Source organism: Miscanthus floridulus, chromosome 1 (assembly GCF_019320115.1).
Source record: "Miscanthus floridulus cultivar M001 chromosome 1, ASM1932011v1, whole genome shotgun sequence".
Taxonomy (NCBI): Eukaryota; Viridiplantae; Streptophyta; class Magnoliopsida; order Poales; family Poaceae; genus Miscanthus; species Miscanthus floridulus.
Genome location: NC_089580.1, coordinates 115,811,633 through 115,883,721, shown reverse-complemented (window position 1 = coordinate 115,883,721; position 72,089 = coordinate 115,811,633). Strand labels below are relative to the sequence as shown.

The 72,089-nt window shown below is 47.6% G+C and overlaps 1 protein-coding gene and 1 pseudogene across 1 annotated transcript; both read left to right on the top strand.

Moving 5' to 3' along the window:
* Positions 1-18,147: 18,147 nt before the first annotated feature.
* On the top strand, positions 18,148-25,506 carry LOC136539154 (protein NRT1/ PTR FAMILY 8.3-like). Its single transcript, XM_066531101.1, has 5 exons — positions 18,148-18,538; positions 18,817-18,919; positions 19,153-19,370; positions 19,472-20,010; positions 24,482-25,506. The coding sequence occupies exons 1-5, from the start codon at positions 18,452-18,454 to the stop codon at positions 25,305-25,307; spliced, it is 1,773 nt and encodes a 590-aa protein (XP_066387198.1). The 5' UTR covers positions 18,148-18,451; the 3' UTR covers positions 25,308-25,506.
* A 20,868-nt stretch (positions 25,507-46,374) lies between these two features.
* On the top strand, positions 46,375-48,652 carry LOC136461861 (protein NRT1/ PTR FAMILY 8.3-like; annotated as a pseudogene).
* Positions 48,653-72,089: the final 23,437 nt, after the last annotated feature.

Sequence of the window (72,089 nt, the reverse complement as noted above, 5' to 3'; positions counted from 1 at the left end):
TCACATATTGCTAGACTACTCACAAATCTTTTGGCCAAGGATGTTCTCTTTGAATTTGATGATGCATGCTTAAAATCTTTCAAAATTCTTAAGAAAGCACTCATATTTGCACCAATCATTCAACCCCCTGATTGGTCGCTACCCTTTGAAATTTTGTGTGATGCAAGTGATTATGTTGTGGGGCAGTTTTGGGTCAAACAAAAGGTAAGAAGCATCATACAATAGCTTATCCTAGCAAAACTCTAATAGGACCTCAACTTAATTATGCAACAACTGAAAAAGTACTCTTGGCTATTGTTTTTTCTATAGACAAGTTTAGATCTTATTTAGTAGGAGCTAAGGTAATTGTTTATGATGATCATGCTGCTTTAAAATACCTGCTCACTAAGAAAGATGCTAAACCTAGACTAATAAGATGGATTTTGCAACTCCAAGAATTTGACTTAGAAAAAAAAGATAAAAAGGGAGTAGAAAATTCTATTGCCAATCATTTGTCTAGAATGTAGTTTGAGAATTCATAGGAATTACCCATCAATGATTCTCTACAGGATGACATGTTGTTCAAGATCACAAAATTTGGCCCCTGGTACGCAAATATTGTCAATTTTATGGTTGTAGGTTATGTACCACCAGTGGAGAACAAAAGGAAGCTCATTTACGAAAGTCATCTCCACAAATGGGACGAGCCATACCTCTTCAGAGTCTACTCTGATGGCCTACTCAAGAGGTGTGTACCGGCAAAAGAAGGCATCAAAATCATCGAACGATGCCACTCATCACCATATGGAGGGCATTATGGTGCATTCCACACTCATTCAAAGATTAGGCAAAGTAGATTCTTTTGGCCAACCATGTATGAAGACATGAAGGATTTCATCCAGAGGTGTGGTTCATGTCAGAGGCACGGGAACATCAATTCAAGAGATGCCATGCCACTCACCAACAACCTCTAGATCAAGCTCTTTGATGTCTAGGGTATCGACTACATGAGACCATTTCCAAAGTTGAAGAACTATGAGTACATCTTGGTGGCAATTGACTATGTCTCCAAGTGGGTTGAAGCCATGCCATGTAGAGTTGCTGATGCAAAGAACTCCAAGAATATGTTTGAAGAAATAATATTTCCACATTTCGGAGTTCCAAGAATGGTGATTAGTGATGGAGGCACTCACTTCATTAACAAGAACTTTTGCAAGTACTTGTCAAAACATGGGATCTATCACAACATCGCAATTCCATAACACCCTCAAACAAGTGGCCCAGCAGAAACATCAACCAAACAAATCAAGAACATTCTACAAAAGACGGTCAACGAGATGGGGACTGCATGGAAGGATAGACTACCCATGCACTATGGGCTTATAGAACGACAAATAAAACACCACTTGGGATGTCACCATATCAACTCATCTATGGGAAGACCTGTCATCTACTTGTCGAGCTAGAATTCAAGGCTCACTAGGCCATCAAATGATGGAACATGGACTTGGAAGCTGCAGGAACCAGAAGGAAGATGTAACTCTCTGAGCTCGAAGAATGGCGTGAAAAGCATATCACAACACCAAGATATACAAGGAGAGAACAAAGAGATAGCACGATAAGAGGATCAAGAAGAAGGAATTTGCCCTGGGAGATAAGGTATTACTTTTTAATTCTATGGTGAAATTATTTGGGCACGAAAAACTTTGGATCAAGTGGGAAGGACCATTCAAGGTCATAAGAACTTCATCACATGGAGCAGTAACACTTCAAAATGATGAAGGTATGTTATTCAAGGTAAATGGTCACTGTCTCAAGATCCTTCTAGAACCTAAAAAACCACCTGAGGATTTGGATGAGGTAGATTTTGTTTTATTGCCATAGATTTACACCTCTGTCCTCCTCATGATTCATAATGCGGTAGCATATTCTTTGGGATTAGTTAAGCATCAAAAACCATCGTGCAAAAGATGATCGTGAGGTCGCACTAGGTGGGGCCGGCCGGCCCACTTGTCAGCCACCTTATCTCCACTCGATTGTCTCACGAACCTTCTATAATATTCTCGCATAAATCTTCAGATTACGAGCCATTCGGTTTTCTCTCATTATGAGTCCCCTAATAGATAGATCTTGACCCCTGCTGCATGTTTACCCCCCTATATAAAGAAGCCCCTACCTGCCTCCAAAGCCATCCCAACAAGCTTCTCATCTCCAGCAGCAACCAAGCTTTCATTGTTCCAAGTTCCAATGGCCGGTAGAGAGATCGTCCCCTATGGAGTTGATCATAACAAGAACCCCAACGCTCTAGCACTAAGCATCATTCTGCCACGAGAGATAGCCCCCGTCCCTATCCAGTCCTAATTCGCCCAAGCCGTCCATCGCCCGGTGATCACTTCGCCGCCGCCGCGTCTACTTCTTCAAGACAAGACACGCCAGCCAAAGGCACTGAAGCTGATCAGGTGCCAAAGGAGATCAACCTTCTACCACCCAAGCTGAATGAGATGCTAATGGGGGTGAAGACCAACAAGTTTGGGGATGTCATCTGTGCTAAGTACAAGTCGGTCATGTCACGTGTGGCCATAGATGGTGTCCATGCTATGCTTGAGCAAGTCAAGATTGTGCCGCCAAAGGAGAAGAAGAAGAGGGTGCCGCCTGTCACCCAAGTGAATGATGAAAAGAACCAATGGATGACCATTGCTATGCTACATGACAAGATCCAAACCCTCACCGAGTATACCCATGCTCTGCAATATAGGATTGATAGAGAGCACATCCATCGCAAGAATCTAGAATACGAGCGTACTATCGTGCACCGCTATGTTGTCAGTAAGGACAAGTATAAGGATTGAGAGTCAGGACGTTGATCAATAAGGCAAGCTTAGGTTGATTATTTAGGTTGTTTGATTAGCTCAATTGTTAGGTTGGTTAAAATTTATGTTATCTAGTTTATCTAGGCTGGATTGTAATAAAAATGCCTTATGTTATAAATGAAGTCTTATTACCACTATGTACTCTCTATTCTTTTGTATATGTGTGTTGTCTCCACATGTTGTGCATAAAGGTAAACAGGAAACAAGTGTGGGGAAAGAACACCACGACAATAAAACGCGATCCAATCGTGAAAATCACGAATTTCAAAAAGCATCGACGCAAATACCACACTCGCCAAAGTTGGACCTGAATGGGCTTCATGTCAGGCCGCCCGGTCAACCCCATGGGTCGGCTAGCCCAGTCTAGTGGCCTCCCGCCTCATGCTTCATCCACGGTCAGGTTTGCGCCCCGTATGATCTATTTTCACCTATCTCGCTTTTCTGTTTTGAACCGAATTAAAAATCCTTTGATAAAACAACTTAAAAACCTGAGGAAAGATTATTTCAGTCATGACATGAAGGATAGATTCACATAATACTTTTTCTAGAAGTTTTGCTACTATTAGGAACGTATTATTAGGGACCCCGTGTTACTTACGTTGTTGTGGAATGAGATATTGTAGAATAATGAGAACTTGATTCTTGATGTCTCATTATTGGAGAATTTTATTTCAAACTTTAAAAAGAATAGCTACACCTCTCCATTGTGGTAAAGCAATGACCTACCAGAGCCATACATGACATGGTAGACTAGGAAACCTTCTACGTATATTACTTGCTTTTGTATTGAGTTTGGTCAAACCTTGTGACCCTTGTTGAGAAACTTATCATGCTCTCAAGATCAAGATCACATACACTCCACATATCTCTACTGTTCCTACACTAGGAGTACACAAAAACATGTTTTTCATCCACCCAAAAATGTTCTAATCCTACATTGGGAATAGACATAAAAATAAGTTTGTTAGGATAAATGCTCCAAGTTCTTCTAAATACCTCTCTTGAAAAGTTTCAATTGCAAAAAAAGAGGCATGGGCTATTCAAAAGTTATTCATAAAAGAAAAAGAAAGTATTGAGAAAAAATGGACAAGTGTCCGAGATATTTAAAACAATGGGTACTCTGATGCCCGCCTGAAAAAAAAAGAAGAGAGATGGATAAGATAGCCCATGTTTTCTTGTAGAAGTATTTCTAAGTTTTCAACAAGAGAGATATATTTCAAGGAGCATAGTAGAATTAGGTTAGACACCATATATATATCCACGCACATGCACATCTTGATCTAACAGTTTGACTTTTTTTTCCTTGGATCCTTATTTTGACTTTACAATATATGCAATGCAAGTATGTCTTCATATCCATCCCTACCTTAGCTCCACATAGACTTTTAGAAGTAGGTAAAAAGAAGGCAAAGTCATCCATGCCTTGATAAGGATCCAAAAATACTACATATAATGAGTGATTTGAGATTACCACAAAAGGAGAAGGTAAGCTATGTTTTGTTTCCAAAATCTTAAAATGTTTCTCTAATTGATTTGATTGAAAGAAGATGGTGATTTGTTTCAAGCTGTTCTGTTCTTCAACCGCTTAAAGTTTCATGGTAGACACTTTGAATCCTATAGTACATGCATGACTAGAAATAGATGTCTTGTCCCACGGTTATGTTTAAAGTAATCCATCCTTTTATCGAGGATGAGTAAAAGCCTAAGTGTGGGAGAGTTTATTGATGGTAGTTAATGCCAATCATAAACCGTCAATATACCTTGCATAAATGACTAAAAAGGATTACCAACATAGACTTAGGGGTTTAAACTAACAAATTCTACGGGTTTTGGTGAATCTATGTTTTCAGCAGGATTCAATCAGAAAACCACCAAGGAGGACCTATTCGTCAAAGGTAATCACGTTAATCTACGACGGTACATACGTGGGAAGACTCTAGAAGACTCTAGAAGACAAATCACTGAAGCAGATCCTAAGACACTGACATGTGGTGCCAGCCAGCCCCACCTACAGGCTGGTTGGCCAGTGGGCCCCACATGTCAGTCCCTCCTTGCTACGTCGGTTCTCCATCGCCTCAAAGATCAAATCTACACTATTCTTTTAAGTTGGTTTGATCCGAGGGTCCAGGATGCTTGAAGGCCCCTATATATATCTCCTTGCACCCCCTCCTGAGCGAGGGTGGTCCTGAGTTCTGAGAGCCAGAAACCCTAAATTCATATCTTCACCAGGATCAAAGCTAGCAATCAAGAGAAGATTAGTCCTTCAAGTTAGGATCTAGTCTTGTATTAGAAATAGTGAGATAGAGTGTGAGGGAAGAGTTTGGAGGAAGTGTCGGCCTATCAGTGCTCTCTCTATAGCTAGTACCCTAGCATAATCAAGTTCTAATTGAGCTTGCTTCTGAGATTTCTTAGGTAATCAACTTCTGATTCAAGTAAGTAACATGTTTATATTGTTCTTCAGGTTTGCGACTCTTTTGAGTACTTTAATCCTTGTCGCTATTGGGTTGAAGTAGTATTCGTAGTATAAGTGTGGTGCTTAGACTCAATTACTCATGGATGTACCCTATATTCTGGATCGGTGGTAGATCGCGAGGGTGAATCTTATAGCCTCGTTGAGTCCTTTGTAGACCATCTCTCGTTTATAGGCCGAGCAGGACCTAGTTACTATAGGAAACATACTCTACCTATGTTTCTCCTTAGTAATATCTCCAGATTGAACAGTAGAAGGCATAGCTTACCAAAGTTAGAACTAGAAGACCTTAGTGATTGCCCCTATACTCCTGTTATCTTAAGTCTTATTGCTACTCTGGGTTAAGTTAGACTTAGTTATTCTCACACATATTTCCTTGAGTTCGATATTCTAGAATACTTTCCGGTGAAGTGCTATATCGGTATCTGTGCGCTTGCAGATTATTTTGTGTGCGTTAATATATATCAACACTAGTGTAGGGTTGATGGACCAAGACCCTAAGGGTTCCCCATAGGACCGACTACTTGGTAAGGAGATGGGCTGTTCCATGGTCTGCTTGGAGGCACGAGACAAGGTGGCGTGCTCCCCAAGACGTGAAGGACCGACCTAGTCGGGTTATAGGAAAGTCAATCTCTCTAATAGGATTAGAACTCTTCTGTCATAACCAACTAGGACTAGATCAATGCACCTACCCTCTAGACTAGTATAAAGAGCCAGAAGCACCCCCTTGTACGACATAACATCATACACAACAACCCAACACCTGTTTAGAGAAACAAGCCGTTAGCTGCTACTTCTAGCTAGAAACACTGTTGGTTTTGATTCTTTATTTATTTCCCTTACCCAAATTTCAAACATAGGGTGATGTGATGACCACTTTTTCATTGAGTCAAAGCCACTTCTGCACAGGGCATAGTATCTGCTGGGGTTGAACCCTATCGTCTAGCATATACTCCGACATAGTTTTCAGTATGTTTCAAGTTAGATCTCGCCCCGTTCATATGTTGTTTGAGATCCTTGACTTGAAACCATTTCAATAAGGCCACTTAGCATCAAGATCTCACTTGGACTCCCTTAAGGTGTACGCCTTGGACCCCCTTAATAAGTACAACCAAAGGAAAAGACAAAGCTCTAATAGACACTAGAATGAATGTCTCCCCATGCACCGAGCTTACATTCCCTCCATATTAGTCTTCACGAATATCTTTTTTGCCATCAATTTAAGTCTTTGGGACCATGACACTTGTGTCTAGTAAACTTGTGACTAACTCAAATGTGATTACCACTACAAAACACATGTTAGTCACAACACATGTTTATCAATCACCAAAATCCAGTGTAGGCTCAGTACCTCCGTCCTGAGGTGGTCAGAGTTTGAGTCCTGAGGGACTCACTCTTGTGGCTTCGGCCACAGCGACCAGGAGCGGGAAAAAACTCTCTCGTCTATCCCACATTCAAAGCACAGGTATGTGGCCTACTCATCTCACGGAGCTATGGTGCCGCTGTGTAAGGGTGGGGTAGGGGATCGGGTTTTTCTCGATCTATGTGAGAAAAATTTCTTCTTAAGCCGGAATACCGGGGGCTGTCTAGCCACCGCGCATCGAGTTTTTTTCAACCACCAAAATCCCGAATCACCCAATTGGAAGCTAGTGCGTCCAAATGCAAGCAATGGAGGGGAATCCATGATGGAGTTATGTCTATAGCTCACTTGGCTGTTCATTTGTTCTAGCTGCAATTATGTGTACATATGTATTTGTCGCAACATCTATATGCACATATATTTGTAAAATCAAGTAAATATGTACGTCACTAATAGTATTCAGAACCCAAGAAGAGAATATGTGCCGGAAAATTGCTTCAGCTGTGAGAAACTGTGGGTGGGGGTGAAATTGGAGTCGAGCTGTAGAAGCGGAAGCGAGCACAAAGTCCAGACTCCACACTATGTTTTTTTAGTTATGAGTTGGGGTTGTTCTTCGCTCATTCCTGCAATGCAAGAAAATTTAGTTCGTCCCGGATGAAATACTGACAGTCTTGATAGTTTTCTGGTCAATAAGTAGTGTTGTAATTGACACATTTTTACATGGCTACTTTATAATAAGCTTTTTTAAAAAAGAATTTGCTCTGCTGGCTTGCATAGACTTTTTCATCCTCAGGGGGATGGCCATGGTGGGTACAGCCATATTCCTGCTTCCACTAAGTGGAGATATTTGGAGTATGCTCCTTGCACTAGAGAATTTCTTGGATACTATAGCTGCCTTTTAGGTTAATGTAGGGATGGTGAACATGCTTCTCGCACAGGTGGCCATCTAGATTGGATGCAATTGATTGAATTAAAATTAGCATGGATGATTGAGCTTCTGTTAGGTGTCAGGTCTAATTCTATCTATCATTTTGCTATCACTGAACTGTTCATTTTTCCAAGTAATTTTACATGTTATATGAAGCGTTGCTCCAATTTTAATTCCTAGATAGCGAGTATCTGGAGGATATTTTTTTTATTTTGTGGAAGCAATATCTGTGTAATCTTATTGATGTAAAATCGCCTGCATGGAGGTAGTAATACTGCGTGTGTTGTACAAATACAAACGGAGCATATGAAGTTCAGCTCGAGGCTGCCCGGATCCGGCGGCGGGGCATGGCCCCGCTGGCTGCGACGGTGGTGGCGCCTGAGCCGGGGCAGGACTGCTAAACTGGTCGGGGCGCTAGCTGGGGCCACAGAGCTCGGTGTCTTGGGGGTCTGGATCCGCACTCCGGGCGTGGATCTGGCAGCCCCGGATGTAGATCTTGTGTCCCCTAGCATGGTGGCGTTGGCGATTTTGTAGGCCATAGGGTGTTAGTAGTAGCGAGGCTGTTTGGGTGCTTAGATTTACTCATGATTTAGATGGGTGTGTGTTCCTCGTGGCATCGTGAGCGTGCGGTGGTGGCTGTGGTCGATGTACAGCCATTAAGGGTGGATCATGCTGGTCGTTGGCGTGCTGTCATTGGAACTGAGTTGGGTGCTAGGCAAAAGCGTTTGCCTTGCTGTTAGGCTGACGACTGCGATGTCTATGAGCAGTATTCCTCCTTGGAGGCATCTATCGATGTGTCCCCTCTTCTCTCGCTATGGATCTTGCGGGTGAACTCCCGATCCATGTTGGATGGGCAGCGGCGGCGTGCCTATATTGTGTTCTTTCCTGAAGGCGTTGTCTTTATAGTTCCACGTGTGATTGCCACTTTGCTGGCTTCGTTTTGGTATCAAAGTTTCCAAGGAAACAAGGATGGGAAGGATTGCTATGGCACACAATCAAATTTTGAGGCTTGACATCAAGAGTTTCTAATAAACTTGGATGTCAAGGATTGCTACCACAGAAGATCAAAGCAAGTTTGAAACGAGGGCATAAGAGTTGAAAGTTTAGTCTTTATAGCTCTTTTAGTCTTATTGGTGTTCTATTTTGTTGCGAATTTTAGTTTTGAGGCTAAAAGTCTAAAGGCTCTTATAATCTTTGGCCGTGTATATTAACATGTGGATATACAGGCTGGATAAGTAATTCTTTTTTTTTTCTCTCTGTGTGTGGTGGTGGTGGTGGGTAGGGATGAAAATGGTACGGATATTTTCCGACTGTATTCGAAACCGAATCCATTTAGAGGGGTTGAGATCTGTCCGTATCCGAGTCCGGATATCCAACATCCGATACCGATCTGTATCCGAATACTCAAATCGCATATTTATGATGTCGATATCCAATAGTATCATATCCGACATAGTTGACACTATCCGTATTCGAATCCGAATCCGGACAGAAATATAAAAACAAATGTAATATCGGTGATATCCGTCCGTATCCGATCTGTTTTCATCCCTAGTGGTGGGTGGTGGGTGGTGGGTGGGGGGCGGGGAGGGGGGGGATAAGACCTTAAGTAATTCCGTAAGCGGGCACCATGCATGTAAAAATCTGAGAAATTGAGATATGCCATTTCATCCTCATTAATAGTGTCTAGAATTCTCATAGGTGTCAATATCAAAAGGTCAAACATTTCCAGGAAAGTTTTGTCTAAAGAAAAGAAATTACTGGATGTGGGTGAGAAGGTGGGAAGCGGAATTAATTGAAAGCTTGAAACCCCATGCGTGTGCTTGCGTATGAGGAACAGAATCAAGCAAAATAGAAAATGTCAAAGCCATCGTTTTCTTAATGATATGGAACGGTCCTGACAGTAGTACTTTGCCGATGTTGATGGGTACAAGATATCAGCTTCAGTGGAGTGACGTTTTGTTATGACCGGCATCCCCTATGTCAGGTGCAGGCCCAATAGTGGCTAGGGGGCGGCTCTGTTAAGGGGCTTAGAGGCCCAATTTATCGCTTATTTGGTTCCTTAATTATAGCACATATAGGAAAGGATAAATATAGTTCCTTAATTATAACACCTATAGGAAAGAATAAATACTTATAATCTGGGATGATTGGAAGATAAGCAAGGCAAACATTATTTGCCTGGCCTCAAGGGCCAAGGGCTGCATATGTGACTTCCTTGCCTCCCTGCCTCCTCCCACGCACAGCCCTAGGGCAGCAGCAGCGAGCAACCGTCGCCTCTTCCTCTCGCTGCCACGGCACCATGCTGTCACTGAGAGATCAGACCTCGTCCTCCCCTTTTTCATCCTTACAACCTCCGCAGCAACTCTGGTAGGACCTCACGTCCTATCAACCGGGTATCAGAGATGTCAGGCCCTAATCCCACCAACACCCTGCTGCCGCTGCCGTCAATCACCTCCACTGCCGCGGTGGTCACCACCTCACCGCTGCCACCTACCTCTGCACCTGCTGCCCAGATGACGCCTGCTGCACAGATGACGTCGGATCAGGTGGCTGTCGCCATCGGGGAGCTGACTCGCTCGGTGGTTGCCATCCAGTCCTACCTGGTCGGTGTGCCACCGCCGCTGCCGCCGCCGCCGCTGCAACTGGCTGCAACCACCCTGCCAGCGGTGCTGCCGTATGGGATGCCCCACTCCAGCACGACGGGCATTCCCATCCATCTCCTCCGGATGCCGCCTTCCCCTTCGCCAATTCCATCGTGGGCTTTAGCCTCGACGACCAGCATTGTGTACACCATGGCGACCTCTCCGGCTGCGACATTAGTAGTGCCACCGCCCACTACCACCGCTGTGGTCTTCCACGGGGGACCCAAGCCGATGGCTTTTTCTATGGGGGTTCCGACGGCCCCCTCTTCTACGGACCTGGGCACCTAGGTGTGAGTGCCTCCCCGTCCATAGGTAGTGTTTCAGGGAGCGCATGGGGCCCCTCAGGGTGCTTACCCTCCGCATTTCTACAAGCTCGAGTTTACAACCTACGACGGCTCCGAGGACCCCTGAATTGGCTCAATCACTGTGAGCAATTTTTCTGAGGGTAGCGTACCCTCGCCTCAGATCGCACCTGGCTCACGTCCTATCATCTGACTGGTGTGGCCCAGACATGGTATTACGCCTTGGAGCAGGATGAGGGCATGCCCACCTGGGACCATTTCAAAGAGCTGTGCAATCTGCAGTTCAGGCCGGCGGTTCGTAACACCCGACTGTCCAAACTCGCCCGCCTTCCGTTCACCTCCACGGTGCAGGACTACTCCACTCGCTTCAACATCGTGCTCTACCATGCCCGCCATCTCTGCCTCGCAGAAGGCTGAGCTATTTGTGGGCGGCCTCCCAGGGCATATCAAAGTCGACGTGGAGCTTTGGGAGCCCTAGGACCTTCAGACGGCCATGCATCTGGCTAGGGCGTTCGAGCGCCGGACTCACACAACTATGTCGGCCACAGGATAGCGTGGCACCCAGCCACCCTAGCGGCCAGGACTTCCAGTGCCCCCCGACCCCTGGCGCCCCCTCCTGTAGTTACCGGCGCAGCTGCTGTTCCAGCAATGGTAGGGTTGGTACCCCCTGCTTGGCCTTTCCACTGCATATCTCCAGCCGAGCAATTGGAGCGTCGCCGCCAGAGACTCTGCTATAACTGCGATGAGCCGTATGTGCACGGTCATGTGTGTCCACGGCTCTTTTATCTGGAGTCCATGGATTTTCTCGATAATGAGGTTCCCGCAGAGGTGGTTGTGGTAGCAGCCTTTCAGGAGGATGCCATACCTCAGGAGGTTGTTCCTACCGCCGTCTAGGAGCCCGTAGCCTAGCCCACCGTCTCCCTGTATGCCATCGCTGGCATCCAGACTGAGAATGCCATGCTCCTCCTAGTCCATGTTCATGTCCATCGTCTCGTGGCGCTCCTCGACTCGGGCTCGACGCACAATTTCATAAACGCTGACCTCATGTGCCGCCTACGCCTCTCCACCACACCACATGCGGGTACGGGTGGCTAACGGGGATCGTGTGCCCTACGAAGGGGTTGCCCATGACGTCGCTCTTACCATTGGTGGGGAGGAGTTTACCATCAGCTGCTTTGGCATCAACCTTGGGGGGGTCAATCTCATCCTCGGCGTCGAATACCTCTGCACCTTGGGTCCTATTCTCTAGGACTTCAAGGATCTGTGCATGGCATTCAACCATGGCGGCCGGCGTATTCTGTGGAAGGGCATTGGCTCTGCCTGCGATGACATTCGGGAGCCAGCCACATGGGCGGTCATGGCTGCCCCATCACAGCCCCTGCTAGACCGCCTCCTCCACCAGTTCGGGACGGTCCTCGATGAGCCGCAGGGGCTGCCACCAGCGCGGCCATATGATCACCGCATCCACCTGTTTCTAGGCACAGCACCGGTCGTGGTTCGTCCCTACCGCTACCCACAGCTATAGAAGGACGAGCTGGAACAACAGTGTGCAGCCATGCTTGCCCAAGGCATCATTAGACCAAGCATGTTCCTATTCTCCACCCCCGTGCTGTTGGTGCACAAGGTGGATAACTCCTGGCGTTTCTGCATCGACTATTGCGCTCTCAATGCCAAGACATCTAAAGACAAGTTCCCGATCTCGGTGGTTGATGAGCTCCTCAACGAACTGCATGGCGCCAGGTTTTTCACCAAGCTCGACTTGCACTCGGGCTACCATCAGGTGCGGATGCATCCTGACAACGTCGCCAAAACGGCGTTCCGCACACACCACAGGCACTTTCAGTTTCTGGTGATGCCATTCGGCCTCTCCAATGCTCCAGCAATGTTCTAGGCCCTGATGAACGACGTGCTTTGCCCCTTCCTCTGTAGGTTTGTGCTGGTGTTCTTCGACGACATCCTCATTTTTAGCTCTTCGCGGGCAGAGCACTTACAGCACATCCACATCATCCTCGACGTGTTACGGGCGCACAGGCTCCACCTCAAGCGCTCCAAATGCTCATTTGGGGCCTCCTCGGTGACGTACCTCGGCCATGTGATTTCAGTAGCCGGTGTCACCATGGACGCTGACAAGGTGGCCGTTGTGGCATCATGGCCAACCCCACGGTCCACCCGTGGCCTACGCGGCTTCCTAGGCCTCGATGGCTACTATCAAAAGTACATCCGTGACTTTGGCGTCATCGCAGCCCTGCTGACACGCCTCCTGCATAAGGAGGCGTTTGCTTGGTCCGATGAGGCGGACACGACGTTCCAGGCACTCAAGCAGGCTCTGTCTATAGGCCCCATACTCTAGATGCCCAACTTCGCACAATAGTTCACTGTGGACTGTGATGCGTCCGACGCCGAGTTCAGCGTGGTTCTCCACTAGGACGCTGGACCGCTCACCTTCTTCAGCCGACCATTCACTGCATGTCATCTCAAGCTCGTGGCTTATGAACGTGAGTTGATCGGGCTCGTCCAGGCCGTCCACCACTGGCGGCCATACCTGTGGGGGCATCACTTCTTGGTCCGCACGGATCATTACAGCCTCAAGTTCTTGCTAGACCAACGCCTCTCCACCGTGCCGCAGCACCAATGGATCAGTAAGTTGTTTGGGTTCGACTTCGCGGTGGAATATCGCCCTAGATGGCTTAATAGTGTGGCAAATGCTCTGTCCTGCCGCGACGTCGAGGATGGTGCTGCTTCAGGGGCGACTGTGCACTTGCTGTCCACGCCGACATTCGCCCTCCTTGATGACATCTGCGCGGCTACAGTAGCAGCTAAGGATGCTCAGCTTCTCCTTCGCGCCTCTAGGAAGGCGCGCTGGCCACACCATGGTGCGTCGATGATGGTCTCCTGCTCCACGGTGCTCGCATATTCATGCAAGCTTATGATGACCTGCGCCACTAGGTGCTCCTCCTGGCTCACTCGGCGGGCCATGAGGAAGTCCAGAAGACGCTCCATTGCCTACGCTCGAATTTCTACATCTTGGGCGACCGCGCTCTTGTCAAAGAGTTCGTACGGGCGGACATCTCGATGGATTTTATTACAGCCCCTCGATGTTCCGTCCTAGGTTTGGGCGGACATCTCGATGGATTTTATCGATGGCCTGCCCAAGGTTGGCGGCAAATCCGTCATTCTCACGGTGGTCAATAGATTCTCCAAGTATGCACAATTCATCACCCTCGGCCATCCCTACTCCGCTACCTTGGTTGCACGTGCATTCTTCGATGGCATTGTTCATTTGCATGGGTTCCCTTCTTCCATCGTCAGCGACAGGGACCCAGTTTTCACTGGTCATGTGTGGCGTGACCTCTTCAAGATGGCCGGTGTCATGCTCCGCATGAGCACAGCCTTCCACCCGCAGACAAATGGTCAGTCTGAGGTGGTCAATAATGTCATCGCAATGTATCTTCGGTGTGTCACAGGTGGAGCGTGGGTGGACTGGCTGCCCTAGGCAGAGTACTGCTACAATACCTCCTTCCACATGGCACTGCGCGCCACACCTTTTGAGGTGGTCTACGGTTGGCCACCCCTGGCCCTCTTGTCCTACACGGCCGGGTCAGCTAGAACAAACACGGTGGATGGCCTTCTTCGGGAGCGCGACGAGGTGCTCGCGGAGATTCAGGAAAGGCTTCTCCAAGTACAGCAGCTGTCCAAGAAATACTATGACGCGTCCCACCACGACCGGGAGTTTGTCATCGGGGATTGGGTATGGTTGCACCTGCTCCACCGCGCTGCCTAGTCCCTCGAGCCCCGCGCTAAAGGGAAGCTTGGCCCTCGCTATGCCGATCCGTTCCAAGTGCTGGAGCACATCGGCCAGGTGGCGCCCGTCTCCATGATGTCTTCCATGTGGGGCTGCTGAAGCCCCACAAAGGTGATCCCCCAGTGACGCCTGCTCCTCTGCCGCTGACATTGGATGGCCGACTGTTGCCAGCTCTGGAGTGCGCCCTTCGTGCACAACTTCGGTGAGATGTGTGGCACGAGGTTGTCAAATGACGCGGCCTGCCAGCGGAGGATGCAACATGGGAGCCTCTCCAACATCTTCGCGACATCTACCCCGACTTCTAGCTCGAGGACAAGCTGTTTGCGCAGGCAGGGAGTGATGTTATGACTAACATCCCCTATGCCAGGCGCATGCCCAATAGTGGCTAGGGGGCGGCTCTGTTAAAGGGGCTTAGAGGCCCAATTTATCGCTTATTTGGTATTTTCTTAGAGATAAATATAGTTCCTTAATTATAGCATCTATAGGGAAAGATAAATACTTGTAATCTAGGATGATTGGAAGATAAGCAAGGCAAACATTATTTGCCTAGCCTCAAGGGCCAAGGGCTGCATACGTGACTTCCTTGCCTCCCTGCCTCCTCCCACGCACAGCCCTAGGGCAGCAGCAACGAGCAACCATCGCCTCTTCCTCTCGCCGCCACGGCACCACGCCGTCGCCGAGAGATCAGACCTCATCCTCCCCTCTTCCATCCTTACAACCTCCGCAGTAACTCCGGTAGGACCTCACGTCCTATCACGTTTCGTTCTTCATAGAGTTGATTTAGTCCTTCATACAACTTTGATGCATACATCTGATGTAGAACAAAACAAAGAATAAGCCTTTCAATGCCAAATCAACAACTACCTTCAAGAAGAAGAAGAAAGCATAGTTTGCTTAGCTTCACTTGTGGAGAGCTTTGTCACTTTTTCAAGGAGCGTCGAGACCGAGCAGACCTCAAAGGGTAAAATAAGAATGTCAACCTTGTAACTACTAGCAAGGCTGATGAGGGGGATTTGGTAAATTTTCTACTGTACTTTCAGTGTTTCAGTCCCCAAGTTGGTGGATTGATACAGGTGCTAATATTCTTGTGTGTGATGACATCTGTATGGTTTCTTCTTACCAGGGGCTCCAAGGTTCCTCTGTCTTGATGGGGAATGGGTCACATGCTTCTATTTGTGGTGTTTGCCCATGGTAGATCTGAAGTTAACTTCGGAGAAGATAGTGCAGCTAAAGAACGTGCAGCATGTCTCTGCTATACGCAAGAACCATGTTAGCGTCTCCCTTCTTTTGAGAGATGAGTTTGAGGTAGTGTTACAGTTCAATAAAGTAGTAATATCAAAGCAAGAACAATTTATTGGTAAAGGCTATGAGTGCGGAGGCTTATTTGGCTTTTCTTTGGCAGATTTTTGTAATAAGTAAGTGAATCATATTTTTGGCACAACTAATGATAGTGCGAGTGTTTGGCATTCTCGTTTTATGTCATGCGGACTTTGGTTTGATGTCACGATTGTCCGGCATAAGTTTAATTCCATATTTTCCTATTGCCAAAGGTTCTAAGTGTCGTAGTTGTGTGCAATCAAAGCCTCACAAGGCAACGGAGGAGAGAAAATTGGCACCTCTAGAACTCATACATTCTGATCTATGAAATATGAATGTTGTGTTGACAAAAGGTGGAAAGAGATACTTCATGACTTTAATTGATGATGCAACTAGTTTTGCTATGTTTACTTGCTTAAATCTAAAGATGAAACACTAGACTACTTTAAAATCTATAAGGCTGAAGTTGAGAACCAACTAGAGAGAAAGATTCAGCGTCTAAGGTCAGATCATGGTGGTGAATATTTTCCCAGATTGTTTGATGAATTCTGTGAGCGTGGAATTATTTATGAGAGGAAGCCTCCCTATTTGCCAGTATCAAACAGGATTGCCGAGAGGGAAAACCGCACACTGACTAACTTGGTGAATGCCATGTTAGACACTGCTGGTTTATGTAAGGCATGCTAGGGAGAGGCTTTATGGACTATGAATCATGCCTGAATAAAATTCCAAACATAAATAAAGAAACAATCCAATACTAGGATTAGGTTGGGAGGAAACTATCACTTTCATACTTGCATACGTGGGGATGTTTGGCGAAAGTCAATATACCAATTTCTAAGAAGCACAAGTTTGGACCAAAGATTGTGGACTGTGTCTTTCTAGGATATGCTCACGAGAGCATTGCCAATAGGTTTCTCGTATTAAAATGTGAAGTTCCTAATATGCATGTTGATACAATTATAGAATCTCGTGATGCTATTTTTTTAGAACATATTTCCTATGAAAAATATGCATAATAATACTAGATATCTTCTGAGATATACTACACCTATAGAGTCTCCTGTTGAGTTATTTGAGCACCAACCGCCATCTTCCACCGCCTCGGCGGGCGGCGCCCCACCCGCTGCCGTCTCTCCTGCCACCACCGCCGTGTTGCGGCCGCCACCCCAAAATCCTCCTTCTAAGACCACAGGGGATGGAGAAAAGAGGGAGAGCATGGGAGTGGGAGATGATAGAACCCTAATGCCGGCAAGGTCCCCCGTCTCCGATGGTGGCATGACCGGTCGCTTATTAGACTTTGGGCTATTTAAATTCAAACCTAGTTCTTGTCCCACCAAATTTAAGTTTGAGCCTACAACTTAAGTTCCTCCCACGAGGTTCCTCTAATTTATGAACCATTGGATCTAGATGAATCAATGGACTCATTATTTTCAAGCACCATAAAATTTCTCAAAAAATATGTCCATATCAAAAGGTTAAACATTTCCAGGAAAGTTTTGTCTAAAGAAAAGCAATTACTGGATGTGGATGAGAGAAGGTGGGAAGCGGAATTAATTGAAGGTTTGAAACCCGATGCGTGTGCTTGCGTAGGGGAACAGAATAAAGCAAAATCGGAAATGTCAAAGGCATCGTTTTCTTTATGATACGGAATTACGGACCGATCCCGACAGCACTACTTTGCCAATTTTGTTGGGTGCCAAGATATCAGCTTCAGTTTTGGGTGCCAAGATATCAGCTTCAGTGGAGAGCGACGTTTCGTCTGTCATACTCATACGGCGTTAAAACCCATGTGGTAATCAACCGTACTGATTTAGAACGATACAGCAGTCATAAGGTTGAGGACGAATTTACGGCTTCTCGACAGCAGCCACTGTACTTAGCGTCCTGTCTAATCACATCACAATAATGCTTTTTTCAAAGGGGGCATAGCGTCCTACCAAGATACCCGGCCTGGTCATAAGAGCAGCCAAGCACCTCTTTATCAGCTGCTTCAAAAGTACTCTGCCGCGCTGCAGAGCCATTTTCTCAATGATAGCTTTCCTTGAAAAGAGCTCTATTGCCATGGAAGCAGAAGATGTGAAGATTTTTTTTTTTTTTGCTAAGTTGGTATAGTAGTATTTAAAGCTATAGAATCTATGTATAGTTTCAGGTTAGGATTGCTCTAATGACCAGCGAAATTGCGTCACTCACTCACTCTAGGATGTGAGGTGGGAATCAGAATTAATTGAAAACCCACGTTTATGCTTTTGTAGTAGCAACAGAATGGAGCAAAATAAAAAATGCCAAGCCATCGTTTTCTTAAAGGTATGGACCGGTCCTGGCAGTAGCACTTTGCCTATTTTGTTGGCTACCATGATATATCAGCTTTATTGCAGCGATGTTTCGTCTTCCATTCTGGCCTGGCTAATCAGTCACCCACCGCGCTCTTTGCCCTACTAGTAGGTCATCGTGGTCGTTGTGCTTCCCTTTATAATCGTTAATCAGAGCTAAAAAAACGCTGCCAGTTGTGGCAGCAAAATCTCCAATATTCCGGGGGATCCCCGGCACTGTACAGATAAGATAACCCCTCCCCTTGTCTTGCAATAACTGGTACTTAGCGTCCCTCTAATTACCATCACATCACTGCCTTCTTTTCAAAGCGAACACAATGTCCTACAAACAGGACACCCGTCCTGATCAAAAGAGCAGCCAAGCATCTTTTTATCAGCTGCTTCAAAAAGTACTCAGCCGCGCAGTGGAGGCTTTGCTGCAGAGCCTGCAGACTCCATTCCCTCAATGAAAGCTTTGCTTCGAAAGAGCTCTACTGCCATGGAAGCAGGAGATGAGGACAGACCCCTCCTTAATGTCCATCCTTCTCCTCAGGTAACTCTCTCTTTCTCTCTCTCTCTCTTTCCTTTTGACTAGATAGTAGAGATTCACTGAAATTTGACTTATGCTGATGCTTATACTGAAATGTTGTGAGAAGGAAAACACTGTTCGTTCGCTGAAAAATACTGCTGAGTAGTGTAGCAGAACAGGGCCATGTTTCCATTATAGTATAGCCTCAGAGAGTTATTTATCACGGTAGATAATCACAGGATTTGTTGATTCGGAACTGAATTCTGAAAAACTCAGTTGCTTGGTGCTGTCATGTCATGCAGGGTGCAACTTCAGAATATACAAGAGATGGATCAGTTGATATCAACAAGCAGCCCGCTCTCAAGCACAGCACAGGGAAATGGAGGGCATGCTTCCTCATCCTAGGTACTCCCTCCTATTCTAAATTATAAGTTGTTTTGGCTTTTTATTTAGGAATATATTGCTTTTGCTATGCACCTAAATACATAGCAAAAGCTATGTTCATAGGAAAGTCAAAACGACTTACAATTTGGAACGCAAGGACTACTAACTAAAGAGCAGCTCACGATCCTGCTATTCCTTTCTTTATAATTCTGCATAACAGCTAGTTATTAACTGCTTGAACATCATGGACTTAGGTGTTGAGTTCTGCGAGTGCATGGCTTTCTTCACAATCTCAAAGAATTTGGTGACCTATCTCACCACTGTTCTCCACGAAAGCAAAGTCACTGCAGCCAGGAATTTGTCCGCCTGGGTCGGAGCTTGCTTCTTCACGCCACTTTTTGGGGGTTTCATTGCAGACACTTACTGGGGGAGATACTGGACGATTGTCGTTTTCTTCCCACTTTATGTGGTTGTAAGTTCAAAGGAAGCATTTCAACCAATTTTGTTTGCACTGTCCGTTGCGTGTCCACAACTCTGAATCTGAATATATATACCCTTCCATTTTCATCACAGGCAATGGTCGTTCTCATAGCCTCTGCATCCCTTCCTATATTCTCAACATCTTCTGACCATGGCGGCAGCGTTCATCGAGCAGTGGTTTACCTTGGAATCTACCTCGCTGCCATTGCCAGCGGTGGTGTCAAGCCATGCACGTCAGCCTTTGGGGCAGACCAATTTGACACCAATGACCATGCAGAGCTGGTGACCAAGGGCTCCTTCTTCAGCTGGTACTTCTTCTTGATCAGTACCAGCTCCCTGCTGTCTGGAACTGTGATTGTTTGGCTGCAGGACAATGTTGGGTGGGCAGTCAGCTACGTGATACCGACAGTGCTCATGCTCATCTGTTTCCCTGCGTTTTTAGCTGGCTCGAGGGTATATAGGTTTCGGAAAATGGGAGTAAGTCCTCCTACGAGCATACTTCAAGTGGTTGTTGCAGCTGTCAGGAAGTGGAATATCAAACTGCCGGATGACAGCTCGCTTCTATATGAGCCCACCAGCTTGCCTTCTGGAACTGACGCAAGTTACAAAATCGAGCATACCAATGAATTCAGGTAATGTAAAGCACTCCTATATGACAAGTAAGTCTAACTTGTTAGATGTATGTACTGTATTTATTTAGCCATTAATGTAGGGTGTTATCTTCACTTTGTATATCTCCTTATCTTGCCCTTTGTATATTGGAATAGACCAAGTTTCTGTATGCTATCGTCTAATAAAATCCACGGTAATGCTTTTGCCGTCCTTTCTAAAAAAATAAGTTTCTATATGCCTACCAAGGTAACGGAGCTATAAGGTCAGATCTCATCTATCCTCACCTGGCTGCCGCCACCGCCACCACATGAAGTCACCAGCGAGCTTCCACTGGTGAGCAACTTCATTTTTCCCACTACCCTCAAGCTCCTTTTCCTACCTCCACCTCACGCACGGGTCCTACATGTAGCTACCGCCTTCACCTCCCGAAGGTCCCACATAAGGTCGCCGCACTGCGAGCCCTGCCCGTGGTCGCATCCCCTCCACTGGTTGTGTGAGCACCTCATTGTGGCAACGCCCTCTGCCGGCTATGCGAGCACTTGCTGCTACTATCCGCAGGCCCTACCCGTAGGTTGATGTCTTTGCCACCCGCAGGTCCCTTCGTCGCGGTGCCCCTGCCTATCCACTATACGATGAGTAGAGTTAGTAGACTTCATGGCATTCTCCGCTCATTTGGGTGTTTGTTCCTGTTCCTCGTTGTTCAGTCATCTTTAGTGGCCCCAACTGGGGGTGGATTTATCTTCCACATGGAGGTTCATATGGGTAGTTAGCAGTTTTGGGGTTATCTCACTAGTGAGCGGACATGTCCACTACATCCTGATCTTCCCATGTCGCTCCAATATATGTCAAATGTTGCTGATGACACTAAGAGTGCTTTGCTTGAGGCGTTTGAGGTAGACATGGAGGGCGACCGACCTAATCTCAGTGTCTACTAGACTTGGCTACGAGTAAAGGCCTTTACCAAGGCCATCTTGCTTGCGAGCATTGAGGTCGATCTCTTGATGTCCCTCCATGGCCTTGCTACTACACACCTAATGTGGGTTCACCTTCTATTCTAGTTACAAGATTGGTAACGAGGTGATGTACCTTGCTATCATCGAGGAGGCTCAGGTGCTTTGCTAGCTTGACTCCACTATTGAGGACTTCCACCATTTATGTCTATTGACTAGCATTGTCTGGATGGTTTGGGTCCTGAATTCTGTAGTGCTGGTACTTGTTGGTGTTGTGAGCCCACTAGAGCTCGAGAGACTCTTTGTCTTCATGAGTTTCTCTCTCAACTTCATCCTGATTTTGAGACTATTCTGGTGCAGTTCCTGACTCATCGTTCGTGCCCATCGCTTGCCAAAGTGATGCCTGAGCTATGGGCCAAGGAGACGTTCCTTCATACAGCTAGTGTGAGTAGCAACAACCATCTGTGCTGGCCACCACAGCCCTAGGTGTCTTTACTGCCACCTCCCTCACCGTCTACGTCCTCAGTAGTGGCAGTGGGGACTTCTTCTGGTGTTCTTTGTGGCTAATGTAATGCCTAGGATATGATGAGAGGACTTGCCACAAGAATAAATGTGACCGAAAGAGCCAATGTCGACTCTCTTCCCCGGGCTTGAGTGGCTCTTATACACCACAACCCCCACTCGGTATCTGCCACTAAGAAGGAGACCCTCGCCCTATTTCTCCTCTTACTACCCTAGCGAAGACATCAACGCATGAGACCACTACTCAGGCTTCTGGTTCCACTCTTACTCGTCATCTAGGTAATATCACACAAGTGGTTTTATGATTCTGGTGCACCATTTTCATATGACTTATGAGTTGACTCATTTGTCCTCAATGTCACCTTAACCCGATCTTTCATTATTTAGACCGATGATGGGACATCTCTTCCTAATGTTGGATGAGTGGACGTGACATTCTTTCTGCTTCATCTTTTCATGTTCCTTTATTTCGCATATTCTTAAGCTTACTTTGCAATTGGTGTCTTCTTGTTAGATCACTAACCACGCTATATCCTGTCATTCGTGTGGCTGACTTTTTCTTAGTCTTTTAGTGGTTGATTGATTGTGTGTTCTTTTGTTCACTTTGCCTATCAGGTCGTCTAGTTCTCCTATGTACCTTTGCGTCAATTGCATCGCATACCACTACTTTTTTGTAGTGGCATCGTTGTCTAGGTCATCTCTCTAAGCTCTAGACTGTTGACTTTAGTTCGTAGCGGTGACTTAGTTCCTTTTTCTATTGATACTACTCTACATTGTATAGGGTGCAAGACTGGTAAACAACTACAATTCCCTAAACCTTCCAGTGATTCTATGTCCTAAGGCCCTTTTGATCTTGTCCATTCTAATGTATGGGGTCATGCTCCCTTCACTTCCATAAGGGGCACTCGTATTATGTTATCTTTATTGATGATTATTTGAGATTCACTAGGGATTTATAATATGTCTTCTTGTGTCAGTTTCTTTCAATTCAACGGTAGTTTGTCAGTATGCTGTGCACTTAATTTGATTCTCCCATTTGTGCTTTTTCTACTAACTCTACTGGTGAATACATTTCTAATGTGCATTTGTGTTATCTCGCTGACTACTGTACTCTTCCTTAGTTGTCCTATCCTGGTGCTCATGCTCCAAATGGTGTCACTAAGTGTAAGCATCGTGACATTATAGAGACAGCTCGTGCCCTTCCCATTTCTGCTAGTCTCGCTCCTCAATTCTGGGTCGAGAATGTCTCTATGGCTATTTTGCTTCATTAAGTGGCAACCATCCTCTTCTCTTGAAGGGTCTACTCCCTACCAGCATCTTTTTTATGATCCCCTTTCTTGTATCCATATCCGTTGTTTTAGTTGTGTGTGCTATGCTCTTCTTCCACATCGTGAGCGCACCAAGCTGACCACTCAATCAGTTGAGTGTGTCTTTCTTGGGTACAACACAAAACATAAGGTTTATATAGTTGCTATGATCCTATTGCTATCAGATGAGGATTTCTCCATGTCACTTTTGATGAATCCCATTGTTAGTATAATCATTCCTCCACCAGCTCATATAGCACCCTTGTGTCCCTCTCGTTCCTTACTCTGCCTGATTTTTCTTTTTCCCTAACACCTTCTTCTCTTCCCCTACCATCTACACCTCTTCCTCTTCCTTTTACTCCACCAACTTTTAGTTGCTCCCCCGCCCTCCAGTTGATCCTATGCCAGTTGTCCACCTCGTGTGATCACTAACTACTCCGCATTTGGGGCTTGGTGTTCACTTGTACCTAGTGATGGTGTGCCCTTCGATTATCCCACTCGCTATTATCACCTTGTCGGAAATCTTGTGGCCACATGCTGAGTCAGTTTATTTCTTCTCCTACTTAGGTCCACTACGCCCACCTTCTTTGTATTCTATGATACCTTTGTGGAACCATTTCTCATCGTCTCTTTCTTTCCTTGCTCTAGCTCTCTCCAACTTCGGGTTTACTCTGATGCTACTTGGGCAAGTGATCATTCTAATCATCGGTCTCTCTTAGCATATTGTGTTTTTCTTGGCTCATTATTTGTAGTTTCCTGTTCGAGTATTGAGGCTGAGTTGCAGGCTATGGCAGTTGTGACTATGGAGAACACCTGGCTATGGTGGCTGCTTGAGGATTTTCCTGTGCCTGTTACTACACTGACTCATGTTTCCTTTGATAGCACTAGTGCGATTAGTATTGTTAGGGACACTGTGAACACGAACTTACCAATCATATTGGAGTTGACTCTTGTTATATAAGATCACTATTACATTATCATATTGCCGCTCTAGGCCATGTGCCTTCTGAGGTTCACGGATTTTTTTTTTCACCAAGGAAGGGTGTAACATGTCCTTTTTCTCTCCAAACTCAATGTTACTGAACCACCATTACCACCATGAGTTTAAGGGGTGGCAGGGGGTTGTTAGGTGTATATATTGTGTATGCATTTAGACACTAGTACGTGATGTTTCTGCACTTTAATTTGTACTCCTTTCGTCTCAAAATACATGACATTTTGATTTTTAAACATCTTGTTTGACTGTTCCACTTATTCAATTTTTTTGTATAAATATTATTTATTTTATTATGACTTGTTTTATCATTAGAGACACTTTAATAATGACTTATTTATTTTATTATTTGCAAAAAAAAAGATGAATAAGAAAAATGGTCAAACATAATATCTAAAAGTCAAAAGCGTCATCTATTTTCGGATGGAGGGAGTATGTCTCTATATCTAGCCATCTTGGTATTGGAATATATTGGTATTCATAACATAAGGGACACATATAAGTTAACCCAACCAGTAGTGAACTACCGAAATTTTATTGTAATTATAAGTCAATATTGTTTTGTTTTGAACCATTACCCCTACAAGTACAATGCAAATCATGAAGTTTGTTTCAAGAACATCAGTAGGAAACAATTGTAGGAACATGCATGTCGCCTGGAAAATATAAACTTGAAACAAAGCTATGGTTCCCTGTTATAAAAATATGTGTTCTCCAGGTTCTTCGACAAGGCTGCTATTGTATCGGCTCCATCAGACAGCGAATCCACGGTGCCACTGTGCTCATGGAGGCTCTGCACAGTGACACAGGTTGAGGAGCTGAAGATGCTGCTGCGGATGTTACCCATCTGGGCATCTTTCGTCATCGTCTACGCGGTCGACGCGCAGATGCCATCGACGTTGGTGGAGCAGGGCATGTTCATGGACAACCGTGTTGGCTCCTTCACCATCCCACCTGCGTCCATGTCCACCGTCGGAGTGATCAGTTGCCTGGCCTGGGTCCCCGTCTACGAAATCGCACTGGTGCCACTCGCGCGACGCTTCACTGGCAAGGAAAAGGGCTTCTCCCAAGCACAGCGCCTCGGGATCGGCCTAGCGCTGTCCACGCTCACCATGGTGTACGCAGCGCTGCTCGAGACGAGGAGGCTAGCGGTCGCGGAGGCCAGCGGCCTGAGAAATCAGGATGCGCCTGTGCCAATGAGCATCCTGTGGCAGGCGCCCCTCTATGTCGTCCACGGTGCAGCCCAGGTTTTTGCCGGCGTCGGCGCGACCGAGTTTTTCTACGACCAGTCCCCCGAGACCATGAAGAGCCTGTGCGCGGCGCTCGGGCAGCTGGCGCTAGCGTCCGCGTCCTACATGAACTCACTCTTGCTCAGCATTGTCGCGGTGGCCACAACACGCGGCGGGGCGCCTGGGTGGATTCCAGATAACCTGAACGAAGGCCACCTGGACTATTTCTTCTGGATGATGGCCACTCTTAGCTTACTGAACGTGGCTCTGTTTGTGCGTTACTCAATGAGGCATACCGTGAAGATGGCTTGTTGATGAAAAAGGTGCTATCATGTTGCAGGTCAGGTAGGGGCTGTACAGTATAACCTCATCACCCTGTCATTAATACAACCTGGAGATAAGGTGCAGAGATACTAGTTATTAATGATTAAATGTTTTTGTAAGGCAAGTATTTTGTTTTTCTTTTCTGTGCCTAAACTGTCAAGTGAGTACATGACTCTGATATTCCTCCAAATTTGGTCCATCTCACTCACCTTGTATCTATGTGTCCCTCCCCTCTCCAGAGCATAAAAGTCCTATCCGATTTTATTAAGAGTTCATTTGGATGTAGATATTGAGCTGCTAGAATTGAATTGGAAACCAGTATTAAATCATACTAGCATTGGAAATGTGTTGCCATACTAAATCAGTTGTTTGGATGTAGATGAATTTGCTAGTAGATATAGAGCGAAATGACGTCGGCTTTACCGCTCAATCCGTGTCTAGATTTGAACTCTAATAGCTTGACGTTGGCTTCCAGTTTGCTCACTAGACAACCCCGATACAATGGTGTTTTGTCATCCTTTCTCACTATCTCTAGCTTTTCCAACTGTGTAGCACTAAGGAATCCACCCTCTATATCACGTAGCAGCTGAGAAATGTCATTTTCATGCTCGGTGTCATCAGCTAACGTATTCCTAAATACATCATCATCGGTAGCCACTGGTTGAGTATTGATACCCGGTTCCTCGTTAGTAACAACCTCGTGGGGGGCAACATCAGGCATGATGGTCATATCATCATTGTTTTCTTGCAGAACATTCTCACCAACCTCCCCATGATTGGTCCATAACGTGTAGTCTCTCATGAACAAGGCATGGTAATCAAGTGGCATCATATCGGGGTAATCAAGTGAACAAGGCGGAAGCATGGTAATCAAGGATGTCATATCTGCTTCACGTTAACCCATTTCTTGACATTATTGCAATCTCTGCATGGGTAGAATACAAGTTTTCCAACCCAGCATCGGCTACGGCGACCATGATGAAGGTGTTGATGCCCCATCAAGTACTGCAAGTCCGTAGATGCCAAACTGTACATCAACCCTCGATCCATCTCTGCACATAATTTTTTTGTACTTCATGCCACATAAAAATGAGGAGAGCAATTATACAAAAATAAAAATTAGAGACCAAAATAATGAATAATAATTGTAGCTCAAAACAATGGGTTGCTACGTGTCACATGGATATGCTCATCAAAAATGAAATTGGTCGCCCCCTTTTGAAGAACAATTGTTGTACACTTCGTCATGCCACATAAAAATGGGGAAACTATACAAAAAAATTGATACTTAATCATGAACAACAATTGTAGCTCCAAACAAGGGGTTTGCTCATCAAAATTGAAATTAATAGCCCTATTGAAAAAAACTCTACTCTACTCCATAAAGAACAATGGGTTTGCTCATCAAAGCATCACATATACACAATCATCAAAACCACCATGTAATTTGCTTGGAATTATAGTGGGTTCATAGACACCAACCTTATAGAATATGGATTCACCACAATTTGAATACCTTCCTCAAGATCCAAATGAAAAGTGCTCCTAAATGGAGAAATTACTAGAGTGAGAATCAAGCAATCTAACCATAAAAAATGTAAAGCTACAAATTCAAAGAAGTGGTTGCTTATTACTAACCTTAAAGCAAGAAAATCATGCCCCATGCTTGAAAATCCAAGACCTTCATTGAGCATTTTGGTGAAGAATGGCCACAACATTGGAGGGAGAGGTGGGGAAAGACTCCTCCTTGGCCAAGTGTGCTCGGGATGGGAGGAATGAGAGAGGAGGACATTGGCTTTGTATTATGCACAACACCACTGCCGGTTTAAGCCAAAAACCTGTAGTAATAGCACATTAATTAGCACATCGGTTCAAGCCATGAACCGGCAGTGACTATCACTGCCGGTTCTAGCCACCAACCGGTAGTGATATGGACCTTCACTGTTTTTTTACCGCAATATGGACCTTCACTGTTGGCTTTGAGGACCTCAAATCATTTTCTGATTTTCAATCTAACAACCGGCCGTGAAGACTTATCACTGCCAGTTTCTCGGTTTCAGAGAAACTGGCAATGATGGGCTGATAGTGAAGGACGATTTTTATAGTAGTGTAGATCCGCCACTAGCTCAGGGACCACCTGGTGTTCAAAGGCCGAGGCCTAGAACAACAATCTTGTACAAGTTTTAGGTAAGCACCTCAATGGTTATAGAACCGCTTGACCATTTTGTACAAATTATATAAGATACTAATAACCTAACCTTCCTTTTAGCTGAATGAGAAAGGAAGCACGTCCTTTCTCGTCCAGTGAGATAGTCAAAACTCCAGATATCCAGGCAACATGAAACTGTAGGTTCACGTAGTAATTACTGAGATGCACAGATTCACAATATATTTCTGAAGCAACTTCTTAGGGAGGAATTCGTGATCTTCTGTGCCCTTGAGGAAAGAAAAAAAGATATAGCAGCACAAATGAATAATGAATGTTATTGCTTGCAAGAACAAAGAAGGTGTTGCTTGAAAGCAAACATAGTGTGTACGATGGTGTCGCACGTGCTGACTTTTGAAAGAAGAATTTCTAGGTACAACAGAAAATTTGGTCTGATTCTCTTGATCTCAAGAGATAAAGCCAGATTTGTTACCTTTATCTAAAAAAAAGATAGAACAGAAAAGCATGGGCTTTTCTTTTATGAAGAATGCATTACTACTGATGATGTTAATTAATTTTTTATTTGTCAGAAGAGGAGAGCACGATGTACTTTAGTTTACAGTATATAATGTGTTTGATAATCTCCTTGTTATTATCATCCCGATCCCGTTTGTCCAGCTGGCAGTAGATAGACCATTTATTTATAGGAAGTGCTTCGGAGAAGTAGGTGTCCAAGTTGCTTATAGTGGTTCCGGATCCTTTCAAGAAAATTGCTCAAACCTGCCTCTAAAATGTGACTAAATATATAAATAAAAATATTAATATTTTTGACACCAAATAAGTATAGTACAAAAATATATCTGATACATATTTGATATTATAAATATTAACATATTATTGTTTATAGTTTATCAAATTTAAGATAATTTAACTTTTTTTTAAACTGAGTGGAATTTCATTACTCAACTGCTCGGGAGCAGAGTTTGAGATTTGCTCCTCGCGCTTAGCACACATAGACCCCAACGCAGCCAGCTTATGGGCGGCTTGGTTACTCACTTACCTTTGAACACACAATGAAGACTGATAAAATTCCAATCTACCAAGGACTTGATTTCTTCTACAAGATGACCGGCGGCGGTGTCCGCATATTTGGTGGTGTTGATAGCAGACACCACTTTTTGGGCGTCCGTCTCCAAAATGAGTTGGCCAATCCCCAAACCGATAGCTGCCTGAATGCCTTGAAGACAGGCGATTACTTCCGCATGGAAGGCATGCATTCAGTAGATGCTCAACTCGTCCTCTTCCCGTCACAAGACGTCGCCATCACTGTCTCAAATTATGAATCCCCAGCTACCAAAACTGAATCCTGGAATGAAGGATGTATCACAATTAAATTTCAGGATGCCCGGCGGTGGTTTAGACCACTTTGCTGGCACAACTACACAAAACTTTACCGAGACGGGCAAAAACAATTAACTGAGGCAGGCATCGCAACTGCCTCGGTCCAAAGGTCATGGTAAATGGGATCTTTTTCTAGACGGTTGGATGTCTGCCTCGGTAAATCGAATAAAAAACAAAAAAAATGAAAACCCGTGGACAGGCCCGTCGAGCCCGTCTACGGGCCTGCCGAGCCCATCCACGGGCCGCCGCCGCCAGGTCCGGCCTGCCTGCCGCTCGCGTCACCTCACACCTGGACATGCCGCCGCCGCCGGATCCGCATATGCATGTGCCGGTGGTGGAGGAAGGGGAGCTGGATCGCCGGATATTTGCTCATTGGTGAGGAAGGAGGCGATGGGGCGCCGGATCTGTGGTGGTGGCGCTGGATCCGCGGTAGCGGAGGTGCTCCGGCGGTGGGGAAGAGGGGAAGGAGCCGGGGCGGTGGTGGAGGTGCTCCGACGGCGGTGTGGCGCCGGATCCGCACGAGAAGGGGTCGCGCCGCCTCTACCGCGCTACTGGAGGAGCCATGCCGCCTCTGTCGCGACGATGGAGGAGCCGCGCCACCTCTGCCCGCCGCCAAAGATTCGCTCCCCGCGCGAGCGCCAGAGAGGGAGAGGGAGAGGGAGGGGTGCACTCGGGATGGGAGGGGGTGCCCGCGCCTGAGAGGGAGAGGGAGGGGCGCGCTCGGGATGGGAGGGACGAGCCTGATGCTGCTCGATTTGGGGTGAAGAGAGTGAGGAAAGGAGCCCTAACTTTTCTTTTTATACTTGGTCGCGCCTACGGGCCTGGTCTGGGCCAGTTGGGCGTCGGCCTTTTTTTATCGAGGCGGGCCTTATAAGAGGTCCGCCTCCGAAAATGGAGGTATTTTTGGAGGAGTGGTTAATGGATTTTATGAGGCAGTTATTTTTAACCGCCTTCGTAAATCAATTTTTCGAGGCGATGGATTGTGTCCGCATGGGTTAATCCCAGGCATTAACCGATGCAGTTGATATGTCCGCCCGCCTCTGAGGCCCATTCCCAAACGTCTCGTAAAAGTTTTTTTTTAGTAGTGTGGCTGGCGAACACCACTCCTTCTGTAGCCATCAAATTCTGATATAACCTCATTATAGTAGGAACCAATGGAACCAACCAGAAATTCAACACTCCACCAACACCTCACCGCCTGTACTATTTCATTCGTGCCAGATAAATCATAGTGATTATTATTTTTTGAATTACACAGTACAACGCAGACACTAGCAACATGCACACTCACCCTTATGGACGAACGCACGCAAACCGTACTCCTTTGACCATCTTCTCATACTAGGCCACCAATCTTCTAGATTGACGAAGTCACCATAGGCACCTTTGTCGCACCCGGTTTTAAGAATAAAACCAGATACACACCATATGTGAGCCCAGGAAGTCAAATCTGACATATAGCTACAAATAAAGGTAATATCAAAAGATAATGCTTAAATACATAGCGTAATAGTATAAAGATTATAACCTCAGAGTATAGACAGCGTAAAGACAACTCCGATCTTCAGACGAAGACTCCAAATCCACAGGGACAACTGACTGGTTGATCACAAGCCTAATTCCTCCAAACTCTAGCAATCTGGTACCCATCCAGGATTTTTATCCAAATAATTGAAAAAATATAGCAAGCGTAAGTACATGTCGTACTCAACAAATATAACATGGGGTTCATGAGGCTCAAAAGGCTGACACTGGTTTACTGCGATTAGCTTTTAATGAGTCATTATTTTAGCAAGTGAGTAGCAACAAGTTTATCACAAACCCATATAAACACATGATCAGGTAAACATGAATAATGAATAGCATAAACAGTAATCATTAGTGAGCATCTTTATCATCAGTATCCTTTAGTGTTCATCATCTGTTCCGTAAATGTTCCAAGGCTGCTCGTGACCGTGAGCACGGCTGATATACCAGTTTTACACTCTGCAGAGGTTATACACTTTCACTGTGAGTCATGATGTACCCTTTCACCCGAGGTAGCTAATCTCTTGACCCACTTCTAAGGAAGGTCGGCAAGGTTCACTATAAAGCCTTTCAAATGTTTGTCTAACAAGTTAGGGCCGCTAGGTTTCTGTGGCCTGCGAATGTAGGGCTCTCCTTCCGACAGGCACAATGACGCGCAGCCTATACACTAACAGACAGATGCCGCACTATATCCAACCCGGAACACACCCCTCTTGCACCATAAAGGTACTAACAAGCTAGAAAAGGTCCCCATATTGAGCTAAAGCCAGAGCCATGTAGCCCTCACAGTTGTACTGTAAGTCCCGGATGATCACTTATAGATAAGTCCTTAGGGAGAAAAATCTAGAACACCATAAAACAGCCCAATGCTCTAGCCCCCTTTTTCCATGTTGCTAAAAAGCATCTTTTAGTGTTTATTGCATATTCCATTAGTCAAGTTACAAGATCATGGTTGGAGTTGAGCACTAGCATCAAACTACCCAATGCAATACACCAAAGGTAACAAGGCACAAGTACAAAAGACTAGGATATCCTTAGTGGTAGTCAAGGTAGACACATGCAATATAAATTAAATGATTAAAGGTATATAGGACAATAAGGAAGATCACACGCTATACTTGCCTTAAACTTAGATCCTTCTTCAAGTCCAAAACTTCAAAGATCTGCTTCTTGATTCACCACGTATAACTCACCGACTGGACAAGATCATAAAGCACCACATAAGCATCCATGCAATCATACACGAAGCAAACAATAGAACTAAATCAGAACAATACACCAAACATAAAATCAAAATGAAAAGTTTATGAAACAAATCTACATCTCGCTACGAACACAAAGACGCGAAAAGCACGCTAATCGGAGCTACGGTTGAAAAGATACAACTACCGAGAGATCTACTCATGAAAGAAAAAATATAAAACCATTAGCTTTGTGTGTTTTAATTATATAAAAACATATATAAGATATTTTATAGATAATATAAATTAAGTCAAATTTAGATTTGAATTATAAAACTAAAGTAAAACAAATCATATTTTATTTATAAAATCCAGTTGCATAATTGTTATTTAAGATATGATTCAAACCATGAAATTCCAGTATTAGTGACATGATAAACACTGTTACTAACACGTAGATCTCATCGCTATGAATCAAACGTAACCTAAATGGATCCAAACGGAGCTAAAACGTAGAAGATATGATTTAAACAAGATTTCTTTTAATGAAATAATAGATTAAATCTAACCTCAAATTTTAAAAGTTGAAAACATACTTAATAGTAGTATGAACACGTAGATTTTGAAATTACGAACCTAACGCAATTTGAACGGATCGAATCGGAGTTAAAACAGAGAAGTTATGGCTAAAACAAAATCAGTGGCAAATCTGTAAATAACTGAAAACATATTTTAGATCTAAACCGACGAAACTACGCTTTCCAAAGACGAAGACGAAATCTATGAAATACGCAATGGACCGCGGGTTCTATTTTGAATAAACCGAGGAACTCTTTAGGAAATATGCCAGGCGAAGGGGTACCTTTGTATTTGGGCCGTCGGATTAGATTCGGACGCCCGAGATGGAAGCTGGCGGTGTAGGTGGCCGGCAGCGAGCTCTCATGCGGCGGCGCCATTACCGGACCTCACCGGCGACATCGTCTTCGACGCTACCGGTCACCACAGGGCACGGGAGCGGGGGAAAAGAGAAGCTCTAGGCGAGCTCGATGGAGGGTTCGAGGGAAGCTGGGATAGCATGGTGGTGGCCTCGGGCGCGGTTAGGCGGCGTGGAGCTCGCGGCGGTGCGGGTTAGGGCACAGGCGGCTCGACGAAGGCGGCTGCGGCGCTGGAGGGAGGAGTAGGGAGGCGGTGTGGCTCGTCCGGCTATTTATGACCTGGTTTGCTTGGCGGGCATGGCAACGACGTGGGGCGGAGTGTGTGCGGACTCCCAGGCGATGGCGGCGGCGGAGTCTAGCTCGCTCACGGGTGAAGGTGGGAGATGGAGCTGACACGGGGTCCCACCAGTCGGTGACGGGAGAGAGAGAGGGGTCGGGCAGTCTGTGAGGGAGAGAGGGCGCTCACGCGGCTTCGGCCTGGGCCGGGGCGGTCAGCGGGCCGGAGGGAGGAACTGGGCCTACGTGCGCTGCTGGGCTGCGGGAGGAGAGAGCAGCCGAGCTGGGCCGGCAGGAGGAGAAACGGCCGAGCTGGAAAACGACGCAGGAAGCGGGCCACGCAGTTAGAGAGAGCTGGGCCGTTCGGCCGAATGAGAAGGAGAAAAGGTTTTTTTCATTTTCAATTTTTTTCCATTTTGTTTTCAAATTCAAATCCAAATGCAAACCAAACCAAACTCGTACATGATTTAAAATACACTTTTTAATTCTAATAAAAATGAGGAATTTTGGTAAGTTCTCCAAAAATAAATTATACAACTTTTGAAATGCTTTGATTTCCTAATTTTCTTTTCTTTTACTTCAAAGCCAACTTCAAAAACATTTTAGCATATTTTCAATTTGAATCAAATCCACACCACTCAAAGAAACAAATGCACAAACATGTTGCTAAACCTTATGATGAATTTTAATTTAATGAAAATTTTTATTTCCCTATGTTTCATGAGCACAAAATTCAGAAATAAATAATTTTAAACCTATTTTCAAAAGCAGCAAATTTTAGGATGTTACAACCTTGATCGTTGTCAACGGGAACGTTGTCTAGCACTGAAAGCACAATGCCGTTAAATTCTAGAAAAATTCGCTCCCACGGGGAGTTGAACCCGGGACCTAAGATGCTATTGACGCTTTTATAACCACTAGGCTATAGACTCTTTCGCAATTCAAGAAAAAAATTGTTGGGCACGGCATGAGCGCAAGCAGCTCGTGCATCCAGGGCATTGGATAAGAAGAGAAGCGCAATGTTTTGGTCTCTCCTCCGTCGATTGCCACCCACCCATCATAGGCAACATTTGTCTATGGGAGCATGGGACGAGCACATGGGAGGAGGAACCAGATGAGGCACCAGCTGTGGAGACAAGCATGCCCATTGCATGAAGATGAAGCAGAGCACGTGACGAGCATCCCCTAACATAGACAGCCTCACAGCCTTCCTCATCAATGACTCATGTGGGTCCCATAGGTAGAAAACAATAGAAAAGGTATACCACCAGATATCTATATATGTTTTCATCTCTTAAGATTCTCCAACAAGGTGCTTCTCTGGCACAGGCTTAAAAAATGCTTTGTGCCAAACACAATCATAAAGTGATGTAAACCTTACGTAGCGAAGGGAGGATATGTGCCTCAAATTTTCGAGCATAAGGTAACTGAAATATTTGAAATCTAATTCGTGTCCTGGCTTATTATTCATTTGTGATGTCAGCATGATATGATGAAAAATTGAACTTCGGCTAAATATAAGTAGCTTTGTGCTGATGGAACGAGAAATAGGCACGTTTCGTTTTCATTTGTCCTCTATTTGGGTAGGCACAGACAGTCACAGTGCACGCAAGCTTACCCCTATGAACATTTTCGAAGACGGGCCCATCAAATCTCTCACTGACGACGGGAACATCGCCAAGCACTTATTAAAAGCACATCGTTGTTAAAACCTGGAATATTCGTTTTCACCGGGAGTCGAACGAGGACATGAGAGGTCCTACTAAGGCTCATTGCCACTAGGCTATGCGCCTTTTCGATATTATTATTATTATTATTATTATTATTATTATTATTATTATTATTATTATTATTATTATCATCATCATCATCATCATCATCATCATCATCATCATCATCATCATCATCATCATCATCATCATCATCATCATCATTATTACTATTACTATTATTATTATTATTATTACTACTACTACTACTATTACTATTAGTACTACTACTATTATTACTATTACTATTATTATTATTATTATTATTATTATTATTATTATTATTATTATTATTATTATTATTATTATTATTATTATTATTTGTGTAATCAGTCTTGTACAAATTTAGGTAAGCACCTAAATGATTAGAACTAGTGGACATAACAGGATTAGAATCTGCTTTTACTTAATTTGATTTGATGAGGGTGGGACTATACTCTGTTTATCTTTTCTAGTTATTTGCACTGCTTACAAAATAACTATTTGTACAAATTACATGAGATATTGCTAACCTAGTCTTCCTTTAGCTGAATGAAAAAGGAAGCACGTCCTTTTCTCCTCCAATGATATAGTCAAAACTCCGCGCAACATAAAAGTCAAGGTTCACATAGTAACTACTGGGATGTGCAAATTCACAATATATTTCTAAAGCAATTTCTTATGGAGGATTTCGTAATAATCTTCTCAAGCTTCTGTGCCCTTGAGGAAAGAAAAAAAAATATGGCACCATAAAATGAATGTATTGCTTGCAAGAACAAACAAGGAGTCGCATGCCACTATTGGTATTTCTTAGTGCAATCACCAAGTGTCGAGGTTTTAAGTCTATCCTCAGCAACGGCGCCAGAAATGCCTATCGGTATTTCTTAACACCATCACTAAGATTGAGTAAACCTTAGTGACGCCGCCAAAAAACACCAACTACGATAGTTCTTAACGATTACAGAAAATATCTGCAAGCGCACCGATCTATCGTTGTAGCATTTCACCCGGAAGTTTTCAGGGTATCATTATTTATATTTTTCCAAAGGAGGGCAAGGTGTTAAGAGTCTAGCATGAGCATGAACTTGATTACATACTTGCATAGTAAACCATAGTCATGACAGGGTTAAAAAGGTATCTCAAGGATAGTGGACACACATCTGAGCTAACCTCAAGGATAAAAGGAAAACAAAGAATAAAAGAATATTCCTACGTGGAGCAGGCATGTTCTAATATAGTCGTGCAAAGAATAGTTAATGATCATACAAGATATATGATTAGAGCTAGAACTAAGTGTAAGATAGGTCGGGAGGCCACCGAGTACTGGTCTGCCAGCAACCTCGTGTGACAATTTATATTCATACACCCTATCCGAACGTGGTGGATTACAAGGGACGGATAGGGCTATCATCACCTGCCGCCTACCGCTCAACCGGAGAGTAGGAAATACATTACCTGTTTTTCCATACCCAAACACCATGCTTGCGTACACATAAACTACCCAAATTCCCCCAGGTCCTCGACCCTACGGATCGACAGGTAAAGAACTTGGGCACACCCGAAGGCACGATGAACCGCCACCTCAACTTAGCTCTAATTCTACTCATATAAGTTATATGAATGATTAAGCATAAAGTTCTACATGTCAAGATCATAACCCACAAACTATATGCTAGTTCATAAATCATGATTATAACATGAGAACTATAGTCTAGTTCTATAGCACAACTATATTTATGATATGAGAGCATGACTGTGGAAGAAATTATCTTTTTATTCATACCAAGCTTTTCTCTCTTGTCTCCCAAGGAGCCAAGCCCTCCTTGATAGCTCTTGCTAGCTCCAAAATAGTACTAAAAACTAAAATAGTATAAGAGTGTGGTAGTGAGGTGTAGTAGCTCCAAATGAGGTGTGTTGAAGGAGATCTCCACCCCTCTTCATATAGTGACATGGAGATCGGTTTGGCATAGGTAAATTAGGAAATCACTGTGGACCACCTCAGCATGGCGGCATGCAACCGCTGTAGGAGACTGGGCTCGAGCTACGCCACCTGGGTGCAGGCGCACCTAGGGTGCGGTCGCATCCTGGCTGGCTTGCCTGGCCGCTGTCTTTGCCAGGTGGGTTGGTGGCTGGGCCTAGGCCCCTCCCACGGTGGTGCTTGGCCCAGGTTGTTGCGTGAAGGTGGTCTTCTCCTTTTCTCCATTGCGCATTTCTGCTTTACTGTTTTTGTATTGCGCCTTTTGTTTTGTTTTCCACTTGTATTCAAATGTATGTCCTGCAAAACATGTTTCTTCCAATACAAGTGGAACTATATCAATAGTACATGCATATGTGTCGAAAGTTTGTTTATTTCTCCCGTTTTGGACATTAATTGCCGGTCGGATTTGACCGATAGTGACCACCAACAAATCTCCCAAGCTTAACATTTGTTTGCCCTGAGCAAATAGCTAAGTACTTGGTTGTTGATCAGGAGTTGCTACTATGCCGAATATATTTCATAAGTGTCTTGCCTATAACAAAGTATTCTTCCGTAATTCAAATATGTCGGCATTTTTATCCACCCTTTATCTTGATATGGGGCATATAGCTTTTCCAAGTTATTGGACGGTTGCAAGATAGAACGGTTATAACGGAATCACCAATCATTCATTCCTTGATCAACCATCTACCCATAGGTTTTGTGAGTTTTATAAAACAAATGTAAGTTCCTCAAATGTTTCTCTCGATCGCTCAATGTGTATGAAACATCACCAAGACATTTGGCATTTTGCCTTCTTTTTCATATCCTACCACTAATGGTTTTCGAGTGGAGTTTTGGGTAGTTATGAAAGTGGGGCATACTTGCATCACATATTTTGCTAAGTCAAAAACCGGTCCTCAAGGAGATGCAAATCATACACTTTGATCAAGACTTGCAAGTGTGTGGAATTTTTCATAAAGTCCTAATTCTAAATATTTTTAGTACTACTTTGAATCATGAATCTCTCTCTTTCTGGATAAATGCCTTTTATTTAAAAGTATGGGCTATCTTTATTTCTTTGTTTCTTTTTCTTTTCTTTTCCTTCGTGCTCTTTGGCATGCATTTTTTCTCTCATGCCTTTTGGCATGGACATTTTTCTTTTCTTTTTTTTTTGTTTAGCATAGCCCATACTATTCTTTTTGGCATATGAAATTTTTGAGAGAGAGACACATGATACAGTGAATGGAGTAATTATTTAGTGGACGGAAAGACATATTTTTGCGTAACTCTCAGTGTAAGAGTTAGCAGTTTATTTGTGGGTATACGCGTGTCTTGATCATGGGTGCATGACGAGAATCTCAACAAGGGTCACAACAATTTGACAAAGCTCAATGTAATAACAAGTAGCATATGACTAAGGTTTGAATTTGAATCATGTCATATGGCCTTGGTATGTATTCATAATCATTAAGAAACTTTGAATTTTAGCATTTTTGAAAGTAAAATCTTCAGACGTCAAGTCTCTCTTAGAACAAAGTCATAGCAAATTCTATTTGTACCATATCATAACTCGCAATAATTTAGAAAAGGAGCATGCATTTGCAACCCACAAGTTTTTAAGTTTTTAGGATGAGACATTTTTTAGCCAATAAACTTAAATCTTGAAGAATACTAAGTTACAACCTAGACAGAGATGAATTATAGATAAAACAACTATTTATCATTTCAACATAGGAGAAGCTAAATATTCCTAAAACACATACGAGAGTAGAATTAATATTTTTGGTGTTTTTAACATATTTTATTTTTTTGGTATTTTTAATTTTTCAAAAAATTTAAATGCTAACAAATAAATAAATGCAGAAAATAAATGTGAAAATTAAGAAGATACAAGGGTACCTCTATGGGGTCCTCCCCCAAGCTCGCTCAAGGCCGGTGGTCCGGGTTTGCTTGCTTGGTGATGACTCTGTGGTACATTATATATTTTAAATTTTTTATTTTGTTTAACTTATCCATGTCTATACTCAGCAGTTTTTGGTACAGTGCTCAAACTAGTTTTTAATTTGATCAAGGTAGGCTATACAACCTAAGCACCATGCTTAATTTGAAAAGCCTATGAAAGTATGATCGCCAGAAATCATACCTCAAACCATAACATGCTTGCATTGATCATGAAAGGATAAACAAGATTTATTCAAGTGTAGATATATGAAAGGTGAACTAATTATTTTTATTTTAGCATAATTTAAAGCATAGTCTATAGTTTTATTATCTAATATTTCTAAGCTATGTAAATATTTATTAGATAATGAATATAAAGGATAACTACCGATTTACCTTGGGAAATGGCTCATCGTTTTAAAGTCCAATGAGCAGGACTTCTTCTCCTTCACTCTTTACTTGATGAAGGTACGTCCGTGCCTAGAGAAGTAGGTTGTACCTTTTTCACCTGCCATACCTGCTTAACACTTTTTCGTGGTTGCTTCTTGGGCTGCTTATTTTTAGTATATTTATGCAAGTCAAATCCATTGAATGGACATCTCATAGTTTGTCCTTGGATGTGAAAGCTAACATGCCCTGATCCCACGTGGAGAACTGTGTTTGTAGTGTTAAGAAATGGTCTCCCTAGGAGGAGGGGAACTTCCTTGTTGTGGCCCATGTCTAGCACGACAAAGTCCGTAGGGATGTACGTGTCTCGAATTTTCACCAAGATATCCTTGGCTAATCCCTCCGATTTTCATGAAGATTGAACTGCCATCTACAGTCGAAAGTGTGCAGTGGACAAAGGTCCACCCAAAATCTTATCATATATTACCTTGGACATGACGTTGATGCTTGCTCCAAGGTCGCAGAAGGCATTGTGGAAGACATGCGGGCCAATTGAGCAGGTGATTGTCAGGTGCCCATGATCTTCTTTCTTGGTGATGAAGGGTGGATCTACGAGGTAATCGTGGTTTTCATGACATAGAGGCTTACCATACCTCGCTGAGACCATTTTAACAGATTCGAGAGGGGCTTCAGGTTGCCCTAGAATCTTTCCCGAATCAGAAACAGGTAGAGCGGCAGCAATATGAGTTTCAATCATTTTATTAAATCTTAATTGATTTTTAATAGAGGAATCTAATTTTTCAAGTTTTGAATTTATGTTTTCAAACATTTTATTATTATACATAAGCTTTTTAGTGATATTTTCATTAATTTTTTGGTTGACCTAAAACTAGGTCTTTCAAGAAAGGTTGATTTGAATTGAAATTTGACTTAAAGTTCGAATTACCTCCTTGTGAGTGGGATTGATTGTTCCACCCGTTATTGTTACCTTGTTAGAACCCGTTGTTGATGTATGATACTTCATCATGGGTCTTGGGGTAGTTGTTCCCCAAGTGTCCGACTTCTCCACAGACCTCGCAAGTCATTTGTGAGCCCATGGCCTGAACGGTGGCCTTCATGGCTTCTTTCTCATGGGCTCGTTCGTTTAGTTTTTTAGTAACAAATCTATTTTTGTGGCAAGCATACCTGCCTCCTTCTCGGTATGCATGCCTTTTTGTTGTTTTTGTTCCTCCCCCCAACTTTGATTGGCCACCATCTTTTTGATGAGAGCCGTGGCTCCATCGAATGGTTAGGGAAACGAATGCTCCTCTAACAGCGGCATCCACGTGCCCCTTTGACATGGCATAAGCCCCTCGTAGAAGTTTTGGAGCATGAGCCAGTTTTCCTATCCCGTGGTGCGGGCATGCCTGGATATAATCATGCAGCCTCTCCCACACCTCGGGGATGGACTCCATTGAAGTTTGCTAGAAATTTGAAATTTTCCCCCTCAGGGCATTGGTTTTTCCCATGGGGAAAACTTCACGAGGAATGTCGTGGAACATTGGTCCGACATACTGACAGCTTCCTTCTCTTTGTAGAACCATTGTTTCGCCTTTCCCACAACAGGAAAAGGGAAACAGAGGGAGCCTGATGCTAGCTGGTGTGCAACGTCTTTGATGACTGATAGTGTCGCATAGCTCTAGGAAGTGTAGCAAGTGTGCACTTGCGTCCTCGCTTGGCAAACCACAGAATTGGTTCACCTACACCATCAGTGATTCAGGCCAGTGCACAGCTCGAAGTTTCCAACTCCCGTGTTGATAGTGGGCCCAACAGGGCATGTTGGCAACAACGGGGTTGTAGTAGTCACAGAGTGTCTTTGCCATAGCGGTAGTAGTGGATGGTGCAGGGGTGACTAGCTCAACTACTAGCGGAGTAGCGAAGGAAGAAGCTGGTACAGGACATGTTCTTCCTTAGGAGCACCTCCTGGATTATCGGTGTAGTTTTCTGGCAGGTTGTAACCGGTCATACACTATCCTGTTTTCATCCACAACAGGAAGAAAACAAGCAGAATTAGCAGTACATAAACTATGGCTACCATTACATGCATGTGCTCATGATTATGTCCTACTATATTCTTTAACCTATGCCATTCCCTGGCAACGACTGCTAGGAAATGCTTGTTGGCATTTCTTAGCACAATCACCAAGTGAGGAGGTTTTAAGTCCATCCTCGGCAATGGTGCCAGAAGTACCTATTGGTATTTCTTAACACCATCACTAGGATTGAGTAAACCTTAGTGACGCCTGCCAAGAAACGCCAACTACTGATAGTTCTTAATGATTACAGAAAATATCCTGCAAGTACACGGATCTATCAGTTGTAGCATTTCACCCGGAAGTATTCAGGGTATCGTTATTTATATTTTCCTAAAGGAGGGCAAGGTGTTAAGAGTCTAGAATGAGCATGAACTAGATGACATACTTGCAAAGTAAACCATAGTCATGACAAGGGTAAAAATAGTATTTCAAGGATAGTGGGACACACATCCGAGCCAACCTCAAGGATAAAAGGAAAACAAAGAATAAAAGAATGTTTCCTACATGGAAGCAGGCATGTTCTAATATAGCCATGCAAAGAACAGTCAATGAGCATACAAGATACATGATTAGAGATTGTCTGCCAGCAACCTCGTGTGACAATTTAGACTGCTACACCCTACCCGAACTGTGGGGGATCACAAGGGATGGATAGAGCTATCACCACCTGCCGCATACCCCTCAACCGGAGAGTAGAAAATGCATTCACCATGCTTGCATACACAGAAACTACCCAAATTCCCATGGGTCCCGACCCTATGGATCAACAGGTAAAGAACTTAGGCACACCCGAAGGCACGATGATCCGCCACCTCAACTTAGCTCTAATTCTACTCATATAAGTTATATGAATGATTAAGCATAAAGTTCTACATGTCAAGATCATAACCCCCAAACTATATGCTAGTTCATAAATCATGATTATAACATGAGAACTATAGTCTAGTTCTATAGCACAACTATATTTATGATATGAGAGCATGACTTTGGAAGAAATTCTCTTTGTATTCATACCAAGATTTTCTCTCTTTTCTCCCAAGGAGCCAATCCCTCCTTGATAGCTCTTGCTAGCTCCAAAATACTACTAAAAGCTAAAAGAGTACAAGAGTGTGGTAGTGAGGTGTAATAGCTCCAAATGAGGTGTGTGTTGAAGGAGAGCTCCACCCCTCTTCTTATAGTGACACGGAAGGTCGGTTTGGCATAGGTAAATTAGGAAACCATCGTGGCCCACCTCAGCATGGCAGCATGCAACCACCATAGGAGACTGGGCTCGGGATACGTCGCCTGGGGTGCAGGCGCACCCAGGGTGTGGCCGCACCCTTGCTATCTCACCTAGCAACTGTGTTTGCCAGGTGGGCTGGTGGCTGGGCCTAGGGCCCTTCCACGGTGGTGCTCGGCCTAGGTTGTTGCATGAAGGTGGGCTTCTCCATTTCTCCATTGCGCATTTCTGCTTTACACTTTCCGTATTGCTCCTTTTGTTTTGTTTTCCTCTTGTATTCAAATGTATGTCATGCAAAAACATGTTTCTTTCAATACAAGTGGAACGATGTCAATAGTACATGCATATGTGTCGAAAGTTTGTTTATTTATCCCATTTTGGACATTAATTAGTGGTCGGATTTGATTGATAGTGACCGACAACAGCCACCATTCTTTACTGTCTTTCAAAAGAACAATTTCTATGCATAACAAAAAAGCATAGACCTCTCTTTTAAGAAGAATGCATTACTACGGATGTTGGGACAAACGTTCTGAACAGGGTTGAGAGTAGAGGGCTCCTTGGTTAAGGCTAGCTTGAGAAGGTCTCCTAGAGAAGGTCACCCGGAGAAGGCCGACGGGAGAAGGTCTCTCGAAGAAGGCTAGCTAGAGAAGGTCCGCAATGAAGGCCCGGCTAAAGAAGGTCTCCCGACGAAGGGGGCAGGGAAGGTCTATGATGAAGGCTCGATCGGAGAAGGTCTCCTAACAAAGTCCCCACTAGAGAAGATAACCCAACGAAGGCCTAGCTGGAGAAGGTCTCCTAACAAAGGCCTGGCTAGAGAAGAACACCTAACAAAGGCCAAGATTGCCGCCGAAGGCCTAGCCAGAGAAGGTCCACGATGAAGGCCCAGAATGAAGGCCTGGTATGAAGGTCTTGGATGAAGGCCCGAAACGAAGGCCTCGGATGAAGGGCCAATGATTATTCTGTATAAGGGCTTTGCGAAGAAGGCTCAATGACAGAGACTCCACGGAGAAGGCTCCGCACCGATGGTTTCATGTGGAGGCTCCATGGAGGAGGCCTTGTGATGAAGGCTCCAACATGTGAGAGGGGACAGTGATGCGACAGGCTAGGATTGTCGAAAATGAGTGGGAGAGGAGAGAGCCCCCCTTGCCCTCATGCTCTTAGCATTATATAGGCAAGCGACAATTTACAAGTGACCCCTTGGTGGGGGTAGGTTTTACATGCCACTCCAATGGCGCTAGTTGGTCCTCTTCTAGGGGGACTTAGCCCATATGAATGTGGATTGTCCCAACAATAGCCCCTCAGCTACTAGGATATGGCCGGTACTACATAACCTAGTAGGTGCTCATACTAGAAGAGGCACTACACAACTCAAGGTTTAGTTGCGAGGATCGCCCTTCGTAACCTATACAGTGCGCACCTCACTAAAAACTCCATCCCAAAAACCCCTAGTGGGAAAAAGGGCATGGAGAAAAGAGCACAGCGCACGACTATAACCTATACATGTTCTAATTCCTAAGGCGTCTACCTCTGAATGCCTTGTTCTTTTGGATGTCTTCACCTTTGGGCTTTAGCTTATTTCTCCATTTCCATGATATTGTTCGTTGGCTATGCTTGGTGCATAGGCTTTCATCTTCGAGGCCTTCTCCTCCAATATCTACTCGATGCGCAAGTCTTCGGCTTTGAAATCTTCTTGGCATGAAGGTCTTTATCTTTGAGCCTTCTTGGTGTGGAGGTCTTCATCTTCAAGGCCTTCCCAGCATGGAGGTCTTCCTTCTCGAGCCTTCTCAGTGAGGGGGTCTTTGTCTTCGAGGTCTTCTCGGCGTAGAGGTCTTCATCTCCGAGCCTTCTCGGCATGGAGGCGGTCTTCATCTCCGAGCCTTCTTGGCATGGCGGTCTTCATCTTCAAGGCCTTCCCAACGTGGAGGTCTTCCTCTCTAAACCTTCTCGGCGAGGGGGCCTTCATCTCCGAGCCTTCTTCTTTAGTGTCTTCTCATGAGCGCTGGGCAAAAGACTTCACGTTCCAGAGTTGTTGGTCCTCCGGTATGCTCCCATAACCCCTCTTGGCCGGTACTCATGACCAAATCCTCCATCTCCCTTTGGTGTAGTCGACGTAGTCATAGTAGTGGAAGTAGATGTTTGGACTGAAGTTGCCTGATGAGCCCCTCGAGTTGAAGTGGTTGATGAAGGTGTGGTAGACCTTAGTGCCAAAGGTGTTGATGTAGCCCCTTGAGCTTGGCGATGATGGTAAGTCATTGTGGGACATTGATGCTGAAGATGTTGATGAAGCTCTCAAGCCATTGTGGAAGGTGAAGATGATGGTAAAGCACCTCCTGTTGAGGACCCTCTTGCAAAGGTTCTTGGTGGAGTCAAAGTTGGTGTAGACAATTAAGGTGTCGGTGAAGCCCCCTCGTGCCGATGTATTGGTGGAGGCGAGTTGTCCTGGTTCGCCACTGACTGTTGGATGAAGACCCTCCTGCAAAGGTGTGTGGCGGAGGAGAGGTTAGCGTAGATGCCGAAGGTGTTGGCGAAGGCTCTCCTACAAAGTTGTTTGGAGGAGGTGAGGATTGCCAAAGGTGCCCTCCTGCAAAGTTGTTTGGCGAAGGCCCTCCTGCAAAGTTTTTTGGCAAAGGCTCTCCTAAAAAAAGGTGTTTTGGTAGAGGTGATGTTGGTGAAGTCACCGAAGGTGTTGGCGAAGCGTGTTGGCAAAGGCGATGCCGATGTAGGCGCCAACGCCGCGTGCCGAAAGGCCAGAGAAGTCGCAGTGAAAATGCACCTGAGTTGATCTCCTGCATTTTTTATGGACTTAGGTTGGGCGTTATAGTTTCGTCAAATATCAACTTGCTTGCAAGTCTTTTGGCACTAAGAAAGACATAGGCTTTCCCACTTGTTGCAAAAATGGTTAGTCATTTATATGATACATGAGGGGTGAAGTTTTTGAAGGTTTTGAGAGAGCGAAGGTCCTGATGCCTGACTACAGACAGGTCTTTGTCGGGTAAAGCTTTTTGAAGCCTTTGAGAGTGATGGCCCCGATGCCTAATCATGGACAGGTCTTTGTTGGGTTACCACGGTGCAATGCATTTATATAATGCATGTATGTATGTGATGATGCAAGTAAGTGCATTTGCTCGAAAATACTAAAAGGGGTAAACATATCATACACTTTGCAAAAATGATGGTTATGCTTGAATAAAAAATAAGCCCTGCATATAAGAAATAATAGCTCTCGAATGAGATGGTTGTAGTTTTAGATGGCTACTGAAGGCTGCCATTCAAGAACCTGCATGGTATAGGTATGTCTTGTAACATTGAATATAAAAAGAATCAGTTCCCTACGAAGGTTAGCTCAAATAACATTAGGGTTGATGCATATTATAAAGACCTAAGAAGAGAAAGAAAAAATTGAATAATACAACCTGCAAAAAATAGGAGAAGTTTTAGCATAATTACCATGGTTTGGTGGCTGCTGAAGGTCGATTGTTGATGGAGGCCGCTGAAGGCTACCAACTGACCAAGGTTGCTAAATAACGAAGGTTGCTGACAGATGAAGGCTACTGAATGACTAATGCTGCCAACTGACGAAGGCTACTGAATAACGAAGGTCACAGACATACGAAAGCTACTGAATGACTAAGGCTGCCAACTGATGAAGGCTGCTGAATAACGGAGGCTGTTGATAGACGACGACTGCTGAATGACGAAGGATGCCAATAGACAGAGGCTGCTGAATGGCGAAGACTACCAACTGAGGGAGGCTGCTGAATGACGAACGTTGTTAACAGACGAAGTCTGCTGACTGATGATAACCAACTGACTGATGAAGGCCAAATGGCCAATGACTGAAAAAAAACCCGCTGACTGACAAAGCCAATAAGTGACAAAAGGTTGCTGACTGACGAAGGCTCCAACATGTGAAAGGGGACAGTGAGGCGACGGCTAGGGTTTGCGAAAAATGAGAGGGAGAGGAGAGAGCCCTGCTTGCCCTCAGTGCTCTTAGCATTATATAGGCAAGCGACTATTTACAAGTAACCCTTTGGTGGGGGTAGGTTTTACATGCCACTCCAATGACGTTAGTTGGGCCTCTTCTAGGGGGACTTGGTCCAACGTGGACCGTCCCAACAACTGATGATGATATTGTTTTTTTATTTGTCAGAAGAGGAGAGCACGTTTGTGCAGCTGGCAGCAGATGGACCATTATATATAGGAAGTGCTTCGGAGAAGCAGGTGTGCAAGGATCCAGATCCTTTGAACAACATTCCTCGAGCCCATAGACTGCCATGGAAGCAGCAGATGAGGAAAGGCCACTGATTCATTACCTATCTCCAGAGGTGATATTCCTTTTTTATGTTTTTTTTTTTTTTGAGAACCTGTCAACTACATGTCCAAAGTGCACAACGTAAAATGTTTCTTTTCCATTGTCATCATTCAGGATGATGCTTCACAATATACTAGCGACGGAACGCTTGATATTAACGACCAGCCTGCTCTGAAGCAACGCACCGGGAGCTGGAGAGCATGCTTCATGATTTTAGGTAGGTTCTGCATGCAACGAAGTTCTTGCGACACACCAGAACAGAAATTACTACCCAAATAAGTAGAATTGACCCTATTCAGTCTCTTGAAAATGTGCTAGGTACCTGAGTTCACGGAATCCCTGGCATTTTTCGCTATCGCAAAGAACCTAATCACCTATCTCATGAGTGAGCTCCACGAGCGCAATGTGGATGCCGCCAGGGATGTCTCTACCTGGATCGGCAGTTGCTTCCTCACACCGGTTATCGGAGCCTTCTTGGCCGACACATATTGGGGAACATACATGACGATAGTAGTGTTCCTCTTGGTCTACACCGTTGTAAGTTGCACCAAGAGAAACAGTAATTTATTTACCCATCTTTGACATTCAACCTTGTTCCATTCCATCATTGAACTCTGAAGTCTGAACTCATGAGTAATTAATTGGTTGTGTCCTGCTTGCATATGGTCAGGGGATGCTCACTCTGACGGTTTCTGCATGCCTCCCCTTCGCCATGATGGATTCGCCACACAACGGCGTAATTCATCGTGCCACAGCATACCTGGGGCTCTACCTTGTTGCCCTAGGCACTGGAGGCATTAAGCCCTGCACGTCATCCCTTGGGGCCGAGCAATTTGACGGCACGGACATGACCGAGCGGGTGACCAAGGCTTCCTTCTTTAACTGGTACTACTTCTCCATCAACATCGGCTCACTGCTGTCAGGGACCGTGATCGTCTTGATGCAAGAAAACATTGGGTGGGGAGTCGGATTTGCCGTGCCTGATGGTGTTCATGGTGCTTGGCCTAGCGGTGTTTGTCGCCGGTCGGAAGGTGTATAGGTACAAGAAACTGAGTGGGAGTCCTTTGACAAGGGTAGCCCAGGTGGTGGTTGCAGCTGTGAGGAACTGCCATCTCGAGTTGCCTGAGCATACGTCAGCCTTGCACCATGATACGCCTTCTGCAATCGAGCCAAATTTCAAGACTGAGGCTGCGAGACAGTTCAGGTGTGTGTACAGTTATTGTTACAATTGTCACCTCAAAGTTGCTCACTTACTGCAACTTTGATGTACATAGTAATAAAAAATTATGTATAAATTGACTGAATCACCTATATATCAGAACTCAAATTTCATATGATGTACGTACGTCTGCTGTCCAGATTCTTTGACAAGGCTGCCATAATATTGCCCTGGACTGGCGAGAAGGGTACAGCAGCACCGACGAGCCCATGGAGAGTCTGCACGGTGTCCCAGGTGGAGGAGCTGAAGATGCTGCTCCGGATGTTGCCGGTCTGGGCAACCATGGTGCTCTTCTTCGCCATCACTTCGCAGATGTCATCGACATTCATTGAGCAGGGCGCGGCCATGGACAACCGTGTCGGCCCATTCACCTTTCCTCCGGCGTCCCTGGCAACCTTCGAGGTAATCAGCGTCATGGTCTGCATCCCCGTCTACGACGCCGTGCTGGTGCCGCTGGCCCGGCGTGCCACTGGCAACGACCGCGGCCTGTCACAGCTGCAGCGGCTCGGTATCGGCCTCGGACTGTCCGTGTTCGCCATGGTGTACGCGGCGCTGCTCGAGGCGAGGCGACTGGTCCTCGCGCAGGACAACATGCCTGCGATGAACATCATGTGGCAGGCACCTAGTGTTCGCCGTGCTCGGCGCGGCGGAAGTGTTCGCCACCATCGGCATCCTCGAGTTCTTCTACGACCAGTCGCCGGACGGGATGAAGAGCCTTGGCAACGCGTTCGCGCAGCTCTCCATGGCGGCCGGGAGCTACCTTAACTCGGCTGTGCTCGGCGCTGTCACGGCGACCACGGCGCGCGGCGGGGAGCCCGGGTGGATCCCGGACGACTTGAACGAGGGTCATCTGGACTATTTCTTCTGGATGATGGCTGCTCTGGGCACGGTGAACCTGTTGCACTTCTTGCACTGCTCCATCCGATATAGAGGCAACAACAACAGCACAGCTTCTTGTGACTTCAGCACGCACGGGAACTACATTCCTGGAAGCACAACCGAGTAGAATAGAGTAAACTGTGTAGTTTGCTGCTGCTCATATGTTGGGGTCTTTTCAACCTCTAAATCTGAAATCAAGTAGAATCAAAAAAGAACTGCCATACAATTCGAAAAATCTGAAGTTTTTCACTGTAAAATAATGTAATACCACAATCATTGGAAATATATATTCTTTATTATCCACAATGGCATTAGGCTATAGGACTCCGGGTATGATTGGGATATGGTTGTGGGGTCCTTACCCACAAGTGCAGTGGGCCGAGTGGCACAAGGAGATTCCAGAAACGGTGAGGAGGGTCGGTGCCTCCATGACTGGATGTAGGGAGAAAGCGTAGGAGAGAAGGGAAGGTCAGGGATGGAGAACAAATTCTGTCATATTCGATCAGCATTCAACAGAGTTGACTGGAAATAATTCATTGGATTTGAATCAGCCATGCAATAGCATGTCTTAGAGTTATTATTGCGTCATTGATTGTTTAGATACGGAGAAAATGTTTTTCAAACATGTACACCTTAGGTCGCCGGTGGATTGGGACTAGGGAAGGGCGGTGAAGGAGCAGCAGGGTGAGCGGCCAGCGGTGAGGCCACCGGCAGGGCGGGGTCAGAGGTGGCAGTGGGCAGGGAGGATGAGCTAAGTTGCCGGAATTGGATTTAGGAAGGGTGGCGAAGAAGCGGCGGGGGTGGGCGGCCGATAGTGAGGTCGCCAGCGAGGTAGCTGGCGGCCAAGGCGGGGTCGGAGATGGTGACGAGGAGGGAGGAGGAGCTAAGTCATCGGGATTTGGATTAGGAAGGGTGGGGAAGCAGTGGAGGGGTTGGGCGGGCCGACGATGAGGTCGCCGATTAAGTATCCGGCGACCAGGGCGGGGTTGGAGGTGGCGGCGGGCAAGGAGGTCGATGAAGATGAACAGCGTCCGAACACTCGTCCGTCCAAACGTCCGGACGCTAGGTACGCTATTTCTTATTTGGAATATTTGGCCACACAACACTAGTTGATGATACATGTAGCTAACTTAATACAAATGCATCTCAAAGTGTCCTTCAAGGGACAGATTAATATTCACTAATTCGTACACTAGCGCTTGCTGTGCAATTAGTTTCATGGCTGAATGGTCAAATTAATTGACTGCAGAGATGAAATATGGCGTCAAATTGATACGTGATTAAGAGAGACGTATCAGATATAGCCAAATCAAAACAATATAAAAGGGATTGAAGTAATAGTCTGATCATATTAGTAATATAGGTGCGTTGAAACAAGTTTCACACAGGGGTCCACTAAACGGCGCCCTGTAGGCGAATAAGGTCGATGGGAGAGAAGATCCAGTCTGTTCATGAGATGTGAAGCCGGAGAAGGTGCCAACTTCAAGCATGTAGCTACTGTGCGTTAGGTGATATGGACCATCATGATCTTGGGTAGGCCCAAAAGGTTCAAGATATACCCCTTAACACCTGTGTTCAAAGATAACATTAATAATAAGGGCCTACCCATCCTCGGGGTCATCTGAGTCGGAGGAGTACCCCAAGAGGCCTGGGTGCCGGGGATCGTCGACGGCCACCGCCCGAGAGCCCGCGCACAGCCATGCCATGGTCCGCCACTGAAGCACCAGCGGCGCCGCCCTGACCGGGATGACAACGATGGCAGCGGCTCCAGGGGGCCGTCCCTGGGGATACCGGAGCGCGGGCGGCAGGTCATCGGCATTCTGCGTCGGGCTAGAGGAAACGCCGGTGCTGGTGGCAGCAGGGAGCACACTCGCTCCCCATTGGCGTATAGGAGCAGGGACGCTGGTTATCAGGAGGTGCCTATGGACGGAGATCATGGCAGGAGCGCTGAGCGGGGTGTTCGGGGCTCGCCTAGAGCTCGGGACCCCCCGCGCAGGGAGGACGCGGACTGGGAGTGTCGCCGCTCGAGGTCACCTCTCAAACACTACTATAGAAAAGGTTTATAGCAACAGCTCAATTTTTTTGTAGGGACGGCTGGGGATGGAGGCGCCCCTATAGTGGGCGTGCTCAGAACCCACGAGACCAGCCGTCCCTACAAATGGCACAGCAGGGGCGGCTGGTGATACGAGCCGCCCCTACAAATTGGACGATTTGTAGGGGCGGCTCACTCACCAGCCGCCCCCGGTGTTGCGATTTGTAGGGGCGGCTCAATCACCAGCCGCCGCTACAAATACTGCACGTGCAAAAAGCTGCAGCCTCCTTTTCTTCCTCGGGTCACTCACTTTTACCTGAGAAAAAAAAGGCTTGGGAGGCCTTGGACACCTCCCAAAAATTGCTCTACTAAGGGAGGAAGGTTTTAGTCTCAAATCCTTTGGTGGAGATGTTGTAGAAGGTAAGAAAATGCTATTCCATACTTTTTTTTAAAGTTTTAATGGTTGATTAGTGAGTAATTAGAGTTTTGCTTTTCTCTCTCTTCTATGGTGCTTGAGCTACTTATGAAGCAAATTAGACTCAAGTTTTGAATGTACCAGGGTAAACTAGGTAGGGGAACAAGATCTTACCCTTATTTGGTCCATGTTTCTTGATTTTAGTGAACAATTAGTTAGTTTTATAGATGTTTCATATGCATGTAGATCTAGATCTAGATCTAGGGTTTTCTTTTTTTATTAATTTTGTTTTTGTAAATTTATGTTTGATGAAATTGGACTAGGGTTTGCATGAAAGATATTGGGTAAAATATAATTGTTGCTAATTGTTGTCTTTGAAATTGTTTATTGTAATCAACAAATATGTATTTTAATTATTTATGGATAAATAGGTCATTAATTAATTTTTCTGTACCATGGTGTGTTTGTATGCTTCATGTAATTATATTTGATTTATATTCATATATATCTGAAGTATATATAATTATTCTCAAGTAATTATTAATTTGATTCATTTTTATATATATCTGAATAAGCAGCCCTTTAATGTTTGTTTTGTTGTTGTTGTAAAAGATGGAGTACAGGAACTATTGGATGTATGGGTCGTTAAGGTTCAAGGCAGATTTTCGCGAAGAGGTGGATAAATTTATTGAAGCCACGGAGAAGCATGCAACGACGTTGATCGAGAATAATGATACAATTATTTGTCCCTATAAAGATTAGAAGAACCGTATGGCATGGATAGATATGAGTATCATCAGATCACATTTGATTATGCGAGGATTTGTTGAGGACTACACAGTGTGGATTCATCATGGTGAAACGGTTATTGTTAACGATGAGGATGAGGAGGAATACGATGATGAAACCCTAGAATCCCTGTCTTAATATTCAGCAGAGCTTGATGCACGAATGGATCCTGAGTTTGGCAATGAACAAGGTGGTAATGCTGGTGGTTGGGATGGTAACGACGAAGGTGGTGCCAATAATGATGGCAGAGCATATGTCGGGGATGAAGATGATTTGGAGGACATGATTCGAGCCCTTGGACCAGAGATTTTACTAAAGAGCCCGAAAGGTCTAGAAAATTTGGAAAGGGTGACAAAAGCATCGAAGGAGACTGTGTATGGTGTTGAAAAGGGTTGTCCAACACATTGGACATTGCTACGTTTTGTGCTTGAGCTACTCATCCTAAACGCTAAGTACGGCTGGTCAGACTATAGTTTCAATGATCTATTGCGTCTCCTGTCATGGGTGCTGCCACAACCACCAAGCGAAGAAGATCATAAGTCCATTGACAATGGGGGTTGAAAAAATCCATGCATGCCCCAACCATTGTATCCTTTTTCATGGTGAAACATTCAAGTCACTAGATAAATGTGGCCGGTATGGGGCCAGCCGGTACAAGAACAATAACCTTTACGATGGGGACAAAGCCTCCATCGGGAAAAAGAGGAAAAAGAAGGGTATGAAAAAGGTGGTACAAGAATCTCAGCCCCTAGAGGACACTCCTTTAGGCAATAGTGCAAAGCAGAGAAGAATTCCTGCCTTAGTAATGTGGTACCTGAAGGGACCGTGACGCCTAAGAGGGGGGGTGAATTAGGCAACTTAAAATTCTAACTCTAAACTATGGCCTCTTTTTCTAACCCTAGCAAAACCTATGCAATAGATAAGTTATCTAGATGTGCAACTATGGTTTTACTAGTGTGTTGCTATCTCTACCGTAAACATAGTAAAGTAATCAATGTAAATGTGGAAGCTAAAGAGCAAGGTAGAGATATGCAAACTCCCATCGACGACTCCGGTATTTTTACCGAGGTATCAAGAAGCGTGCAAGCTTCCCCCTAGTCCTCGTTGGAGCCCCTCGCAAGGAATCCCTCGCAAGGGCCAAGCTCCCGGTCGGGTAACTCCATGGATAGCCTCGGGCCTTCCCCACGCGCAAGTGGGTCTCCGATGTGCCTCTCGGCAAGCCTCTCCCGGATGCTCCCCGCCGTCTTCACTATCAAGCTTCCGGCCGAAACGCCGCGGGCCTTGTTCCCTCCGGTACACGGTGGCGGCCACACCACAAACGCAGTTGGTGTGATCTCGCAAGACTTCAAGCCCCTCCGATGTACAACACTTGTGCTCGCAAGCACGAGGTGGCAAGAGGTATGCAAACCTCACTTAAACACTAGGCAAACACCTAGAGCAAGCGCATAAGCGGTGGTCTAATCAACCTAAGCACTTCGCAAAGCACTTATGCTAATCACCTAATAAAACACTAAGCACTATGCATGTGGAGATCACTCAAATGGTGTATCAACACTCTTGGTATGTTTCCTCAGCTCCACACTACTCAAATGGCCGGTTGGGGGTCTATTTATAAGCCCCATTGAGAAAGTAGCCGTTGGGGTCGAATTCCCGTGAACTGCTACTGACCGGACGTTGAATCGTCCTAACCGGACGCGTCCGGTCGTCCCGACCATTGAGCTGGCAATTTACCAATCGGACGCTGGCCAGTGTCCGGTCGCCTGCCACCGGACGCATCCGGTCACAGATTTGCCGCTCTGGAACCTTACTGTAATCGATCGGACGCTGCATTCCTGTGTCTGGTCGGTTGCCGCCAGCGTCCAGTCCTCGCATCCGGTCGCCTGTCTGCCGAGCCACCGGTCCAGCGTCCGGTCGCGCTTCCAGCATCCGGTCCTTGCGTCCGATTGCATCTGCAAGCTCGTTTCTTCATGATCTTGCGTACGGCTTGGTTCCTATCTTCATGCTTGGATTTTGCTTGATCTCTTGGGTCTTTTCTTGTGCTCCTAAGGTCTTGCTTAAGGTGTTGATCATTGGATCATCACGTCGCCTTCGTCCAAGTTACGTCTTGCACCCTATTGAACTACAAAACAAACACTTGCAAATTCATTAGTCCAATTTGGTTGTGTTGGTCATCAAACACCAAAATTCAAAGTAAATGGGCCAAGGGTCCATTTTCCTTATAATCTCCCCCTTTTTGGTGATTGATGCCAACACGACCAAAGCAAGCAAATAATAAGAATTTGGAAGTTAAAAACTACCTACTTGCTAGGATGCAATGCAAAGGGCAAGTTTATTTGATACTTAAAGATACCAATTGAAATCATATATGATATTAAGGGATACCAATTGAAATCAATTGTAAGATACCAATTAAAACTAAATGAAAGGTTATCTTGCCCTTGCAAAAATCCCCATGTGGCATTATGGATTCCTACAAATTTTACCATTACTTAGACTAATCCATAATCCACTTTCCTCCCTTTCTTGGACCATTACCACTTGTAGACATCAACTTGATGCTTGCCTTTGGTCCTTCAAATTCTCCCCCTTTGGCATTAAACACCGAAAAGGAAGACATTAGTAGCACAAGGGAGGGTCAAATTTCGTGATCCTTTGTGTATAGAGTGAAATGGATCACAAAATTTGACTCTCACATTATATAGACTAAGCTCCCCCTAAATGTATGCATACATATGGTAGAAAGCAAAGCATATGCATAATTAGCAATTTATTGCACAAGAGAGTTTAATCTATATAATGCATAGAGAAAGCATATAAATATGAAATGAGATCAACATGATGATGCTAATTAAAGAATGATGCTTAACTCCGGGGACTCCAATTTCCTTACAATGAGACTACTACACATGAGATAAGTTTAAAAAAAATATGATACCATTTGAAAAAGTGTTAGTCTCAAAGCATCCAAGTTGTAGATTAAGCTCCCCCTAAATATGTGCACACAAATGTAGAATACTTTATAGAAATCATGAACATTGATTTTAGAATCAAAAATACCACTTGAAAGATGACATCTCATGAATGTGAGAATCATTTTCAAAATAGATATTTGGGAGAGATTATCTACAATTTGGACTTTGGCACATATTAGATGAACAATAGTAAGACAAGCTATGTGCCGTGCTCCTAAACAATTTTGAACCATGTAGGTTTGCTCCAAGGGTTAAAAAAGAGACGGAGCAAGCCTACCATAAGATATACCTAGTGTATGCATGACAAAAGATATAAACATGCACATGCAAACCTAGGCATAAAAGATAACTAGATGCTTTAAGAGTATACCAATTGAAAGACAATACCAATTGAAACAAATGCTAATTGAAAGTAATGACATCTAGTTACCTAACATGGGAAGGGGAATTTGGGTCCATAGTATTCACTAACCTACTTGGCAATGACTTTGTCCATCATGATGCACCCCATGAAATGCACCCATACTTTGCCAAGTCTCCAAATTCCCCAAAGTCTGACGGACTTCTTACTTCCCTTTCGGGATCCAAACCTTCTTGGTGCTCTTCATGTTGGAAATGATTTCCTTTGGCACCCAAAAGCGTTTGACCCCATTGTTGGCTTGCTTGTTCACCTTGATGGTCACCGCCTTGTCATTTTTCTTCTTCAAGAGAGATAAGGTGTGGAGTCCTTCTTGTCCACCTTGTTGGTGTAGGTGTTGGAGAGCTTGCTTGTTTGCTTTTTCTCCTTCTTCTTTGCTCCTCCCCCATTCTTCACCTTGCACTCATAGGACTTGTGGCCTTCTTTGTGGCACACGTAGCAAACCACGGTTTTTCCTTCATCAAACTTCTTCACTCCCTTGACGGTGTTATCTTGATGAAGTTGGGTTTGTTTCGCCTTGCCTTTCACTTGAGTCAAGTCCTTGGTGAGGCGAGCTACTTCTTGCTTGAGTTGCTCATTCTCTTTTGCAACCTCTTGTGTGCATGTATCTACAATCACTTTCTCAACACAAGCTTGGTTGCACAAAGGTGAGTCTAAACATAAATCATTGCAAGAGGTAGATGCATCCTTTTTAATTATGTCATTTCTTTTAGATGCCTTGGTGGGGGTATTTTTGATGGCCTCAAGATTAGCAACTTTATTTGTTAGCTCATCACAATGTTTGCACATGATTTCCATTTTAGCAAGCAAACTTTCATAATCATTTTGTGAGCTAGCTAACTTTTCTTTTAATTTTTCATTTTTCTTTTCAAGTTGCTTATCATTAATTGTGCATGCACTTGTTGTTGCACTAGCTTCAAGTTGCTCAATTTTAGTAGATAGTTCAACATTGAGATTTGCAAAGTTTTCATATTGTTCAAGCAAATTCTTGTATGCTTCTTGTGAACTACCTAGCTCTTCTTTTAGAGTTTTGAGCTTCTTTTGTTGACTAGTGCAAACTTTAGCATATTTAAGATTTTGTTGCACAATTGTATTGTAAGAAGGCAAATCATCATCACTATCACTCTCACTAGAGGATGAGCTTTCGTTACCTCGAGCCATAAGGCACACACGAGAAGAGCTTGATGATGAGTGCTTGTGACCTCACCTCTTGTGATGGTTTTCTTCTTCACTTGAAGAATCATCCCATGACCTTATTGTTGTGAGGGCTTTGTTCTTGCATGACTTCTTCTTTGTCTTGGGTGTGGGCTTGTTTGGACAAACTTCCACAAAGTGCCCCAACTCGCCGCATCCATAGCATCCCCTCTTTCTTTGCTCGTTTCTTTGATTAGTGAAAACGAGGTCTTGAATTTGGATGGGCACACCCTTGACATTGAGCCTTACGATCATTTTCTCCACCTTTTCGATAAGTTTGATTGATTCTTCATCAAGGTCGGAGGTGGAGGAGGAAGATTGATCATCATCACTTGATTCTTGTTCATCATCATCATCATCCTCATCTTCTTCTTCTTCACTTGAGGAGCTTGAGCTTGAGCTTGACTCAACTTTCTTGCCTTCATCTTTTTCTTTTCGCTACAAGCGAGAGCTTTGCCTTTGCTTGATGAAGATGCTTCTCCTTGACCCATCTTATGTGACATTTCAAATGCCACTAGCTTACCAATGACAATGCCCGGGGTCATGGTGCTCAAGTTCTCCATGTTGTGAAGGATGGTGATGATGCTTGCATATTTCTTTTGTGGTAGAACGGAGATGATCTTCCTTACGATGTCCGCATCATCTAGCTTTAATAATCCTATTGAATGGAGCTCATTGATAATTAGATTCAATCGAGAATACATATCATGAATAAGCTCATCATCATTCATAGCAAAGGAATCATAATTTTGCTTGGCTAGACAATGTTTTTGCTCATGGACATTACTTGTGCCATCATGGAGCTCTTGGAGTTTTAACCAAATTTCATGTGCCGTATTTAAGGTGAACACTTGGTTAAACACATCCATGCTAAAGGATTCAAACAAGCAATTCTTAGCTCTAGCATTGAAATGCATTTCTTTTTCGTCACTCTTTGTGGGTTTTTTGGGATTCTTGATGGGTTTCATCCCGTCACGAGTGACTCTTGATACACCCAAATCAACTGCCTCAAGGTGGCAAGCCATTCTAGCTTTATAGTATGGGAAGTTAGTGCCGTCAAATTGTGGAGGCCTAGCGGTATTGTTGGTCTTTTGGACCGGTGGATCCTCAATCAACTAGTGAATTTGTACTGCATGTTCCCAATCCCGGATGGTGATGCAAAGAGACACAAGGCTTATACTGGTTCAGGCAATTGGTGCCCTACATCCAGTCTAAGAGATCAATCTTGTATTCCTTGCACTGAAGTGCTTGTAGTAGGGGGTTACAAGCTGGGTGAGAGAGGGAGCTAGTCCCAGGTCTCGGCGTGGAGTGATGCGGGCTGCTTGAGGCGTTGCTCTCAGGCGGCAGGGGAGTATGCATGTTACATGGTGTTGTTTTCGTGAGTGTCTGTCTCCTCCCCTAGAAATGGCCCAAGTCCTTTCCTTTTATAGTTGAAGGGAGGACAAGGGTAGTACGTGTGCTAACTATATGGCGTCGTGCAAACGGAGGCGGCGTGTCCGAGCCCTATAGCCTGTTCCTGTGGTGGCGTGGTCGTCGGAGTGGTCTGTCCTTGAAGCGCTGGGGTGACGTGCTGGTCACATCCGATCCTATGCGTCATGGGAGCTCCAGGGCCGCCTCGAAGCGGGCGCGGCGGTCAGTGTGCGGGTCGCTGTGGATTGACTACGCGCGAGGCCGAGGCTCGGTTGGTGGCGAGGCAGAACCATGGTGGGGGTCTCGGTAGACGTGAATCTCAAGATGGCCGAGGCCCTGACGTAGAGTGCCGAGGCTCGAAGGGAGCGGTCGATCTGGTACGCTGGTTTGAAGGCGATGATGGCCCGTGCCAGACTTCTCATGCCGCGTTGTCTTTGGAGCAGGGATTGCGGGGCACCGTGTAGTGCGGGCACTGATCGTGGGCACAACGCCAGAACTTAGTGGCCGGTAATCCCCGTCGCGCCCTGTCTTAGCCGGTATGGTGCTAATGCGACTTCTTGTCCCGTCGACCACTCCATGGTGTCGAGTCACCGTCCGGCTAAGATTACGGGAGTGGTTGACGCATTAATAAGACATGACATGCTGTCGGGAAGACCGGTCGAGGCGAGAGCGACGGGTTATTAACAAGCCAGCCTCGAGCGATACGGAGAATAGCTGTCTTATTCGAGGCTGTACGCACGGGGCCTCGGGCGAGACGGAGATTGGGCTCCTTGCCGAGGCCTCCCGCGAGAGGCCTCGCACGAGGCGGAGATTTCATCGAGGCGTCGAAACCTCCCGTAGGCTCGGACGGGGCCGATGATGCACCCATGGCTTACCCTCTGGCCTCGTTGTTGATGGGATTTAAGTGACTCTTTTGGTGTACGCTCGGGGTACCCCGTTTTATGGTACCCGACAGTAGCCCCCGAGCCTTAGGGGGAGTGCGTGCATTCTCCCTGAGGGTTTGTCGAGACTTGTCTTGCAGCCGCTCCTGTAGGGATTGTGTTTTGCTTCTTGAGGTTTCGGTGGGTGCGCGCGAGCGCACCCGCCGGGTGTAGCCCCCGAGGCCCTGGAGGAGTGGATTTACTCCTCTAGGGGCTTTTTCATGTTTGAGTGAGGAGTTTTTATCGTATTTTTCAAGCCCACAAGTGCGAGTTCGGGTCGCGGGGTTTCGGCAAGGTCGCAGGGAGAGCCCTCGAGCCTCTGCACAAAGCAAGAGGGCGATGAGGGGTGCCCCTAACTTTTTGTGTGACCCTCGTGCTTCGTTTTCGCTCGAAAGGAGGGGTGGAATGTGCCAGGCTACCCTCGGTGGGCACAAGCGGTGGCACTTCCGATGACCTATTATCGGGTAAGTCCGAGTGGAGGCCCATGCCCCATTCGCTAGCGGACAGCTAGTGGTCCAGAGATGCGCTCCAAGAGTACCGAAGGGTTTCTCTAGTCGGTGCCGAGGCCATTCGCTGGGCCCCGGTGGCTCGGTGCCTCCCTACAGTGGGATCCCATTCGAAGACCTCCCTGTCGGTCTCGGACACGACTTAGGATGCCCCGAGCGATCGTTTGATCGGGCCTTAGCCATACGTGGGCTCGCCCATAGTCGTCCCTGACTCTGTTGCCCTGGGGCAGCTGTCGAAACCTTAGGGGGCCCAGCCTTCGAACCCCTGGACCATAACAGGCTCGGTGCCTTTTATCATGTTTGTAACGAAACTTCTAGCGTGGGCTTAGGTCGTTTGTCTTTGTCTTGGGTGCAGGAGGAGCCCCCGAGCCTCTGCTTAGAGTGGGAGGGCGGTCAGGGGTCCCCCTGGCTTTTTCGTTCGACCCTCACATATCCTTTTTGTTCGGACGGAGGGGTTGTTTGCTGAGCCCATTCGGGTGCGAGCCTAGGCCGCTGGGTCTCAGCAAGGTTGCAGGAAGAGCCCCCTAGCCTCTGCACGGAGCGAGAGGGCCATCGAGAGTTCCCCTGGCTTTTTGTACGCCCCTCGCGCATGAGGGTTTGTTTGCCAAGGCCACTTTGGGTGCGAGCCTAGGTCGCGGGGTCTCGGCATATCTACAGGAAGGGCTCCCTGGCCTCTACACAGAGCGAGAGGGCCGTCAGGAGCTCCCCTGGCTTTTTGTATGACCCTCGTGCTTCCTTTTCACTTAGAAGGAGGGGTTGTTTTGCTGAGCCCCCTCGAGTGCGAGCCGGGGTTGCTAGGTCTTAGCAAGGTTGCAGGAAGAGCCCCCTAGCCTTTGCTCGGAGCAAGAGGTCCGTTAGGGGTTCCCCTGGCTTTTTGTACGACCCTTATGCTTCCTTTTCGCTTGGAAGGAGGGGTGGAATGTGCCAGGCTACCCTCGGTGGGCACGAGCGATGGCACTTCCGGTGAGCTATTATCGGGTAAGTCTGAGTGGAGGCCCGTGCCCCATTCGCTAGGGGACGGCTAGTGGTCTAGGGACGCACTCCAAGAGTACCGGAGGGTTTCTCTAGTGGGTGCTGAGGCCGTTCGTTGGGCCTCAGTGGCTCGGCGCCTCCCTACGGTGGGATCCCATTCGGAGACCTCCCTGCCGGTCTCGGACACAACTTAGGGCATCCCAAGCGTTTCGCTTGCTTGGGCCTCGGCCTCGTGTGGGCTCGCCCGTGGTCATCCCTGACTCTGTTGCCCTAGGGCGGCTATTGAAACCCCTAGGGGCCCAGCCTTCGAACCCCTAGACCGTAATAGGCTTAGCGCCCAGTTCCTTCATCTGAAAGGAATAGGGCAGGGGGGAATATCTTCCCCATCGGCTCGGCAATGGCTGGCGCTCCTTTTGAGGCAGTTTTTTGGGGAGACGGAACGACGCCTGCTGCCACAGTGGTCGGGTGTGACGTGGTGTCGGCGGATGGGACATAACTGTTCCCGCAATTAATGAGGAAAAGGTGGGCACGTGGGCGGTAAGATCGGATCGGGGTTAACCGTGTCGGATCTAGGGGAAACTTCCCCGATTTCATCGCCCATCCATTTCACCTTTGCCCTGCATAAATATACAACGAGCCTCGCCCCTCCTCACCTTACCTTGCCTGTGTTAGCTCTGCCCCCATTGAGTCGTCGCTTAGAGCAGCGGGTGCCGGGAAGAAGAAGGGAGAAGGGCGTGCCAGAGAGAGAGAGAGAAACTCACTGCCGCATTCGAACCCTCCACCGTACTCATGGCCGGCGACATTGTTGTCATCAAGGCGGACCCTTGGGACCCATCTGACGTCACCGTGGAGATGCTTCAGTTGCTCGTCGACGGCAGACTCCTTCATCCGATGACGGACCCCAACAAGCCAGAGTGGATCGCTCCGTCGGGTGAGCCAGAGCCGAGGCCTCGCGATGGTTACATCGTGAGCTTCGTCTCCTTTCACGAGCGTGGCCTTAGCGTTCCGACAGATTGGTTCATGCGGGCGCTCCCGCACTACTATGGCGTGGAGCTCCACAACTTCAACCCCAACTCCATCGCGCAGGCGGCCATCTTCGTCGATGTCTACGAGGGGTACTTGGGGATTGCTCCCCATTGGTAGTTGTGGCTCCATCTGTTCCGGGCGGGGCATACCACTAAGCCGACGGGCACGTCAACCACGAGGAAAGCGGTGAGGGCCAGCGGCTGCACTCTCCAAGTGCGTCAGGACCGCCAGCACCTCTACATCCTGGCCCAGCTTGCGTCATCCAATCGTCGATAGTACACAAGCTGGTTCTATCTCCGCAATGACGACGACGGACTTCCCCCCTACACTGGGCAGATTGTGGGGAGCTGCCCGGAGAGGTGGAAGTACGGCGTCCCAAGGGAGGATCAGCCCAAGCTGCAGCCGCTTCTGGAGGGGCTAGAGAGGCTACGGGGTCATGGCCTTACTACGGCCATGGTCGTGGCTGCCTTCCACCGCCGGAGGGTGCTGCCATTGATGGCTCGGCGGCGGCGCCTGTTCGAGATGAGACCGGGCGAGCCAAATGAGGGCATCCGGATGTCCTCCTCCACCCTTTCCGATGAAGAAATTCTTCGCCGGGTGGGGGAGACGATCGAGGCGAAGCTAAGGGGCGGCAACCTAACCCCCATCGCGATGCGCCCGTCGTGGGGGTTCCTCTCGCTGGTAAGTCGCGCGCCGCTGCAGCCCCCAAGCCTCCTCCGTTTCTCCTTACTTCTCGTTCCCTTATGTGCGTTCGTTGTTCCTGCAGGGAATGAGGGATGTGTGCGCCTCTCCGCCGCCCGTTCCTGAGGACACGAGGCGGTGGGCGGTCAACCGGGCGCACGCCGAGGCATAGAAAAAGCAGAAGGACGCCAAGGCGGTGAAGCGTATGAAGAAGATCCTCGCACGCGAGGAACTGGATAAGCGCCGCTGGCAGCAAAGGAAGGATGGCCTCCCGTTGGAGGAATCCCCATCGCCGTCGCTATCGATGGATGCCTCAGACGGGCATGACGAGGGCGAGATGGGGCGGGGTCCCCTGGACCATCTCCCTGACATAGGGGAGACAGTGCCTGGGGCGTCGGCCAGTAGCCCGGCGCTCCCAGGAGGAGGAGGAGGGGCTGACCCGGGGTCGACAATTGCCCGCTCTGAGGCCAAGGCCGACACGCCCGAGGCGCGGGCGTTGGGCAAACGCGCCATCAGCCCAGTGGGCTCGACGGCAGCGGTGGAGCAGGTGGCGGCGAAGGCGACGCAACTGCCCCCACAGAGGACCGAGGGGGCACCGAGGTCCGTTGAGGACCAACCGGCGCCGATGAACATGGAGGTCGTGCCTCTACCGCCGCCACCGCCTTTGCAGACAATGGTCACCGTGCCGAAGCAGTTGCCGCCCCGCTCAAGGTAGGTGTATTTTTGGTGGAGTCGCAGTGCTTTCCGTTCGTTCTTTTGTCTTGTGCTGACCCTGTAAATGTTTTGTCCTTAGCCGGAAGTGACCTACGGAGGTGCCTACCTTGGCGCCCCTTAAAGCGCTCAAGGTTAACCCCGGCTCCACCGCCCACTGGGTAGCGGAGGCGCAAGCCACCGTACAACATGGTGCAGCATCGGCGAGGGCCGACCCGAAGGAGCCGGCCACCCAAGGAGGGGCTGCCGAGGTGGCCCTGACACAGGAGGGGGAGGGAGCGCCTCTGCCCCGCGATGGCGAGGCCCGTGGGTCGGATGCGGCCGAGGTTCCTTTGGCTGCCGAGGCCACCGGGATTGAGGTCCCCGGGGTTTCACATGCCGGGGCGATGGAGGCCGCGGCGCCTAGGACCATCGAGGCCGCTGCGGCGGGCACCGGAGCCCCCGCAACCACCGAGGCCACGATGGCAGGGGCCGGAGCCCCCGGGACCACCGAGGCTGACATGATCGCAGCAAGGCCGTCGGTCCAGGAAGTGGAGATGAAGGCAGCGGTGGCCTCGGTGGCACCCTTGGTTCAAGGCCCGCCGTCGTTGCGGGAGAGCGCCCGGGAGATTGAGGTCCTTCCGATCTCCTCCGATGATACTTCCCGGGCACAGGAGATGGCGGACACCGAGGTGGCCGGGGCCATGGAACAGCTAGTTCTGACCCTAGGCGAGGGAAGCTCGGCCCTTGCGCGGGTGTGACCCGAGCCCCGCGGGTGGAATCACCGACGTGTCCTGTGGCAAAGCCAGGATGATCCTGAGGCAGAGCCTCTGTTTGCCCTCGAGGACGCGGCCGAGGGCGGTCGCTGGGACACGTTCGAGCAGTACCGCCAGCTGGCGGAGCGGTCACTATGGACAGCGCTGTCCGTGGTGGCCAATGATCTGCCCGGAGTCACCTAGGTTCATTCTTTCTTTTCTCATGCGGTGGTCTTTTTCTAAATTTTCTTTGTAGGGATTGACCCTAGTTCTGTTTCCCCTAGGAGCTCGAGACCCAATCTCTTGGGAAGTCGGTCTTTCTCCGGCGGGAGAGGGACGTCTGGGACCAGCTTTAGCGGCAGAAGGGCCTTCTTGCAGGCACCAACAAGCTCCTGTCGGCGCGGAGCGCAGAGGTGGAGGACCTCCGCCTTCGTTGTGCCGACACAAAGGTTGAGGCGGCCACGGCTCAGGAGCAGCTCGCCCCTCTGGCAACGCGGGTCAAAGAGTTGGAGGAGGAGCTCGCCCACGTGGCCAATGATCGGGATGCCTTTAGGTCTCGAGCCGAAGAAGCTACGGCCTCAGGCAACGCTCTTGCTGGGCAGCTAGGAGCGGAACAGAGTGCGCACCAGCTGGCGAAAGGCGCTTTGGATGAGGCCCTTACATCGGCTGAGGCCTCGCGAACCGAGGCTATGGTTTGGAGGGGAAAGGCCGAGGGTGAGTCCTAGTCCCCTCATTTTATTCGCTTTTTTCTTTTGTTCGCTCCCTAACTTCCTAGTGTGACGCAGAGCTGGGGAGTGAAGCTTCTAGGGTGGCCGAGGCTTCTCGGGTCGAGGCCCAGCGCCTGAAGGAGGAGGCCGTCGTTTCCCAGGACGAAGCCCTATGCTGGAAGGAGGAAGCCGAGGCCTCTCGGGTTGAGGCCCGACGCTGGGAGCAGAAGGCCAAGGGTGAGTTCCGTAGGCTTCCATCCTTATTTGGCTTGTTTTCCTCTCGCTCAACCCCATTTTGTTTCCTATGGTGCAGAGTCGAAGGTGGAGGTCACCCGGGCAGCCGAGGCTTCCGTCGCGGTGCAGTCGATGCTCGAGACCAAGATCAGGGAGCACGATGCACTGAAGGGTGCCGCCCGTGCTGCTTGCGTGGCCCTGGTGGTCGAGGGGGTTCAATCAGGCAGCTCCCTTTGGAGCTATCTGATTGCACTAAGCGATCAAGTGCATGAGCGGCTCCGAGGAGCGCTGCATACGGGTGTCAAGCACGCACTGGCCGTCATCGCCTCACACTACATCGGTGTTGGCCTCCAAGCCATCAGCGATGGCTACGTCTTGCCCAATGATGATGATGAGGCTGACGAGGTGGTGACGAAGCTGTTGGAGGCGGCGGAAGGCCCTGGCACGGCGCTGGCAACGTTGTTTGAAGAGGAGGTGGTCCCTCCCCCACCGTCTACCGATGCCAGAGGTCCTGAGCCTTGACCTGGGCCCAAGCGGCCATGTAAATAGAATAGGAATTAACTATGTATCGTAACGTTTGTGGCCGTGGAGGCCTTTCTTTTTGAAGTACTCGTGTTTCTTTAATCGTTTGTCTTGTGTTTCCGAGCCTTTGCCCTCTTGTTGTCTCTGATCAGATTTCTTCGCAAAAAACCTCCTTGGAGCCTAAGCCGTTCCCTGGGCGAAAGGTGGTGAGGGAGCGCCGTGGCCTGGAGGCTTAGGCCGTCTCGCGACTCTACCGGCCTTCTGGCCCTAAGATGGGCTTTCGGTCCTTGGGTTTTTCGCAACCGATTCGTTAGAGCGTGCGAGAGGGTTTGGCGTAGGAATTTTTTCGAAAAACGACTAAAAAATGGTGCGTGGGGCTTAGGGGGGAATCCCTCATCTAGCCCCCGAGGGAGATTCGGTTCTGCGGAGGCAGAGCCGAGTTTCCCTTATAGTGTCATCATATTGCCGAGACCTACGATGGGCTCAGGGGGGTTCTCAAAAAATTAGAACAACTAAAGAACACTTTTCAATTGTATTCCGAGAAACAATATATACAATGCTTGGAATTTTAAGGGTAAAAGCGACATAGCTATTCTATATTCCAAGCGTTGGTGAAGATTTCACCCTTTTCATTGGCTAGCTTGTAGGTCCCGAGCTTCAGCACTTGGGTGATGATGTACGGTCCTTCCCATGGCGAGGTCAGCTTGTGGCGACCCTTGTTGCTCTGCGCCAGCCTCAACACCAGGTTGCCTACCTTCAAGTCTCGGCTTTGGATGCACTGGGCCTGATAGCGCCATAGGGTCTGCTAGTATTTAGCGGAGTGCAGCAGCGCGACGTCTCGGGCTTCCTCCAGTTGGTCGAGGGCGTCCTCTCGGGTGGTGCGGTTGCTTCGTTCGTTATAGGCCTGTAGCCTTGGGGAACCATATTCCAAGTCAGTGGGGAGGATGGCCTCAGCCCCATAGACCAGGAAGAAAGGCGTGAACCCCGTGGCTTGGCTTGGAGTGTTCCTCAGGCTCCAGATGACCGATGGGAGTTCAGCGAGCCATTTCTTGCCAAACTTTTTCAACCGGTTGTAAATTCTTGGCTTGAGGCCTTGTAGGATCATGTTGTTGGCACGTTCTACTTGGTCGTTGGTCCTTGGGTGTCCTATGGCTGACCAGGCCACATGGATGTGGTGGTCGTTATAGAACGTCAAGAATTTTTTGCCGGTGAACTATGTCCCTTTGTCGGTGATGATGGTGTTAGGGACCCCAAACCTGTGGATAATGTCAGTGAAGAACAGCACTGCTTGCTCGGATTTGATTCGATTGATCAGATGAGCCTTGATCCATTTGGAGAACTTGTCGATTGCTACTAGTAGATGGGTGTAGCCCCCGGGGGCCTTTTGCAGAGGCTTGACCATGTTGAGCCCCCACACGGCGAACGGCCACGTAATGGGGATGGTTTGGAGGGCCAGGGCTAGGAGGTGCGTCTGCCGAGCATAGTACTGGCATCCTTCACAGGAGCATACTAGCTTGGTGGCGTCGGCAACCGCCGCCGGCCAGTAGAACCCTTGGCGGAAGGCGTTTCTGATGAGCATCTGAGGCGCTGCATGGTGCCTGTAGGCCCCTGCGTGTAAGTCCCAAAGCAGGGCTCGGCTTGCCTCGGTGGTGATGCATCATTGGAGGACACCGGAGGGACTTCGCCTACACAATTCGCCATTGCAGAGGACGTAAGTCTTGGCTCTCCGCGTAAGCCATCGGGCTTTGGTCCTGTCATTAGGAAGCTCTCCCCGAGCAAGCCAATCAAGGAACGGGGTTCGCTAGTCCACGTCCTGGTCGGCCTGGGGAGGCTCGGTGTTGACTTCCATGACCTCGGGCTTGGTCGAGAGAGTCTCGGCGGCAGAGGGGGCATCGAGCCCCGTGGTGGTTTTGGCCGGTGGGCCCTCTTCCATTGCCGAGGCGTAGTCGATGGAAGGCTTGTGGAGGTCCCTGGCAAAGATGTTTGAGGGGACCGGAGCCCATGCCGAGGCCATCTTTGCCAGTTCGTCTGCAGCCTCGTTGTATTTCTGTGCGATGTGGTTGAGCTCAAGACCATTGAACTTGTCTTCCAGGTGGTGTACCAGCTTGCAGTACGCCTCCATTTTGGGGTCGAGGCAGTTTGACTCCTTCATGACTTGATCGACGACGAGCTGTGAGTCACCCCGGACGTCAAGACACCGTACCCCAAGTTCAATGGCGACCTGCAAGCTGTTGACGAGGGCCTCGTACTCAGCCATGTTGTTGGAGGTGGCGAAGTGGAGCCGCACCATGTAGTGCATGTGTACTCCGAGGGGCGAGATGAAGAGGAGACCCGCGCCTGCCCTGGTCTTCATCAGAGACCCGTCGAAGTACATGGTCCAGCATTCTGTCTAGATTTGAGCAGGTGGCAATTGGGTGTCGGTCCACTCAGCCACAAAATCGGCCAAGACCTGAGACATAATCACTTTCTGAGGCACAAAAGTCAAGGCTTCCCCCATAAGCTCGATGGCCCACTTGGCTATCCTGCCTGAGGCTTCCCGGTTATGGACTATCTCTCCCAAGGGGAAAGACGATACCACGGTCACTAGGTGGGACTCGAAGTAGTGACGCAGCTTGCGCCAGGCCAGGACTACGGCGTAGACCAGCTTCTAGATGTGGGGGTAGCATGTTTTGGTCTCGGAGAGCACTTCGCTGATGAAGTAAACAGGTCATTGGGTGGGTAGAGCATGCCCCTCTTCCTGCCTTTCTACTACTACGGCAGCGCTGACCACTTGAGTCGTTGCAGCGACGTAGAGTAAGAGGGCCTCATCTCTGGCCGGTGGTACCAGGATGGGAGGATTGGTGAGCAGTGCTTTGAGCTTGGCGAGGGCTTCTTCGGCCTCGGGGGTCCAGGAAAAGCGTTCCGATTTTCTCAAGAGGTGGTACAGAGGCAAGCCTTTTTTGCCGAGGCGCGAGATGAAGCGGCTCAGGGCCGCAAGGCATCCCATGACCCTCTGCACTCCCTTGAGGTCTCTATTTGGTCCCATGCTAGTTACGACCGAGACCTTCTCTGGGTTGGCTTCGATGCCACGTTCTGAGACTATGAATCCCAAGAGCATGCCTCGGGGGACCCCGAACACACACTTCTCGGGATTGAGCTTGATTCCCTTCTCTCTAAGGCATTTGAAGGCTATCTTTAAGTCGTCGACGAGATCCTCGACCTTTCTGGTCTTGACCACGAAGTCGTCCACATAGGCCTCAATGGTTTGCCCAATGTGGTCGCCAAAGACCTGGGTCATGCACCGCTGGTATGTGGCCCCTGCATTTCTGAGGCCGAAAGGCATAGTCACATAGCAGTACATGCCGAATGGGGTGATGAAAGAAGTCGCAAGCTGGTCGGACTTTTTCATCTTGATTTGATGGTAACCAGAATACGCATCAAGGAAAGACAAGGTCTCGCACCCCGCAGTGGAGTCAACGATCTGATCGATTCGAGGTAATGGAAAGGGGACTTTTGGACAGGCTTTATTCAAACCGGTGTAGTCTACACACATCCTCCATTTCCCATTTTTCTTCTTAACTAACACGGGGTTAGCCAACCACTCTGGGTGGGACACTTCCTTGATGAACCTAGCTTCCAAGAGTTTCGGCACCTCCTCGTCGATGGCCCTACGCTTTTTCTCATCGAATCGGCATAGGCATTGCTTCACCGGTCTAGAGCCGGCCTGGATGTCCAAGGCGTGCTCGATGACCTCCCTTGGTATGCATGGCATGTCCGAGGGACTCCATGCGAACATGTCGGCATTCACACAGAGGAAGTCGACGAGCATGGCCTCCTATTTGATGTTGAGGGTGGCGCTGATCCTCAGCGCCCGGTCGTCGGGGCAGGCGGGGTCGGCTGGGACGAGCTTGATGGCCTCCGTGGGCTCGAACACCCCTGCACGATGCTTGGAGTCAGGCGCCTCTCCACCGAGTTGGTCGAGGTTGGCGATGAGGGTCTCGGCCTCCGTGAGAGCCTCAGCGTATTCGATGCACTCGACGTCGCAGTTGTATGCATGTTCGTACGTGGACTCAATCGTGATGACACTGTTGGGACCCGGCATCTTGATCTTGAGGTAGGTATAGTTGGGGACTGCCATGAACTTGGCGTAGCACGACTACCTAGGATGGCGTGGTAGGTTCCCCTGAACCCGACCACCTCGAAGGTATGGACCTCCTTGCGGTAGTTGGAGGGGGTGCCGAAGCAAACGGGAAGGTCGATGCACCCGAGGGGTCGCGTGTGTTTCCCTAGCACGATGCCATGGAAAGGTGCGGCGTCGCCTCGGAGCCTTGACCGGTTGATCTCCAAGAGCTCTAGGGTGCTGGCGTAGAGGATGTTGAGGCCGCTGCCTCCGTCCATCAACACCTTAGTGAGCCGGGTGTTGCCCACGATTGGGTCGACGATGAGCGGCTACTGCCCGGGTTTTCGGGACATGGTTGGGGTGGTCATCTCGATCAAACGTGATCGCCTCTCGAGACCAGTCGAGGTACCGGGGAGTGGCCACCATGACCGAGAAGACCTCTCGGTGTTCCCTCTTTTGCTGCCACGCCGTAAGGCACTCCGAGGGTCTGCCAAAGATCATGAAGGCATTGTGCACCTCGGGGAACCCATCATCCTTGTCATCATCCCGGTCGCCAGTGCCTTTCTGCTTGGCATCGTCGTCGGGGAGTCCGAGCCTGGCGTAGTAACGCCGCAGCATGGAGCAATCCTCGAGGGCATGCTTTACCAGGCCCTAGTGGTAAGGGCAGGGTTTCTTAAGCATGTCGTTGAAGGCCCTAGGGCCCCTGGGGCCTTGGGGATTCTTGCATTCTGCGGCTGCGACCAGATCGGCCTCGAGGACGGCTGCTTCCCCTGGCGACCCTTTTTCTTTCTTTTGGGGAGGTGGGGAACCAAGGCCTCGGGGGCCTCATCCCTTCGCTTCCCCTTGGCGTCATTCTCGGGGAAGATGGCCCCTACAGCCTCTTCACCCGAGGCGAAGTTGGTGGTGATGTCGAGGAGCGTGATAGCCGAGCGCGGCACGTTCCGGCCTAACTCTCGGACCAAGTCCCAGCAGGTGGTGCCGGAGAGGAAAGCCTGGATGATCTCTGAATCGCCGACGCTGGGCAACTTGGTGCACTGTTTAGAGAAGCGCCGGATGAAGTCTCAGAGAGACTCGTCTAGTTTCTGGCGATAGCTCTTAAGGTCCCAGGAGTTTCTAGGGCGCACGTATGTGCCCTAGAAATTCCCAACGAAGATCCTAACCAAGTCGCGCCAGTCGTGGATCTGAGAGGGAGGAAGGTGGTCGAGCTAGGCTCGTGCTGAGTCTGACAAGAGTAAGGGGAGGTTGCGGATGATGAGCAGGTCATCGTCTGCGCCACCTAGCTGATAAGCCAGGCGGTAATCAGCGAGGCAGAGCTCAGGGTTGGTCTTGCCGCTATACTTTGTGAGGTTGGTTGGCTGGCGAAACCGGGCTGGAAACTGAGCATTGTAGATGGCTCTGCTGAAGACCCGAGGGCTAGGTGGTTTAGGAGAAGGACTACGGTCTTCCTCACTGTCATAATGGCTGCCCCGATGCAGATGGTAGCCTCGAGCGGGCCCCTCACTGTCGTGGCGCCGTCATCGGCCGACCACCTCATGGTCGCCCTGCGCCTCGCGTTGGTTGTCGAGGCGGTCGTGGACCTAGGGGACCCTGTTGATTGTCAGCGCCCGAGCGGGCTCGAGACGAACCGAGGCCTCCCTATCCTACCGATGTGGTGCTGAGGGGAGGTCCAAGACGGCTCCGCGCCACCGAGAGGTGGAACTCTCGGCCTGCTGCACCACGGTGGCCTCGAGGAGATCCCAGAGCTCGCTGCGAACCCGTCGCCCTTCCATGGTGGAGGGCTCGGGCATTGCGCGCACTAGCATCGCCGTAGCCGCGACATTCTGGCTAGCGCGATTGAAGATTGGGGGACGATCGTCCCCTTTGTCATCGTTGATGCGGTGGTGCACGTCGCGAGCCCATCGTCGGGCTCCTCTGCCGTCACCGCGGCCCTGCTGCTCCTGCTCGAGAGTGTTTCGGAGCTGTTGCAGAAGGAGTCGATCTTGCTCGACCTTGGCCTGAAGTTCACGGAGTTGCTCCAGGTCTAGTCGTCGAAATTGTTCGAGGGCAAGGTTCTCGCTCCGTGTTGCCGGTGGGACAATGCGCGAGGGCGTGGCATCGCCCGTTCCTAGATGAAGCGGAGTGCAGTTGCCTACCCCCTCGTCCTCATCACCCGTGCTTGGCATCCCAAGTCCGACGTGGAAGCACTCATGAGCGGGATCGTAAGTACCTTCGTCGTCAAAGTCAGAGTAGCCAAAGCAATGGTCACTCGTGGCTAGGAAGCGACACATGGCTTTGGGGTCATGAAGTCCAGAGAAATCTGCTCTGGCCCACACCTCGTCCTCCTCCGAGGAGTTGGTGTGGGAGTGAGTCAAAGTCACGGTACCGAAGTCGAGGGCGAAGCGTTGGTGGTGTCCTGAGGGCTCCGTGTGAATGGAAGCGTAAGCATAAGCGTAGGAGGCGGCGGCATTTCTCAACCCGAAGGGGTACGGGGATAGTGCCATCGCTGGATTTCGCTTTGTCGGAGTCCACGCCTCAGGGGGTGGCGGAGCAGGGCTCGGAGATAGGGCGCTGCCGCATGCCACCGGTGTCTCTCCCTTGTCTAGGCTTAGGCCAGACAGGTCCCCAACCAGGGGCCCTATGCCAATGGATGGGCACGGGATATCGGCAGAGCGCGGCATGTCGTTCTGGGTTCACGTAGCATCAGGGTGATCCTACTCGTGTCGTGCCCAGCGAGCGCGGTGAGAGCGGCTGCCCAGGCGCCGCTTGCGCCTGGGCTGCCGGTGCATGACGTCATCGTCGGTGGGATGCGGGGCTCGGGGTGTGAGGAGTACCATGTCGTACTCGTGCCCTAGAGACATGAAGTCTAGGCTCCCAAACCAGACCACCATTCCAAGACGCAGTGGTCCTACAGGGTCTGCCATCTGAAACTTGTTGGGATGACGAAGCTGACACGCAGAGGCCCCTACCTGGCGCGCCAACTGTCGGTGTTTTGGACTGGTGGATCCTCAATCAACTAGTGAATTTGTACTGCGTGTTCCCAATCCCGGATGGTGATGCAAAGAGACACAAGGCTTATACTGGTTCAGGCAATTGGTGCCCTACATCCAGTATGAGAGATCGATCTTGTATTCCTTGCACCGAAGTGCTTGTAGTAGGGGGTTACAAGCTGGGTGAGAGAGGGAGCTAGTCCCAGATCTCGGCATGGAGTGATGCGGGCTACTTGAGGCGTTGCTCTCAGGCGGC

What these genes read in the sequence shown, in the direction of transcription:
- LOC136539154 (XM_066531101.1), top strand. Translation starts at nt 18,452, where the DNA reads ATGAAAGCTTTGCTTCGAAAGAGCTCTACTGCCATGGAAGCAGGAGAT. An exon ending in ATGTCCATCCTTCTCCTCAG is followed by an intron (nt 18,539 to 18,816) that starts GTAACTCTCTCT and finishes CATGTCATGCAG; the next exon opens with GGTGCAACTTCAGAATATAC. An exon ending in GAGCATACCAATGAATTCAG is followed by an intron (nt 20,011 to 24,481) that starts GTAATGTAAAGC and finishes TGTGTTCTCCAG; the next exon opens with GTTCTTCGACAAGGCTGCTA.